Below are 72089 nucleotides of genomic sequence, written 5' to 3'. Positions count from 1 at the left end.
CTATTATGCATATATCCACCATTATTTCAGCTATAACCAATCCACCTCAACCTTATAGTGTTTGCTTAGAAAATATATAAATGTTCTTGGGACATATCTTTTGCCTACTTACCAAGGGAATAAATACTCTTTTATAAATTGCAACTTCTAGCGTTTGGACAAAGATTTGATTGAAACTTGAAAAAAGAGTTTTTGAAGTTCTATTGACAATCTATATCAGCTCCCTTTACAACGTCCAAAAGGGTAAGAACCACACCCAACAAGCTCATCAACCGATTTCAAGAAGTTTGAGCATGTATCTCGGACCTAACGGCTACTTCACTATAGTAGTCTACCTGAAGATTCCTAAAAGACTTGGACTCTAAGGGATCCCGGCCCATATATAAACTAGACACGGGACAAGCGACTGGGGGAGATAATACATTGACACAAATGATATATATTGACCAAGATTATTTATTTTTTCTGGTCTTAAACTTGTTCTGTTCACACGTAAACACTTAACATCTATTTTAGCTTTTATTGAAGCTCTATATATTGTACCCCTTACTTTGACATTGTATTTGGCCTTATCAAAGCTTATATTCCATGAGAAAGCGGTGTATCATGAGGACCATCATCGAATAATACAAATACGTTCTCTCTTTATCTTTCTTTATTGTTGTCGCTTTTAATACTATTCTTTATCTCACTTGCATCGTCGACCGTAGCAATGCATGAGATCAATATACAAGCTACCATGAATTTTATTTCTTTTATCAACATATGTAAAGATTAAGGATATGCTACGTTTTTCTCTCAAATTTATATGGTCTAAGTATTTGCTCGATCTGTATGCTAGTAAAAACCAGAAATAACTTCTTGCATTTATGAATTATGAAATATTAAACATTAAACAAAACGAGTTAAAATGAAAAAATATGGATAGTTCGAATTTATATATTGAATATCATTGTAGTAGAAGTTCTTGTATAAGTATTTGCCTCGTCTCTCTTTCTCTTTGTACTGTTTCGTCTACTCCAGAAAATTCGGTTGCTTCTAATAAAATTTATTTTAAAGAAAGGGAGGATATTGCTCTTTCACTATATTTAAATGCACTAGGACTAGAGCCTTGCCAAGCCTTTTACCTATATTCTAGTCCAAGAAAAGAAAAAGAGAGAAAGAAAACAAGAAAGAATTATGGGTGTATCGGTATAAAGGAAAATGATTTTTTATTTATTTATTTCATATTTGGTTAGCTTTGATATTTTAGAGTTTTCGCCTCCAATTGCAGTAAAATGACTTTCACAGCATGAAGAGGGAAAATATTTTTGAAATTCTTCAATTGATGGTTCTAACCCTCCCATCCCATCTACCACCTTCCACCCCTCCCCTACCCCACCCCTTGCCACCCTGTTCATGCCTCCACCCTACCTCTCGGCCCAATGTTCCCTCCCCCGAGCCCTCCCGACCCCAAACTCCTCATCCTGAACCCCCGGACTACCCAACCCTCGAACTAGTAGCATAGCCATGGTTTGATGGCTACGAGTTGCCTTTGATACAAATGTACCGCTAGTCAATGAGATTGAATTAAGACGTACGTTTAGTTTATTTGACTCATTTTAAATAATTCTATTTGGTTTACTTCATTTGGAATTAAGTCGTTTGATTTACAAGATTTTTGGTATATAAACAAATGCACGATCATATGACCAAATGATTCTCCGATTTTAAATCAATAAAAAATTGATATTACACATATAAGAATATAAAATAATTACTATCACATTAAAATACAATATTGAAAATCTAGAAAAAAATGAAAGCAAATATATAATTTAAATAAATAATAAAAATTTGATTGTACAAAGAGAGAGGAAATACAAAGATAATTGTTTTTCTAGAAATTAAGAAAAGGAGCCAAAAAAAAAAGAAAAGGAAAAAAAAGGAACAAGTATCATGGGAAAAGTGAAAGTGGTCATGTGTTATGTCATGGGCGGGTTTCCAGCCATGTCCCGTGACCCCTTGGACGCGTCTCGTGGTGTCCTGGCAAGCCTTCCAACGCCTAGCGCCACGGACGACCCCGTTGCCTTGGCTGCGCCAAGTGACAAGCGCGCATGTGCCTCTGTCGCCCCACCGATATCCCTCGCCAGCGCCCAGCCGCATGCAGATGCCAACAGCGTCGTGCACACAGACCGTGATGCCAAAGACAAGGTTGCTGATAACAGACCTGTTTCTACCTTATAGAAAACTAAGTCCTTTTCATTGTAAATATATAGTAGTTTTATTCCATGTACTTCCATTATGTTCCTCTAGCTTAGTTAGGTCAAGTCTTGTAACTTGAGTTTATTCATTTTAAGCACTATTAGGGGGGATCAAGTAATCAAATTTTCTAGCAAGCAAATAATTCCGTACTGGTATCTCTCCCCCTAGACATTGTGTTGCTTTTCTGTAATAGCTTTCATTAATGCAATCAAGTTTTCTTTCATTCTCAATTCTCATTTTTGTTCTCTCAATTGCTCTTTACATTGATTTTTCCATACGGCACTGACAATCTCGTCTAGCGTACGGAGGGGACCTCAGTTGGTAGAAAGTACATGCACTGACATCAGTTGCTTAGCCTTACATCGCCCTTCCAAGGAATCTTAGAAAGGCGCCACATAACAGTTGGTATCAGAGCCTAGGCTCGACATCGGACGAGGGAACACATTGCCATTACCACCATTTGTGACCATGGTGAATCATGGGGACCGCATTGCGGCCCTTGAAGAGACGGTTGACGTATTACGACCCATCGTGGATACGGTGCCTGAACTAAGAACCATCCTAGTGCAAAGGTTGGACAACCTGGATCGCAGAATGCTCCAGGCCGAAGTTGACATAGAAAATATCAGTCGCGACTCTAAAGGAGACCAGCAAACGGCAACCATAGAGGCAACCGGAATCTTTGGTAAATTCGAGGGCCTCTAACAGGAGTGTGCCGAGGATTTAGCCTACAGGGCACAAGAGGCAGACAAGGTGACTGCCATGCAATAAACTATAGACTAGGCCTGTGCATGGATCAGATCGGATCGGATTTAGCACATTTTGGATCGGATTTTTGGATTTTGGATTCTAGAAAATGCAATCCGAATCCGATCCAAATTAATATCGAATCGGATCCGATTTTAAAGTTTGGATCGGATCGAATTTTTGAATTTCGGATCGGATTATTATACCTCAAAGTTACAAATTCATATGTATATTTTCTTTATAAAAGAGGCAGTATAGTAAGAAAAATCCATGTTTATACAATTATGAGAGTACTATGGTGCCAATAGAGCTAAATCCATCAATTGTAAAGGTAATAACTTGGAGGAAAATGTAATGAAAGTACTAGTTATCCGAATTAAAGTTTAGAATTTATACATGCCCTAATAATTTCGGATTTCGGATCGGATCGTATTAAAATTATACCAATCCGAATCCGATCCGAAGTTTAAAATTTTAATAAACACAATCCGAAATCCAAAATCTGAAATTGAACGGATCGGTTCAGATTTCGGATATCCGATCCAAATGAACAGCCCTACTATAGACAACTTGACACGCCAACTCAATGTTGTTAATGCTGCTTTACAAGGCCTACTTTGAGGAGGCGGAAACCAAATCGGGGTGATGTGAACCTCGCCCCCGTGGCAGTTTAATTGAAAATACCTAAGCCAAAGCCATACAATGGAGCTCGGAATGCTAAATAAGTGGAAAACTTCATCTTCGACATCGAATAGTACTTCGATGCCGTGGGGGGCCAAGAAGAAGCTAAGAAGGTAGCAACTGCTGCCATGTATCTTCAGGGTGATGCTAAAATCTTGTGGTGGGTGAAGTACGAAGCCATTAGGGCCGATAAAGATGCTCTAGAGACATGGGCAGAACTGAAGGCAACCATACGCCTACAATTCTTCCCGAAAATGTTGAGTACAATGCAAGGAGAAAGCTACGGGAGCTCCACCAGACCACATCAGTGTGGGATTACGTGCGAGAATTCTCCACACTCATACTAAACATACGTGACATGGGGGACAAAGACAAACTCTTCATATTCCTGAAAGGGTTGAAACCTTGTGCCCATATGGAGCTGCAAAAACAAAGGGTAGATACCTTACCCAAGGTGATCCAAGCAGCGGAATGCCTTGGGGACTATCAAGTGGAAACTCGGAAGGATAGGCCTCAACCGCATGTCCGATCGGGATACAAATGGGGCCAGCCTAGCAATGGTGGCCCTAGTAGAAGTGGAGGAGATCAGAGTGTAACCAAATCTAAGGCTCCTTCCTCAGGCAGCAATAGTGCTGCGTCAAACAACAATGATCGTGGGAGAAAACCCCCTTCATGATGCCGTCATTGCGGCGGACCACATTGGAATAATGAATGCTCACATGCACAGATAAACGCCCATCAAGCTTTCGATGATGGGATAGATGGCGAAGCAGATGATGCGGACCAGACCGAACCAGTAGGTGCCTTCAATGTAATTATTGGCTCTATTTTCGAGGCCTTAGCGGGAACCAGTACTGGTATCCGTAAGAAGAAGGACCCCTGCCCAATCACCAAGAAAGGGAAAAAGAAGGCGGATGAGAGGACTCCTCTTAAATAAGAGAGGACTTTAATGTTAGTTGAGGTGAAGGTAAATGGAAAGCCCATTCGGGCGATGATAGACATGGGTGCTACCCATAACTACTTAGCCTCGACTCAGGTGGAGCGCCTTGGTATAGTTGTAGAAAAGGGCAGAAGTCGTGTCAAAGCTATCAACTTACCTCCTCAGCCAGTGGGTGGAATAGCCAAAGAAGTACCAGTGAAGCTTGGTCCTTATGAAGGAAAATTCAACCTGCGCGTGGTGATCATAGATGAATTCGAGTTGATAGTTGGGTTAGAATTCCTAAGGAAAACCAACACCATGCCCGTACCGTATGCAGACATGCCACTGATGATGGGAAAAAATGAGGCCAAGCCCTGCATTATCCTGTGCATGCCCATGAAGATGGCTGTTGAGAACATCTCGGCCTTGCAGTTAAAGAATGGGGTCAGAAGACATGAACCCACGTTCCCGGATACCCTCTATATTGAAAATATAGAACGTTCCTCGGGTCCCATTCCTACACCCCTGAAGGAGCTGCTACTGGAGTTTGAAGACGTCATGCCACACGATATGCCAAAGCGACTCCCGCCTAGGCGCACTGTGGACCATGAGATTGAGTTGGTGCCGGGTGCGAAGCCACCCGCCCGGGCGCCTTATAGAATGTCACAACCCGAACTCACCGAGCTTCGAAGACAGTTAACGAAAATGCTAGACACAGGGATCATCGTGCCCTCCAAGTCCCCATATAGGTCCCCTGTGCTATTCCAAAAGAAACATGATGGTAGTCTATGACTCTGTGTGGATTATCGGGCTCTAAATAAAATCACCATGAAGAACAAGTACCCTATTCCGCTATTGGCAAGTTTGGATTACAGAGGGTGATGAACACAAGACGACATGTGTGACAAGATATGGATCATTCAACTTCCTGGTTATGTCATTCGTCTTGACTAACGCTCCAGCCACATTTTGCACCCTGATGAACCAAGTGTTCCGAGAGTACATTGACGAATTCGTGGTGGTCTACTTGGATGACATTGTGGTATATAACCAAACACTGGAAGAACACCTGGAGCACTTGCGGAAGGTCCTAGCCCGATTGTGGGAGCACGAATTATATGCAAAACTATCCAAGTGATCCTTTGCTTAAAAACAGATTGACTTCCTCGGTCGGATATGTCATCGAGGAAGGGCGGATCAAGATGGACCAACAAAAGATTCGGGCTATCATAGATTGGCCGTCGCCTAAGGATATCCACGCCTTGAGGGCGTTCCTTGGCCTATGCAACATCTATCAGCGATTTGTGAAAAAGTACTCCCTCATCGCAGTGCCATTGACAAAACTTCTCAAGAAGGTCACGCCATGGGATTAGGGACCCAGGCGGGCAAAGGCCTTCAACGCATTAAAAGCGGCTATGTCTAGTAGCCTCGTCTTGGCCCTCCTTGATTTGTCCAAGCCATTCGAGGTACAAACGGATGCTTCCGACTATGCTCTTGGCGGAGTCTTGCTACTAGAAGGGCATCCTGTAGTGTACGAGAGCCGGAAGCTGAAGGATGCAGAGCGGCGCTATGCCGCCCATGAGAAATAATTATTGGTTGTCGTTCATTGCTTACGACTTTGGAGGCACTATCTGCTAGGAACCCCGTTCGTGGTCAAGACAGACAACACAGTTGTTAGGTATTTCATGACCCAGCTGAAGCTGAATGGTCGACAGGCCAGGTGGCAGGAACTCCTAGCGCAATTTCACTTCAACTTAGAGTACCGAAGTGGGAAGACAAATCATGTTGCTGATGTGCTCAGTCAGAGAGCTGACCTAGCATCGACGTGCCTACTCGCCACCCTAAGGGGGAGCGAAGTAGCCACCACCATAAAAGACCAGATACAATATCTACTCATCAAGGATCCTGCTGCACAGTATTTGGTTAATCTGGTAGGACAGGGCAAAACTCGCCAGTTCTACATGGAAGATGGTTTCCTGAAAGTGAAGGGGAACCAACTTTATGCTCATAAAGTAAGAGATCTACGAAGTACTATTCTGGCGGAATGTCATGATACTTTGTGGGTCGGCCATCCCGGTGAAGAACGCACTATGGCATTACTTTGACGTGCATATTATTGGCCTCAAATGGCCGATGGCGTCGCTCAGTATGTGAGGACTTGTCTAGTATGCCAGAAGGATAAGTCAGACCGCTTGACACAAGTGAGACTCTTGGAACCACTAGCTGTCCCAAAGAGACCTTGGGAAAGTGTTTCCTAGATTTCATCACCGGATTGCCCAAGATCAGAGATCTCACAGCTATCTTGGTTGTGGTGGATCGGTTTTCCAAGTATGCTATCTTTATAGCAGCCCCACAATATATATCAACAGAAGATACAGCTCGACTCTTCTTCTCTCATGTCGTCAAATATTGGGGCCTGCCTAAAGACATCGTTAGTGATCGCGACTCACGCTTCACTAGCAACTTTTGGACCCAACTCTTTAAGTGCCTCTGGTCAAAATTGAGTCACAGCTCACGTTTTCTTCCGCAATCTGATAGCTAGATGGTGTGGTTCAATGGCATGTTGGAGGAATATCTCCGCCACTTTGTAACCGGATCGCAGAAGAACTGGGTGAAGCTTCTGGATGTTGCTCAACTGTGTTTCAATTCACAAAAGAGATCTAGTACAAACAAAAGCACTTTTGAAATTATTACCGGACAGCAATCGCTACTCCCACACACCGTGAATGCACCAAACATGTCAAAATCTCCTCGAGATGCTAGCTTCTCAAAAGAATGGAAGCAAAATTTGGAGATAGTGCAGAGCTATCTTATCAAAGCCCAAAAGCAGATGAAGAAGCATGCTGATCAAAATCGTCATTTTGTTGAATACCAAGTAGGAGACTAAGTGATGGTCAAAATCCCAAAGCGGTACTTGTTTGCAAGGGTCCGTGACCCTCGCCTATTGCAAAAATACATCGGACCCTTGTCCATTGAAAGGCGCATTGGGAAAGTTGCATATCGAGTGGATACCCCAGCTTGGTGGAAAATCCATCCCGTCTTCCATGCCAGCCTTCTGAAACCTTTTTAGGAAGACACAGAGGATCCTTCACAAAGCCAACTCACAATACCAGTATTCGAGGCCCCAATTCAACTGGGAAAAGGCGTGTTGAAGCTATTCTTGATGATCGGTTGATTCACGCCACAAGGAAGGATCACCAAGAGTTCTTGGTGAAATGGTAGGGTTGTGATGCAGAGGAGAATACTTAGGAGAGGGGAACAAACCTCAAAGCCTATAAGAGCCTAATTGATGATTATCTTACAAGTAAGGCACTGACGACGTCGCCAATTCAGGTGGGGGAGAATGTCATGTGCGGCTTTACAGCCATGCCCTGTGACCCTTTGGATGCGCCCTGTGGCGTCCTGGCAAGCATCTCAATGCCTAGTGCCACGGACGACCCTGTGGTTTTGGCTGCGCCAAGTGACAAGTGTGTATGTACCTTTGTCGCCCCACCGATATCCCTCACCAGCACCCAGCCGCAGGCAGATGCCAACACTTCTACGCAGACCGTGATGGCAAAGACAAGGTTGCTGACAACGAACCTATTTCTACTTTGAAGATAACTAAGTCTTTTTTATTGTAAATATAGAGTAGTTTTATTCCATGTACTTTCATTATGTTCTTCTAGCTTAGTTAGGTCAAGTCTTGTAACTTGGGTTTATTTTTTTTAAGCACTATTAGGGGGATCAAGCAATCAAATATTCTAGCAAGCAAATAATTCTCTGTACCGGTATGTCACGACCCAAACCAATGGGCCGCGACAGGCACCGGTACCTTACTCAACCGAGTACCAACGTAACGTATCTTTCTTATTACATCATCATATACACGTGACATACCGGCCTAAGAGTATACAAGGCCGACAAGGCCGTACAAACTTTCACGTACACAACATATGTCTACATGCCTCTAAGAGTATATAAATGTCATAAAGGTCGGGACAGGGTCTGCCATACTAATCAGTACATGCCCTAATCATAGTGACCACATAAGCAACTCCAGAACAAATGGAGTGTACCAACATCTTCCGTTGAGTTGATCGCCTACTTGGAGGACTCTTGACCTGTCTATCGAGACCTGCGGGCATGAAACGCAGTGTCCCCGTGCAAAAAGGACGCCAGTACAAATAATGTACCGAGTATGTAAGGAATGAAAATAAGTAAATAATAGACATGAGAGAAACATGGAGTAAAAGACTCGACATGTACGTCTGCATAGATCTGTGAATCATTTCACTTTTTATAACGTCATGCATATGCATATAAATGTCATACCATGCATAGGTATATGTGTTCATAATATCATCAAGCCTCTGACGGCATCCCATCATATCATTTCGGCCACTGTGGACAAATCATAAACGTATACCAGCTGATCAGGTGGTGGTGCGTATATAACGCCATAACATTTTCCCATATCCCATATACATATAATATACATATATACGCGTATATAACGCCATCTCGTCATAGGTCAATGTATATGTATAAATGCTTGAAATGCATAAGAAATACGTTAATAATATTTTCTCGGAATGTCATAAAAATAATATGCCTTGAGAAATACGTTAAAAAGATTTTCTCAGAATGTCATAAAAATAATATGCCTGTCGGATAAATTTTATCAAATACGTATTTTTCTGAGACCCATGAACAAAATATATAATAATAATTCACATGGGGAATCAAGAATATAGACACCCATAATATTTTTATGAATAGAATCATTTATGAAAATTATGCATTTGCTCATTTCGTTTGTATCGTATTGATCATGCCAAAAAGAAAGAAGGGATAACCTTAACATACCTAGAGTAGGAAAAAATTCGCATGATATTCTTGGAAAAAGGTTGCACCGTACTCCGTTAGAATTGTAAAATTTTACGTTGCTAAAGTTTCAATAATTCTCATTGGGTTGGTTGAAGAATCACGTTGCTTAATGTAATATTTGGAATCTGATTCAAGTGTTTGAAAATGAAAAGTTGAAAACTCCTAAGAATGGCCAATGTCTCCTTCACTTCTAATTGTAGTGTTTGAGAATGAGATTTGTTGAAAGTTTAAATAAATTCACTTCTCATGGTAGGGTCTTTCGTATGGAAATGTTAAAATATGATTGTAGTATCTTGAGAATGAATTTGTTGAAATTCCTCAGAATGACTAACGTCCCCACTTGTCATTGTAGTATCTTTGTATGGAAATTCTTTTGAATTGAAATGCCTTGTATTTGGCATATTAGGTTGCCACCTAATAAGAATGACTAAGAGTCATTCCTTTGAGATGTGGCTTGCTGTCACGTGGGGATGGGGGTGGGAAAGTTTAATCTTTATCCACTTATTAGGTAATTAGGTAATATTCCATTACCCGGTAATTAACCAATTACACGCATAATTAATAATTATCCCAAATTACTTAAAATACTACTCACTTTTAACACACCTTATACATCTTGCTATCATGGTCATGTGGTACCTTGTATGGTACTAGTCCATAAATACCGGGTATTTTAGCTCGGGCTATATTTTATCCCAAAATATCAAACTTTGACGAAATTCATTTTCTTTGATTCGTTTACCCTTTCACCTTCACGAATTTACTCATCAATTGTTTGAAATTGCATAATACTTATAATCTCCAAATAATCTTATCCTTTAACTGATGTCAATTATCTTACGACAAATTCAACGTACAATACTACAGGGTGTAACATCATCGTAATATAATATTGCGGAGCATAACATCGACGTAATAATACGAGGCATAACATTATTCCCTCTTTTAGAATATTCGTCCTCGAATGTTGACTGATGCATTTATCATTTTCATAATCTATGTCTTCCGAATACTTTAGTATTCTCTCCTTGCCATTTAGGCAACTGTTCTTTGAATAAATCCAAAGGCCAGGGCATTCCCCCTTTTAGGCCTCTTTCTCACACCACGGTCTCTGGTCGGAATTCTTCCAATCTCGTACTCTTGCTACCTTCTGTCATGCAGCATGTACGACTTTTTCCTTGTATGTGCGCCTATGCGACTCTTCTCTTATTTTTCCTCCATCTTTTAGCCAAATCCCTAGGCCTCATATTGTGAACATATACATAGCTTAGTAATATGTCCCTCTGTGCGTCATTAGCTTTACTTCATCTAAGGAGGCCATACTATACCATAATTCTTACTTCGATTTATCGTTACTGAGGTCTGCTACCAAACTCCAGGTTACTCTCGTTGCTGATCCTATATGCATAAAGCTAAGTCTTTTAATGCTTCTTCATTACTATTCATCTTAAGAATGATGGCCTAATCTCATCTCGTACTTTGAAGCTTTTACCCATCCATTGTTGATTTACCTTAATGTTGATCTACAATCTTCCATTGATAACTTGAAACTTCTTACGTAATATATTGCCACTAGGGCTTACGCTGCATCGTGGAATATTTGAAGTGATTTTCCTGATCCACCTGGGGCGATACTATACTTTCATAACCATATTTCATATCATAGTCATCCTAATGTGATTCACTTATGTGGGTATTTTAATCCCGTACAATTCCTGAAATCCTCTTCAAATCATTACTCAATCAAAGGCCCAATCGCCATCCTTTATTTATCACAATTACACCCTCATTGTACTATTAGGGCGGCATTCCATCTCTTCTAAATGCCATTAGTCTTATACTCCTTTGAGTTCATTCAGGCTATACTGAGCTTTGTATAACTTAGAGAAACCATCAGCTCTTCTTGTTTTCATGGGCTTAATCCTGAGGACTTATCCATTCTCGTCACCTTCTCCCTCTCCCTTTCTTATCCTTACTCATGTCTTCCTAAACCTTGTCGCTTTACCATACTTTAGCTTACGATATACACATATCTATTTATACTACTCGCAACCTTTCTTCAACCTGCTTGTATCATAGGTTTCCTTATGTCATCCTGGAACATCAAGCGAGACATCACAACGTCTCTAACTCTTATTTACTCTCTTAATTAGACTTCTCGATACTTAAAAATCATAGGTTGGATGATATGCCACTAACGACACTGCTATCATTCCTGGATACTGAATCCCAGCACTTATAACCTTCTATCTGTAGTATGAACTATTCGTAACCTTCTGCATTTGAGTATCTCGTACGTTGTTCACCTTTACCTTACTTACCTTAAAATCTCGCATCACGTTTTCTATCTCTTTCATGACCTCGCTTTAACACGTGTATAATTCACATCCACAACTTGAAGTTCTATTATAATACGTGCACCTCTGGTGCATACACAATCCGGTGAGAGCTTCATACTGACTTCTTTTGAGGCTGGTACTTTTCTAACTGGCATTATCGTAGAGCCGTTATAGAATATGCCTATTGTACTATCTCTCTTGTATTTAAGAGTGATTCTGCATTATCCTCAATCACGAGGTCTAAAATTTTCTTGATCCAATAATCAAACTCCTGATTTACTGAGTTGATGTAACTCTTTAGTTTCCTCTTCCTTCTGATCAACCTTCATGTAGGATTAAGCTATCTTCCGATCTGCAGCTCATGGTATGAGTTATTACTTTAGCCTTTCATGGGCGCTATGGAATATCCATGATACAATCTTCTGATAATTCAATCCTTTGTTTATGCCCTAGGCTCAATTTTTTCTTTTTAACTTATACCGGAGTCTTTTACGACTGTATGAACGTCAGCATATATGGTGCATGGATATCACTCTGAAGTCTTAAGTGCATAATCCCTTTTGTTCCCTCTAAGCTTTCTTTAAACATAAGCTATTGCTTTTCCTGGTCGTTCTGCCACCTTGTTGCGTTCATGCTTAGCTTATCTTTATTCCCACGCATGCCAGAATTTTTGTACAACTCATATGATCTTGAATATTACTTTTGGTTTCATTTCCCGCTAATTAGCCATGCTAGGTGCTACTTCCTTATGGAGTGCATACAATGTTGTTGTGAGACTGTTTTTTTTTACATGACCATTTTCTCTTTAGGTCACTATGCTTAGGTTGAAGCCTTCTTCCTTATTTCCTCAGCTAGTCTTTCATTGTAGTACTTAGGGAAGATCTTCTGACTCTTGTGAAGCTGCGAGCTTATTATATCGTATACTTAACGGAATTTTTGATGTTCGTACTCACATATAAAATTCCTTAGTTACTTACCTTCATACTTATATGCTTGTACGGTTGCTCCCGAACTGAAGTTTTGACTGTCTTCCCTTAATACTCATACGATATCTTTAACTAACCCAACTCTTATCCGAATATTTCTCAAGGTCACGATGTCATATCTGCGAGACTTAATTCCCCATATTGGGGTTCACTCCGTTTATCTTGCCCGATCTATTGATTTGTCTGTATCCTCTTGTCTAGCCATAACTAGGCTCTTCCTGAATCAACTACTAACTACTCATTAGCTCATTCTCATATCAATATTCTGCGTAATCTTTCATGGGTCATTTTCTTTATCTTAACTTACGTCCCGCACTGGCTCCTTATCTATCAATAACATCTCAGACAGGAACCCTTACCTCCTCTCCTTGACGTCATGTTTGCATAATGTTCTGGAATCGTAGCATATCTGTAAGATTTGAATAAGTGTAATCTTAAATTGTTTTTTCTTTATTATCACATTCTTTCTTTACCATTTCCATAGTTACTAGAACCACTTAATTCTGACCTAATACCACATCACACCATATTCCCCCTTTATGGGAGCACTAAGATTTAGTACTATGATGATCTACGTATAGATATTTAACCCTCTCATTTTTGGCATCTTTTCACATCATCAATGATCCTTACTCGCCTCGCGGTAATCCTTCAGTACCAAGGATAATGAAATTACTCACTCACGAGGGTGACACTTAGTGTAACTGGCACATACAGTCCCTTAAGTTTAACTTTACTCACCTTGCTTACTTTAGGAAAGCGTCTTCCTGAATGACCATTCTCTGAATTTCTCATGAATCTTCTTCTGTTGTCCACTCTATTATCGCCGGAACGAAATCTGAAATTCTCATGATGCTGACTATTATCCAATCACTCAATCCCTAATTCATGTTTAGTTTATCTTATTCACCAGCCCATACTGATTTCTATTGTTCTGGAGTCTAACTTTTCCTTCCGGTAGTCGCGTTGGAGTTACGAACTTATTTCTTGAAACGAGGACATGACTTTATGGCCTATACTCTTTTGTTGTCTCAAGGCCTGTCACTTCTCATCTTTTCCTTCAATTGACTTTAAACTCTGTAATATTGTCATCTTTTTGATCCACCGTTGTCATCCATGTATCATATCTTACTCATAATGCTTCATTAACTCTTTTCTTATTTCCCGCTAACATTTATGTCTATTACTTTATTCTGAAAACTTGAACAAGACATTCTTTTGCTTTTAGTTACCCTTGCTCCATACAGTGGCTCCTGGGTTGCTTAACGTTCTCGCTCTACTAGGGACGCGAGCCACACTAAGGTAATATTTATCCCTTCCAGGCTTCTAGTACTTATCTTTGTAGTACTCATATCTAGTTGTACTATTTTAGGGTGCACCATCGAGGTGTCTCACAAGGAGATCCATTACCACGTTTGCACTATCCTTCGGAAATGTCAACTAACTTTACCAATCCATCCACTATTTTGGGTTACTATATCCCCAGTCGTATCCTAATAACTCGTCCTTCTCTTAAACTATGTCTGTTAGCTCTCATAGGGCATAACTGAGATCGGTGTGGCCGATTGTACATATAGCTGCCACTGTTGAAGGTAATTCAAAATGCTTATATCTCCCTTCCTGAATGGTAAATAATGATAATCTTTATTAACTGGATACCTCGTACCCTTTTTCATCTTGATTCTTTTACTTTTTGAAACTTGTATTTATCTTCTGAATCTCTCATTGTCTTTCACCATAAAGGTGGATAAATGTTCTTGCCTTAAGGTTCCTTATCAAGAGGCTTACACGTCTTAGTGTTCATATGATCTGCTGAATACCTCATATTTATCCATCATAAGCATCATGTAAAATCGAGTTCCTCTTACTCAACTCTTTCACAACCACATCTCTTACCAACCGTCTTTCTAGACGTAGGCATCGTCATATTAGGAATAAGATAAAGTTTAGGAAATTGAGTTCCTACAACTGAGCTCTACCACATGATCTTAAGTAAGAAGAAAGAGTGACAGTCCTAAATGTCCTGTAGCCTCCTGCTTATAAGTGTGGTGCATAACACACCCATAAACAAGACTCTACTAGACATGGCTTGTAGACTCCCTATGACAGAACTGCTCTAATACCACTTTTGTCATGATCCAAACCAATGGGCCACGACAGGCACCCGGTACCTTACTCAACCGAGTACCAACGTAACGTATCTTTCTTATTACATCATCATATACATGTGACATACCATCCTAATAGGCCAACATCATCATTTATAAACTCAAAACATAGGCCGACACGACCGTATAATCTTTCACGTACACGATATATGTCTACACGCCTCTAAGAGTACATAAATATCATAAAGGTCGGGACAGGGTCCGCCATACTAATCAGTACATGCCCTAATCATACTGACCACATAAGCAACTCCAGAACAAATGGAGTGTACCAACATCTTCCGCTGAGCTGATTGCCTACTTGGAGGACTCTCTACCTGTCTATCAAGACTTGCGGGCATGAAACGCAGCGTCCCCGAGAAAAAGGGACGTCAGTACAAATAATGTACCGAGTATGTAAGGAATAAAAATCAGTAAATAATAGGCATGAGAGAAACATGGAGTAAAAGACTCGACATGTATGTCTGCATAGATCTGTGAATCATTTCACTTTTTTATAACGCCATGCATATGCGTATAAATGTCATACCATGCATAGGTATATGTGTTCATAACATCATCAAGCCTCTGAGGGTATCCCATCATATCATTTCGGTCACTGTGGGCAAATCATCAATGTATACCAGCTAATCAGGTGGTGGTGCGTATATAACGCCATAACCTCTTTCCATATCCCATATACATATAATATACATATATACGCGTATATAACGCCATCTGGTCATGGGTCAATATATATGTATAAACGTTTGAAATGCATAAGAAATACGTTAATAATATTTTCTCGGAATGTCATAAAAATAATATGCCTTGAGAAATACGTTAAAAAGATTTTCTCGGAATGTCATAAAAATAATATGCCTGTCGTATAAATTTTATCAAATACGTATTTTTCTGAGACCCATGAATAGAAGATATAATAATAATTCACATGGGGAATCAAAAATATATACACTCCTAATATTTCTATGAATATAGTCATTTATGGAAATTGTGCATTTGCTCGTTTCGTTTGTATCTAATTGATCATGCCAAAAAGAAAGAAGGGATAACCTTAACATACCTGGAGTAGGGAAAAATCCGTATGATGTTCTTGGAAAAAGGTTGCACCGTACTCCGTTAGAATCGCAAAATTTTACGTTGCTAAAGTTCCAATAATTCTCATTGGGTTGGTTGAAGAATCACGTTGCTTAATGTAATATTTGGAATCTGATTCAAGTGTTTGAAAATGAAAAGTTGAAAACTCCTAAGAATGGCCAACGTTTCCTCCATTTCTAATTGTAGTGTTTGAGAATGAGATTTGTTGAAAGCTTAAATGAATTCACTTCTGATGGTAGAGTCTTTGGTATGGAAATGTTAAAATATGATTGTAGTATCTTGAGAATGAATTTGTTGAAATTCCTGACTAACGTCCCCACTTGTCATTGTAGTATCTTTGTATGGAAATTCTTTTGAATTGAAATGCCTTGTATTTGGAATATTAGGTTGCCACCTAATAAGAATGACTAAGAGTCATTCCTTTGAGATGTGGCTTGCTGTCACGTAGGGATGGGGTTGGAAAGTTTAATCTTTATCTATTTATTAGGTAATTAGGTAATGTTTCGTTACCCAGTAATTAACCAATTACCCGTATAATTAATAATTATCCCAAATTACTTAAAATACTACTCACTTTTAACACACCTTATACATCTTGCTATCATGGTCATGTGGTACCTTATATGGTACTAGTCCATAAATACCAGATATTTTAGCTCGGGCCATATTTTATCCCAAAATGTCAAACTTTGACGAAATTCATTTTCTTTGATTCGTTTACCCTTTCACCTTCACGAATTTACTCATCAATTGTTTGAAATTGCATAATACTTATAATCTCCAAATAATCTTGTCCTTGAACTGATGTCAATTATCTTACGACAAATTCAACGTACAATACTACAAAGTGTAATATCGTCGTAATATAATTTTGCGGAGCATAACATCGACGTAATAATGCGAGGCATAACATGATGACTCTTCCCCTCAACACCGTGTTGCTTTTCTGTAGTAGCTTTCATTAATGCAACCAAGCTTTCTTTCATTCTCAATCCTCATTTCTGTTCTCTCAATTGCTCTTGACATTGGTTTTCCCGTACGGCACTGACAATCTTGTCTAGCGTACGGAGGGGACCTTAGTTGGCGGACAATAACTATACTGACATCAGTTGTTTAGCCTTACGTCGCCCTTTCAAGGAATCTCTGGAAGGCGCCGCGTAACAGTTAAAGTGAAAATTTTGGATAGGGATGCGCCCCCTCTGCGTATATCCACCCTTACCTTCAAATATAATCACCCCACCTCAACCTTATAGTATTTGCTTAGAAAATACATAAATGCTCTCGGGATATTTTTTTTTGCCTACTTACCAAATATTTATTTTCCAGAAAATATTTTCATTCCTACCAAAAACACCTTATAAAGGAATAAATACTCTTTTATATGCAACTTCTAGCGTTGGACCTAGATTTGGTTGAAACTTGAAAAAAGAGTTTTTGAAGTTGTATTGAAAAATATCTTTTGGAAAATGAAGTTGTGTTTGGACATGTATTTTATTAAAAAAAATTAAAATTTTGTGAGCGTAAGAAAACTTTTTTGTCAACTAAATATTGTTCAACCAGCTAATACGCTAAAAACTCAATTAAACCCATCATACGTCAACTAAATAGTATGGGCCATCAGTACTGCTTTAGTGCATTTTCTACCGGAAGGGAAATAAAAGAGACACCTTCAAATTAAGCCGAGAGGCTAACAAAAAATAAGCTTACAGATCTCCCCAAATTTTAAGCGCTTGCAGGTTGTTGTGGGCTACTCGAAGCTAAAAGTTGTTAAAATAATGGCGAATGAGGGCAGCAGTGATGCTTCATCTGCAAGAAAAGCCTCAATCACTCACGTAATCTTTGACATGGACGGCCTTCTTCTAGGTATATATGTGTATATATCATTATTATAAGATCTTTCTTACTTGATTTACTATATTTCCATTCTATTTTGCAAATCTGGATGACTTGAGAATGCAATGCCCACTGTTTCTTGACCCAATTGCCCATTTTGCCAATAACTGGTAATGTGCTTGTAGGAATTTCCTGTAAGTAGTTTTTCAAGGGTTGGAAAGAGTGGGTTCCAACCAAGAGTTTGTGAGTTCGAGTCACTCCAAGAGCAAGGTGGGGAGTTCTTGGAGGGAGGGAGCCGAGGGTCTATCGGAAATAGCCTCTCTAACCCAGGGTAGGGGTAAGGTCTGCGTACACAGTATCCTCCTCAGACTCCACTAGTGGGATTATACTGGGTGGTTGTTATTGTTTTAGTTTTTCAAGGGTTGGTATACCTTTGGTATGCAATCGTTTGCTTAAATTGTTTGTTCTTTGGATGTCGTAAAATTTGTGATCATTGGGGAAGTGAAGTTAAAAAACTTGAGTGTGATATGTTCTACCCTTATTTTCAATCATAATCAATCTTAATCATATTTTCTATTATTGATTTCTGACCACAATCTATATATGCCCCTCTTATTTCTTCCTTTTGTGAGCTGACTGTGCTTTTGATTTTATATCTTGCCAGCTGTGATAGACTCAGGATTTGTAAAAATAGGGTAGGGAAGCTCATCTATTTGACAATACTTAACGGAACTTCTGAATAAAAATCTTAGGGGATGGAGGGGACAGAAGTAATTCCGTAAGGCATTTTTAAAAATTTAGAAAAGCTTTTGAAGGGTAAAATTTCATTCGTGGAAGAATATTGAGCGCATGCGGTGCAACAAAACAATCAGCCGCTGCTTGAGGGCATTATTTGATTTGGAATTCTGAAGTTGCCTTTCTTATTGATACCATAAGTTGTCAATGATAAGTGATATGTGAACAACTCTACAATATCTAGTCTCTTTAAGTGAGACCTTGTGACCATTAGGCCATTTCTTATGCAGAGAAGATTAGTCAAGAATAAGTGAGACCTTGTGACCATTAGGCCATTTCTTATGCAGAGAAGATTAGTCAAGATTAGTCTTCTGCTATATACTATTACTACTTTTCTCTATAGGTAGATTAAGCCACTAAACATTCTAATGAAGATGGTATAATAAGTGTGTTCCTCAAGCATGTATAGGCATTTGTATGTCTATGTCTTTCTGATGTAACATTCACATATCTGGTACGTAAGTTACTCAAGACTTAGACATTTCTCACCTATCAAAGAAAACAAAATGGCCTTTCTTAGCTCTTTGATTATATTTTCCCCTAATTAAAAGGAATGAAGAGTAAATTACTGAGCTTTGGTGGTTCTGATAGCATGCTACCATAGCAGAAAAAGAATTGCTTTCTTTGCTTTAATGACTTATTACTCACTGCCTATACGCTGGTATGATTCTTTTCAGTAGAAACCTTACACTGGTGTGCATCTGTAGAGGAAACATTAGCAACGGGATAGTTAGAGAAAGTCTCCTCTGCCATGCATTATTTTATCTTCTACTTTTCTTAGAGGTGTACAATCTCATGAAGTGAGGATTGCGCAGGACCATATAAGGTGAGCAAATGTTCCACATTCCAACGATATGGGACAACTCAACAAACTCTTATACGCTAGAAAGCTTGTTGCGCTTTGAGATTTATAAATGTCAAAAGAAATCTAGTTCCCTCTTTGTCAACCAAAGAAAAAAAATCTAGTCTCTCGTTCTCTCAGTGCAACAGTAAGATTGATGTTGATTTCTTATAGGGGATCTTGAAGTTTAGAAAAAGGATCCATGTTCTGTTTCATTTGATTTTTAGTGAGGTCATTTACTTTTTCAATCCAAGAGTTTGTTATTTTGAATTTTCTTTTGTTACCCAAGTTATATAACTTAAATAACCATAGAACAAATTCACACATCCAAATCTGTTATGCCCCTTGGGTATACGTATGTGGTTTAACCACAGCGGACACTGCATGGCTTTTTATTTGATTTGGATTTAATGTTTTTCACATCATGTGATATATTAGGACACTCCAGTCTGTTTCTTTGAAAAAAAAAGAGCTTCTAAGTAATGGGAAGAACAGTTGAGGATAGATTGTTAACTTAGGGGATCAAAGGGGAGATTGATATTTACCAGGCTTTTCCTGTTTGTTGGATTCTATTGGAAAGAAACAAGGAAATCTTTGTGTTGTTGAATAGTTGCTACTTGAAGACAAGTCTTGGTTGACTAGCTTCTGTGTTGCTTTTCTTTTGTGTATCAGACACGGAGAAATTCTATACGGAGGTCCAGGAGATTATACTTGCTAGGTATAATAAGACTTTTGATTGGTCACTCAAGGCAAAGATGATGGGGAAGAAGGCGATAGAGGCTGCCAGGGTCTTTGTTGAAGAGACAGGAATAAGTGATTCACTTACAGCTGAAGATTTTCTTGTAGAAAGAGAGGAAATGTTGCAGAAAATGTTTCCCACAAGTGACCTCATGCCAGGTACAAGTTTACGCACTAGTGGCAGATTATTTTTCTTTATTCATTTCTCAAGTTTCAGCTTTCTCACCCTTCCTCAGTGTTCTACATAAGAGTAGCAGACATTTACGGGATTGGTTATTTGTCTGAAAATGGCATGGAGTAGCCACCTTCCTTTTTGACCAAGTTCCCTTTGATGGTCCCTTCTGCAAATTTTCTCTGTAAAGTTACTTTTGAGTTTAGCTTCAGTAATCATCGTTTTGTTTCTTCTGACTGTTACATCATTCCTTCATTTTTATCAGTCTATTGATTTTCCAATAACCCCTTCCGTCATGAGATGTGACTGAAAGAGCCATTTTTCTTTTTATTTATTAAAGAAATCTTTTGTTTCCAGAAAATGCTGGTTTTCCTACAAGTTCTTCTCACATTCAGTTTTCCATTTTCTCAACCAGTATATTTCACAAATTTCAGGTTTTAGCTTCAGGTGAAAAACCATGTGAATGCATTTTTATCTTTTAGCATGAAAAAGATACTCTGAAGTGATAGTTAGAACTGTCAAGGTGTGCACAAACTAGCATGGACACCACCGTTATATATAAAAAGTTGATCCAAAAGATGTCAAATTAAGTTTTGAATAGTGCTAAATAGACAAGTAGGGACAGGTGGAAAATTTTTGTATTATATCTGGTGATCCCTACAATATTCAAGTCGAATTCTAAACTTCCTATTTGTGAAATTTGTGAAAGAGAAAAGGCAGGGGGTCGCGTTCTCATGTCTCTTGAAAACGAGACGAGATCTTATGCTTTAATGTTTATTTTTGTGAAAGGTAAAAGGCTGTGTTGAAGCCGTATATACAGAGCAAAAAGATCACCAAAAAGAGACCCTAAAAGGTCTTACAAGGATCCAATGATATCTGCTAAAAATAAAATAGCATCATACAGTTCATCTTAACTTTCTGTAAAGGGCTGCATTTCCTTCAAAACACGTTAAGTTCCTTTCCATCCATACTGCAGTATTATCAATAGCGAAAAGCGCAAAAAAGCTCTAAGGTCTATTGGAGCTTTAAGCGCAAAGCACAAATAAAGCGTGGGCTTTAATGAAGAAAGGCGCAAAAGGAGAAAAACTACAAATATGTATGTGTAGTCCAAGACTAATATCTATAAGCATGAATACCAAATATATGGACAAAGAAATTGAAGAAAATTTACGATAAAGTGAAATATCAATTGTTTAGTGTCGCGTCTTCCGGATTACGCTCATTAGCAAGGAAAAATATGCCTTAGAGCCTTGATGACAACACTGAAGCGCCTGTTAAGCGAAGCGAAGCGCTCAACATGTTTTGAGTCTCGCTTCAGGGCTTAAGCACGCCTTTGATAACATTGCCATACTGTCCACCATATCCATGCTGGAATCGAGCTCCATCATCTCTTCTGCTTCATTGTACCTCCCATGTTGTTTCAACATTAGCAGATCTCCTGTGGGCTTAGGCATAACCCAACTTAATTCCTTTCATACTAAGAAACAATTGCCACAGCTGGTCAGTGAATGAAAAGGTGGTTGATGGTCTCGGACTCCTTCCCACATACAAAAGCATCTAGAGCATAACTTGATGCCCTTTCTCTTCAAGTTTTCTTGAGTCAGGCATGCCTCTTTAGAAACTGTTAGTTTACAGCTATGTATATAATGTAGTCTTGTCCCACATTGGAATAGGAGTAGTATGTCCTTATATAGTATAACTATAAATAAGGACCTCTTGTATTGTATTGAACATCCAATATCAATAACATATTTTCTCCCATGTTTTCTCACATGGTATCAGAGCAATTGTGAGAGATTTATCGATGTGCATAAATTCCAGCGACTCCGGGAAGAGAAATCAGTCACCGGAAGTCTTTTTCTGGCGACTTTTTCAAGGCTGTTTGCGTCTGCTTTATCTCCGTTAGTGTTGTGCAAAATCCAACACTACCACAAGAGTAGTCACTGTCCGGCGACCAAACCCCAGTGAAAATCTCCGGCAGCAGCCTCTTCACGCGCCACCAGAAGCTCACGCGCCGGCGCGTACGACCACTTCTGGCCAATTTTTGAAAAACTTCCTTCAGAACAGTTGGGTCGCCTGGTAATTCTTATCCTACCCCTACTGTTTTCATTTCATTCCGACCACTTTGAGTTTTTCCGGCTGCTACAGTACTATTCCGACAGCTACAGTAAGATTCTGGCTGCTACAGTATTTCATTATTCTGTTTCTGTGTTTCCTTACTCTGTTTCAGTGGATTACAGTTGATTCTTTCTCTTATTTGGTAATAATTTGCAACAATGTCTTTGGGATTTGATGCTTTTGGGTCTAGAAACGTGAGTTCTGGAAGCTCTAGTGTTATTATTACCTTAGAACCTTTAATGGGAGGTTCAAACTACTTAGCTTGGGATTCATCTGTCGAGTTGTGGTGTAGAGGCCAAGGTGTTCAAGATCATCTAATCAAACAGTCTAGCGAAGGAGATGAAAAGGCAATAACACTTTGGACAAAAATCGATGCTCAGTTATGTAGCATCTTGTGGCGATCTATTGATTCCAAGTTGATGTCCTTGTTTCGTCCATTCCAGACATGTTATTTGGTTTGGGCAAAGGCACGCACCTTATACACTAATGACATATCTCGCTTCTATGATGTGATATCGCGGATGACAAACTTAAAGAAAAAGGAATTAGATATGTCTACTTACTTGGGTCAAGTACAGGCAGTCATGGAGGAATTTGAGAAGTTGATGCCAGTTTCTGCTAGTGTTGAAAAACAACAAGGGCAGCGACATGAGATGTTTCTCGTTCTTACCCTCGCTGGACTTCCTAATGATCTTGATTCAGTACGCGACCAGATTTTTGCTTGTCCGACTGTCCCGACAGTTGATGAATTATTCTCTCGATTACTCCGTCTTGCTGCAGCACCAAGTCACCCAGTGATCTCATCACATATACTTGATTCCTCTGTTCTTGCATCCCAGACAGTGGATGTTCGGGCATCTCAAACTATGAAGCATAGACGAGGAGGAGATCGTTTTGGAAGATCTAGACCCAAGTGTTCTTATTGTCACAAAGTTGGACATACTCGTGAAATGTGTTATTCCTTACATGGCCGTTCACCCAAAAATGCTTACATTGCTTAGACTGAGACTCCAGGTAACCAGGGATTTTCTTTATCTAAAGAAGAATATAATGAGCTCCTTCAGTATCGAGCAAGCAGACATCTCCACAAGTAGCCTTAGTTGCTCAGACTGATACTTCTGTTACTGGTAATTCTTTTGCTTGTGTTTCCCAGTCTAGCACTCTTGGCCCATGGGTCATGGACTCAGGCGCTTCTGATCACATCTCTGGTAATATATCACTTTTGTCAAATATTGTATATTCACAGTCTCTTCCCACTTTTACTTTAGCCAATGGATGTCAAACTAAGGCAAAAGGAGTTGGACAAGCTAATATCTTGTCTTCTATCACCCTAGATTCCGTTCTTTATGTCCCTGACTGTCCTTTTAGTCTTGCATCTGTTAGTCGTTTGACTCGTGCCCTCCATTGTGGTATATATTTTATTGACGATTCTTTTATTATGCAGGACCGCAGTACGGGACAGACAATTGGTACATGACGTGAATCAGAAGGCCTTTACTACCTTAACTCACTCAGTCCTTCCATAACATGTCTAGTTACAGATCCTCCAGATCTAATCCACAGACGTTTAGGACATCCGAGTTTATCCAAACTTCAGAAGATGGTGCCTAGTTTATCTAGTTTGTCTACATTAGATTGTGAGTCGTGTCAGCTTGGAAAACATACCCGAGCCTCCTTTTCGCGTAGTGTTGAGAGTCACGCAGAGTCTGCCTTCTCCTTAGTTCATTCTGATATATGGGGTCCTAGTAGAGTCAGTTCAACCTTGGGATTTCGTTATTTTGTTAGTTTCATTAATGATTATTCAAGATGTACTTAGCTTTTCTTAATGAAAGATCGTTCTAAGTTATTTTCTATATTCCAGAGTTTCTGTGCTGAAATCAAAAACCAATTTGGTGTTTCTATTCGCATTTTTCGCAGTGATAATGCCTTAAAATATTTATCTTCTCAATTTCAGCAGTTTATGACTTCTCAAGGAATTATTCATCAGACATCTTGTCCTTATACCCCTCAGCAAAATGGGGTTGCTGAGAAAAAGAATAGGCACCTTATTGAGACTGCTCGCACACTTCTAATTGAATCTCGTGTTCCGTTGCGTTTTTGGGGCGATGCAGTTCTCACGGCTTGTTATTTGATTAATCGGATGCCTTCATCTCCCATCAAGGATCAGATTCCGCATTCAGTATTGTTTCCCCAGTCACCCTTATACTCTCTTCCACCCCGTATTTTTGGGAGCACGTGTTTTGTTCATAACTTAGCCCCTAGGAAAGATAAGTTAGCTCCTCGTGCTCTCAAGTTTGTCTTCCTTGGTTATTCTCGTGTTCAGAAGGGATATCGTTGTTATTCTCCGGATCTTTGTAGGTACCTTATGTCAGCTGACATCACATTTTTTGAGTTTAAACCTTTCTTTACTTTTGCTGACCACCATGATATATCTAAGGTCTTACCTATACCGACCTTTGAGGAGTTTACTATAACTCCTCCTCCACCTTTGACCACAGAGGTTTCATCCATACCAACCGTTGAGGAGTCTAGTGTTGTTCCTCCTAGTTCCCCAGCCACAGGAATACCACTCTTGACTTATCATCGTCGTTCGCGCCCTACATCAGGCCCAACTGGTTCTCGTCCTGCACCTGGCCCTGCTCCTAGTACACCGATTGCACTTCGGAAAGGTATACGAACCACACTTAACCCTAATCCTCATTATGTCGGTTTGAGTTATCATCGTTTGTCATCTCCCTATTATGCTTTTATATCTTCTTTGTTCTCGGTTTCCATCCCTAAGTCTACAGGTGAAGCGTTGTCTCATCCAGGATGGCGACAGGTTATGAGTGACGAGATGTCTGCTTTACATATACGTGGTACTTGGGAGCTTGTTCCTCTTCCCTCAGGTAAATCTACTGTTGGTTGTCATTGGGTTTATGCAGTCAAAGTTAGTCCCGATGGCCAGATTGATCGACTTAAGGCCCGTCTTGTTGCCAAAGGATATACTCAGATATTTGGGCTCGATTACAGTGATACCTTCTCTCCCGTGGCTAAAGTGGCTTCAGTCCGTCTTTTTCTATCCATGGTTGTGGTTCGTCATTGGCCCCTCTATCAGCTGGACATTAATAATGCCTTTCTTCACGGTGATCTTGAGGATGAGGTTTATATGGAGCAACCACCTGGTTTTGTTGCTCAGGGGGAGTCTCGTGGCCTTGTATGTCGCTTGCGTCGGTCACTTTATGGTCTAAAGCAGTCTCCTCGAGCCTGGTTTGGTAAGTTCAGCACGGTTATCCAGGAGTTTGGCATGATTCGTAGTGAAGCTGATCACTCTGTGTTTTATCGGCACTCTGCTTCAAGTCTCTGTATTTATCTGGTAGTCTATGTTGATGATATTGTTATTACTGGCAATGATCAGGATGGTATTACCAATCTGAAGCAGCATCTCTTCCAGCACTTCCAAACTAAGGATCTGGGTAGACTGAAGTACTTTCTAGGTATTGAGGTTGGCCAGTCTAGCTCAGGTATTGTTACTTCTCAAAGAAAATATGCTATAGACATTCTTGAGGAGACATGGATGTAGGTTGTAGACCTGTTGAAACTCTGATGGATCCGAATTATAAACTTATGCCAGGACAGGGGGAGCCGCTTAGCGATCCTGCAAGCTATAGGCGGCTGGTTGGAAAATTAAATTATCTCACAGTGACTAGACCCGACATTTCTTATCCTGTGAGTGTTGTAAGTCAGTTTATGAATTCTCCCTGTGATAGTCATTGGGATGCAGTTGTCCGCATTATTCGGTATATAAAATCGGCTACAGGCAAAGGGTTACTGTTTAAGGATCGAGGTCATGAGCAGATCGTTGGCTACTCAGATGGTGATTGGGCAGGATTACCTTCTGATAGACATTCTACGTCTGGATATTGTGTTTTAGTAGGAGGCAATTTGGTGTACTGGAAGAGCAAGAAACAGAATGTAGTTGCTCGGTCTAGTGCAGAAGCAGAATATCGAGCAATGACTATGGCTAACATGTGAGCTAGTCTGGACCAAACAATTGCTCAAGGAGTTAAAATTTGGTGAAATCAGTCGGATGGAACTTGTGTGCGATAATCAAGTTGCCCTTCATATTGCATCAAATCCGGTGTTCCATGAGAGAACTAAACACATTGAGATTGATTGTCACTTCGTCAGAGAAAAGATACTTTCAGGAGAGATTGCTACAAAGTTTGTGAGGTCGAATGATCAACTTGCAGATATTTTCACCAAGTCTCTCACTGGTCCTCGTATTGGTTATATATGTAACAAGCTCGGTACATATGATTTGTATGCACCGGCTAGAGGGGGAGTGTTAGTTTACAACTATGTATATAGTGTAGTCTTGTCCCACATTGGAATAAGAGTAGTATGTCCTTGTATAGTATAGCTATAAATTAGGACCTCTTGTATTGTATTGAACATCCAATATCAATAACATATTTTCTCCCGTGCTTTCTCACAGAAACTAACCATACAAAGCAAGCTACTTTATAGCAATCAACTTTATCCAAGTTTTGCTAAGGGAATAATCAGTTCTTAAGGATGAGACACCCATATTGCCTGAACATACAAGTTGCTAATGGGGTTTCAATCCTTTCTCTTTATCTCTATCTTTGCCGGCTAATGGGGCCTAACTTATATGGTATTTCACGAGAAACTTCTACCGGTAGGGGATAGCTTTAGCTGAGTTTAATGTTCTGGAGAGGCTGTGGTTTACTTGATGGAAATAGCTCCGCATTTGTTTTCATCACCCAAAAGAAGAAGCTGGTAATATGCAGGGATAGGTAACCTTTAAATGCCAAATAAAAGCTTATAACATTTATGCTTTATTTTGGGTTTCAAAGCCTTGGAGGCGACCCTAGATGAAACTTCCAGTTTGCCTAAAGTCTAGGTGGCTAGAGCTATCCGGTACTTGTGCTAGTAGGAGATGATAAGTACTGGATTGATTTAGTGGAGGTGCATTCAAGCTGGCCTCGATACCACTGTTATCAAAAAAAAATTATAAAAGAAAATTCTATATTTAAGTGAAATGGAGAATATGATTTCCTAGTTATTCAAGGAAAAGGCTTCCGTTACCCTCTTGTAGTACACTCTTCAAAGTTAGAACATTTCTGCCAACATGAGAAATTAATTGCAGTAGTTTCTTTCTGCTCCAACCATCACAATGACAAATGGTTAGTTTGAATATTCATTTTGTGTATTAGCATCTGTTAACTCCTTCCAAAAAATTCACCATTTGTAGGTCCCTATGTAAAATGTAGAACGCATTGTCTGCGTGGGACAAATTTCGTAATTCAATCTTATCAAAAGGATTGAAATTAATATTTATAGCTTGTGTGAGTAAAGCTACATAGACTTGAGAATTGCTTGGAAGAATTACACCCATGATCTTAAATCTAATTCCTTATCTCCTTTCTTGTAAATCTTGTCCAACATCCTCTAGGATAATTATTTTTTCAAGTTCCTTGTGTCTAGTAATGTAATTTTAGAACAGTTATCTCTGAATAGAGAGGCTATCAAGTATAAAACTTGACTTGCATATACATTGTACATACAGTTTATTTCAGTCTTTTGATTTCGTTTAATGCAAAATTAGATTAGTATCCACGAGTCTCTTTGCATCTTTTAACTTTTTGTCCTGTTACAGGGTCCAGCCGCCTGATTCATCACCTTCATGCAAATGGAATACCAATTTGTGTTGCTACGGGGTATGACATCTTCTTTTAGTTTTGTTCTTTAGAAAGTTTAATGTTGGTGCCGCAATTAGTATAGCAAGTAGTCGTGTAAGATTCTACATAAGCTAAAATAATGTTTAAGAAGTAAGATTACATGAACTAATATAAATGCATTTTCAGTACACACACGCGGCATTTTGACTTGAAAACTCAAAGATATGGTGAACTTTTTTCACTGATGCATCATATCGTTCGCGGTGATGATCCAAAAGTTAAACAAGGAAAGCCATCACCTGATATATTCCTTGCAGCTGCAAACAGATTTGAGGTAATTTTCTGATTAACTTTGATGTATTTTTATTTCTTGAGGACTATTGTTTTAAAAAAATAGTGCTTTTCCTGTAGATTGACATAACGGAAAAGGGCCAGATTTGCCCCTCTACCAAAGAAAACAAGCTATATTTACAATCCGTTTCAGTTTCATAACAAAGATACACTTACTGCTGAGTTTATTTTATCCCTTATCTGTTAAATCCCTCTTCTAAACTTGAAAATAACACGTGGCAAGCCCTGATTGAGCTAAAATAATCAGCCCCACTTTTAATTAGAGGGAAAAGGTCCAAATTTATCCTTATACTTTCGGATATTGTCTACATTTAACCTCCGTTGTACTATTTGGCCAAATTTATTCCTACCATTATACTATTCCGCCAAATTTACCCCTACCATCAGTAAACTTTTAAAAACTACCCCTCAGTCTGTTAGGTAACCCAAAATCTCCCAAATCCCTTTTATTTAAATCACTTGTTCTTCATCTTGATTAGAAATTACTATTAATGTGAATGCTAAAGGTACTCAACTATACAAATTATTCATGGATATTTCTAATTACCATTGCACCCACTTCCCTTATTATGATAATGATTTTGGAATTGATTTAAAATTTTTATAATTCTTCAACCATATACACACCGCAAAATTCTATGGATCCATTTGTTATGTATTATATGCGGCTGCTCATCATGTATGTACATATATATTCGAATATACTTTGTAATTGTCTAGTTATTATAGAGTTCGGTCGATTAACTTAATAGTGCACAACGCGTAGGCATTTGATTAAAGCAAAGCTGAATTCTGCAATGCAAAATCTCCAAGGAACTAAAACTTCTATCACTAATACTTGCAAAGTCTTCATACCTTTGGTAGAACGAATTCATTAAAGCTGGGGTGTTGTAAATACTTTTGAAATTTTGACAAGCTACCTAATTTAGATTCTTCAATTTAATATACTTTGTTTACTAACCGCAACATTATTTTAATATTTTATTCTCTTATTTCTTTTTTTTTCCAATTAAGAACGTTGGTAAATGCCAACTACTTTGAAAATAGTGGATCAAGAAGAAGAATAAGTAACTTAACTAAAATGATTTGGGAGATTCTGGGTCGCCTGACGGACTGAGGGGTAATTTTTTAAAGTTTTTTGATGATAGGGATAAATTTGGCCGGATAGTATAACGGTAGAGGTAAATTTGGCCGAATAGTATAACATATGTTAAATGTAGACAATATTCAAAAGTGGAGGTGTAAATTTGAACCTTTTCCCTTAATTAAATCCAACCCGACCCAACTTATTTACCTACCCATCTGAACCCCCCTAAATCCCCCCATTCCCTCATTCTCAATCTAAGTAGACCAACACTCAATCAGGGCCCACGGAAGGGAATTACAGGCATCAACCATCAAAATATTATGCAACATGTCAAAAAGTAGCAAAATTGGTTCCTTGATTGCACATTCGGAGTTGTTTCCCAAGTTGGTTCCTTTTCTTGAGGATAGAGCTCTTGCAAGAGATTGTGTTATTATTTTGCAAAACTTATGAATCAATGAAGATGCTAGAATTGCAATAGCTGAAACTGATGGATGCATTGCCTCACTTGTGAAACTGCTCTAAAGTTACAATCGCAATGACCGGGAGCATGCAGTGGCTTTTCTTCTTTCTTTATGCTCTCAAAAGGTTCAATATTGTCAACTGGTGATGGATGAACGAGTCATCCCTGAACTTGTCAATGTATCTATTAATGGAAACAACAATGTCACGTCCCAAACTACCCCCGAGACGTGACTGACACCCAGCTAACACCACCTGCACAGTACCCTCAACAGACCCTACTTGTGAAATTACATTGGTTTATTATTGTTGTTGTTATTATTGCTTAATAATGAGGCTTATGTCGACGCCAAGTCCTGGTGCTTCACCAATTTTTTTCTTTTGATAACTGGGGTGTCCAGGCCAGCTTGCGCGCACCTCAACTCATTCCACGGGATACCTGCCACCTCCCACTAGCAACCGATACTAGGTAACTCTGTCCATCAAGGCTTGTATAGATAGGAAAAAATCACCTATTGTTTTTGCCTCCGCTGAGATTTGAACCTAAGACCTCATTGTTCTCACCTACTTCATTGACCACTAAGCCTTCACCAATTTCTATCATAGCTTTCCTCTGGTCCAGCAAGTTCCTATAGTCTTCGTCTATGAACTCCCCTCCTATCACTTTTTCCATTTTATTTTGAGGCAAGTTCTTGCAATATTCATGTCGTTAGTAGTCGATGTTCACTTCGTAAGCTTTGTAGAAATCAATCTTGGTTTGATTCTCCATCTGAACCAAAGAATTCAATGAATCTGTGTTGTTCCACCTATATTTAGCTTCAGTAGTATGTTATTTACTTTCACCTTTCTTTTCCCTTAGAACTTTGAAATGATTTTGGATCAAGGCTAATTCAATTCGCTTACTTGGCGAGATCCATATTTTATAACAGAAACAACCATCTCCAGAAATATGGTTGAATTGGGATATGCTGCCATCGTGCTTCACTATTGTCTTCACGATGGTGCTAAAACTCGGGTGAGGACTATGGGAGGAGACTCAGAACATTTTCCAGTGATGATGAGGTTACATAAGCGATCAGCTTTTAGCCCCCTTTTATTTGCTCTGGCGATGAATGTGTTGATACGACACATTCAAGGGGAGGTGCCATGGTGTATGTTATTTGCAGATGACAGAGTGCTGATTGAGGAAACACGTTGCGGGGTCAACGCTAGGCTGGAAGTTTGGAGATAGACCCTGGAGTCTAAAGGTTATAAGTTGAGTAGAACCAGAACATAATACTTGGAGTGCAAGTTCAGTGATGGGACGTATGAAGCAGATGCGAACGTGAAGCTTGATACACAAGTCATCCCCAATAGAGATAGTTTCAAATATATTGGGTTTGTTATCCAAGGCAATGGGGAGATTGACAAGGATGTTACACATCGTATTGGAGCGGGGTGAATGAAATGGAGGCTTGCATATGGTGTTTTATGTGATAAGAATGTGTCACCAAAACGTAAGGGCAAGTTCTACAGAGTGGTAGTTAGACCGACTATGTTATATGGTACTGAATATTGGCCAGTCAAGAAATCCCATGTCCAGAAGATTCGTAGCAGAAATAAAAATGTTGAGATGGATGTGTGGGCATACTAGGAAAGATAAGATTAGGAATGAAGTTATTAGGGACAAGATGTGAGTGACTCATGCGGAAGACAAACTGCGGGAATTGAGGCTGAGATGGTTCGAGCATGTGATGGGGAGTGACATAGACGCTCTATTTAGGAGCTGTGAGAGGTTGACCATAACGGGTCTAAGGAAGGGTAGAGGTAGGCCAAAGAAGTACTGGGGATAGGTGATTAGGTAGGACATGGAATTGCTTAAACTTACCGAGGACAAGACCTTCGATAGGAAGGTGTGGAGGTCTAGAATTAGGGTCGAAGGTTGATAGGTAGTCGAGGGTTTCTCCTAGTCTTACCGGTAGTATTAGTAATATTCTTATATTTTCTTGTTCCTAGATCTTTTTATTACACGTTGTGTCATTCTTACCAGTAGTATTACTACTATTCTTGTATTTCTTATCTCTGGATCTTTGTTATTATATGTTGTGTCTTTGTTTTTTTCTTGTTATTATTGTTGGTTGCTTCCTTGTCACTATTCCTTGAGCCAAGGGTTTATCGGAAACAACCTCTCTACTTCCACAAAGCAGGAGTAACGTCTGCGTATACATTACCCTCTCCAGACCCCACTTGTGGGATTACACTAGGTTTGTTGTTGTTATAGATGAGAATTGATGTTCACATCACTAATTAGTTGCGATGTTAGTACAAATTAATTTATATTCTCGTTGTCGTAAACTATGGTTAAGCTAGTTCTTAAATCAAAATCATTATTTAGTTAGATTGCTTCTAGATAGAACTAGAAGGACCTTCTTTCTCTGACGAAACTCGCTTCTCAGTGATAGAGATTGAGGCGTGTCCGAGCCATTTTACGGCCGAACTATAAAAATACTTTTATTATGAAACGACAAAAATGATGAATTATGTGTCGAGCATACTAGCTTGTTTGGCCAAGCTTCAAAAATAAGCTTATTTTGATAAATGCGTTTTTTCAAAAGTACTTTTCTCAAAAGTACTTTTGATGAATATTAGTTTGTGTTTGACTAATTAATGTGAAAAACACTTCTGAGTGGCAATTAGTGTTTGACCAAGCTTTTAAAAAGTGCTTCTAAGGGTATTTTTCTCAAAAATATTTTTCAAAAAAGTGCTTTTAGACAAAAGCTACTTTTTTCTGCTTCTACTCCAAAATATTTTTTTTCCTTCTAAAAGCTTGGCCAAACATTTTAACTTTGAAAAAAGCTTTTTTTTTTTTTTTTTGAGAAAAAGGCTATTCATGTAGAAGAAGATTCTCTTATGTGAATATAAGTTTATCTAAAGTTATGTTTGAACAAAATGTAGTTTGATTATTGAAAAGTCAGCATCGAAAAACTTTGGATAGATGGAGAATCTAAAAAGAACAAAAAATGGGGACATTATGGTATAGTATGTCTAAGAAGTGGGTTGTGAGTTCGAGTCACCCCAAGAGTAAGGTGGGGAGTTCTTGGAGGGAGGAAGTCGAGGGTCTATCGGATACAGCCTCTCTACCCAAGTGTAGGGGTAAGGTCTGCATACAAACTACCCTCCCCAGACCCCACTAGTGGGATTATACTGGGTTGTTGTTGTTGTTGTTGTATGTTTAAGAAGTTCTCTTTTTAGGAAGTCCACTATTTTGGGATGAACTAAAATTAGAAGGTGGGTGCTCAATTTGAAGCAGAAAGTGTACAACATCTAAAAGATTCATGATGGAAACTAGGATGTTTGACTACAAAAAAGCAACTTTAATTTGTTCCCAAAATTAGACAAAAGACTACTTTATTTGATTGTACAAGTTTTCATGGAATAAAAAATGTAAATTAACACCGATTTTGGTCACCAATGCTGAGGTAGTTAGATGTAATTAGTAAAACTAGAATTGAGTCCTTCAGATAATGGAAAGTTAGAAGTATGGTCGGTATAATTAAAGTATGATATATCATGGATGTCTATGAGCTGTATATTTAAAGTTTAACATGGACAGGGTGGACCAGTAGATCCACAGAGGATTCTTGTATTTGAGGATGCGCCCTCAGGTGTCCTTGCAGCCAAGAATGCTGGAATGTAAGTCTATCACCCAGAACTTTAATGTTTGCTGATATGTTTTTAATTTTCTTCAGATAACTTGAGAGAGCTATGCGATTGCTTTTCAATTAAGCACTTCAATTAAAATTAAACTTCATAGCACTTCTTCTTTCATGGTTTAAGGAGTTTACTGATAGTAACCCCCATGCACTTCCCATTAAATGTTTGCACAAGTGCATTTCTTATATTTTGTCTTATGTACTTTTGCCTTAGTAGCTCTTACTAGGATAGTTTTTCCCTTCAACAACAATCTTATGTACTTGAGATCCTGTGCAAAAGGTGTCACCACCCAACTCCCACCGGAGCCGCAACGACGCCTAACACTACTTGCTAGGCAAGCCAACAGTCACACAAACACAACAAATTTGGATAAACATGGTTTAATAAGCTCAATAATGGAATTATCATGATATCTCATGAAAACAACAACAATACTGCTACAACCATCCCAAAGATCTGGTGTCAACGCGTACATGAGCACTACTGAGTATCAAAATATAAGGCCAAATTTTCAATACAACTGTTTGAATAGTAGAAGTAATAACAGAAATAATGAAAGAGAACTTCAAGGTCTGCGGACGGTATAACAGCTACCTCGTAGTCTCCCAAAAGCTTGTAGCAACAGAACTCTAGAGATCACCTCGTCCGGAAGTACCTGGATGTGCACACGAAGTGCAGAATGTAGTATGAGTACAACCGACCCCATGTACTAAATAAGTAATAACACTAACCTTGGGCTGAAAGTAGTGACGAGCTAAGAAACAGCAGTCAGAGACCAATATCAATAACCAGTAAGAATTCCGAATATAAAGGAAACAATAGAAGCAGGTAACTCAATGATATTATGTTCATCTTGTTCACATTTCAGAAATTTAGGCATGCTTTCCAAGTATAACAGTTTAAGCCCAACACGGACAAGACACTTCATTTACCAGCTAGCATGAGGAAGGTACATCTCTATGCTTACATGTCAAATATATATGTCAAATCAACAATATCACAGTGAAACCATTAAGATTAACCACACATCAACACCTGGCATTGTACGGGTGCCTGGCATAACTGCCCATCAACAAGCACGTATATAAAACATTGTGCCTGTGCCTGTGCCCACTGCTGGCATGTCAGACTCAGGAGGGGAGGATTCTGCCCAAGCACTAATCATAATCATATAGCCCAATAGTGAGGTTTGGTGCATGCGTCGCCCCAAATCATTAACACGTAGCTCTATATGAGCCTGGCATACGCGTCACCTCAAAATCAATACCAATCGGCTCTATGGCTCATGCTCAGTCATCAACTGGTCAAGTCTCAGTTAACCACATCTCCCAGTATTCAATTCAACAATGTTACACATATGAGGCATCAAACAACATGTGAGGAATCAAATAAGAAAGTACTGAGACAGATATATCATACACGGATATAGCATCATGATTGAGAGCATGTGTACTATTAAGGCAAATAGCTCATAAACAACAAGAATAGCCTTATCAAGTCCCAAACAAATAGCACATAGCCTAGACATGATTTCTAACATGAATCAGAACTCAAATAATCATACATGTTTAGAAACATGGATAGGACGAGGCACGATAGCAAACCAATCCCATAATAGTCTAAAAGGCACCTCAAATCATGAACATACCGGTGCACGCACACACGCCTGTCACCTAGTGCGTACGTCACCCCAATACCTTTCGTATAACATAGTTCCCAGGGTTAAATGCCCTCAAATCCAAGTTTAGATATGTTACTTACCTCAAAACGAGGGACTCAATACTCCAAAAAGCCCTTCCCACGCGAATCGGCCTCCGAATGACTCGAATCTAGTCACAAACAACTTACAACAACAACAACAACAACCCAGTATAATCCCACTAGTGGGGTCTGGGGAGGGTAGTGTGTACGCAGACCTTACCCCTACCCTGAGGTAGAGAGGCTGTTTCCAATAGACCCTCGGCATCCTTCCCTCCAAGAACTCCCCACCTTGCTCTTGGGGTGACTCGAACTCACAACCTTTTGGTTGGAAGTGGATGGTGCTTACCATCAGAGCAACCCACCTTGTGAGGGTGCTCACAAACAACTTAATATCATCAAATAATGCTGTAGGAAACAACTTCGAACAATAAAGCTTCGATCTTTATCAAAATCAAAAAGTCAACCCGGGCCCGCATCTCGGAACCCGGTCAAACTTACAAATTCCGAACAGTCATTCAATTATGAGTTCAACCATATCAATTTCATCCAGTTCTGACTTTAAATCGATCTTCAAATTCTCATTTTATACTTTAGGAAAGGTTTTACTAAAATCCCCAATTTCTTCACTTTAAATCACCAATTAAATTCTAAAAACAATGATGGAATCATGAAATAATAACAAATCCGAGTAAAAAATACTTACCCCTTTTCAAATCCCCATCAAAATCGCCCAAAACCGAGCTGTCTAATCCAAAATGTGATAATAACCAAACCCTCGAAATAGAGTATTTAAAACGTTCCGCCCAGGCATACCTTCGCGATCGCGTCCACATCTTCGCGATCCCGAAGAACAAACTTCTAGCTTCTCAAAAGACCCTACGCGAACGCGAGGCCCAGGATGCGAACGTGAAGCAAAACACACTCGGACACTACGCGAATGCGGGCATAGCTTAGCTGCCGCGAAGGCTTATAGCCAGCTGCCCCCAGCCGACCTACCTTCTACGCGAACGCGATGACCATAACGCTATCGCGAAGGCAACTACATACAAAACCATCGCGAACGCGATTACTACTTCGCGAACGCAAAGAACAACCCGCCTGCCTTCCAAAAATACACTACGCGATCACGACAACCCTTCCGCGATTGTGAAGAAGAAAACCATACATCAGAATCAGCTATGCCAAAACATGGAGAAATGGTCCGAGACCCATCCGAAACACGCCCGGGACCCCCGAGACCCCATCCAAACATACCAACAAGTCCTAAAACACAATACGAACTTACTCGAAGCCTCAAATCACCAAACGACACCAAAAGCACGAATTGTACCTCAATTTAAGCCTAATGAAACTAATGAACTTTCAACTTCCAAAACTCATGTCGAACCATATCAAATCAACTCCGAATTACCTCAGATTTTGCATGCAAGTCCTAAATGACACAACAGACCTATTCCGACTCTTGTAACGAAAATCCGAACCCGATATTAATAAAGTCAACTCCCGGTCAAACCTCTCAACCTTCCAAACCTTCAACTTTCCAACTTTCGCCAACAAGCACCAAATCAACCTAGGGACCTCCAAATCAACATTCGGACATACGCTTAAGTCCCAAATCACCATATGAAGCTATTGGAATCATCAAAACACCATTCCGGAGCCATCTACACAAAAGTCAAACTCCGATCAACTCTTTCAACTTAAACTTCCAGCCTTGGGACTAAGTGTCCCAATTCACTCCAACACTTCCCCGAAACCAAACCAACCACCCCGGCAAGTCACATAACCACAAAAGAACATAGAAGAGGCAATAAATAGGGGAACGGGAGTACAATACACAAAACGACCGGTCGGGTCGTTACAAAAGGTTACAGTGATTGATTTTATGAGCATGGTCACTCGTCTAAATATATATCTCAATAATTTGGCACTAAGATTATGTTTTGTTGATTAACTCATATATGGTGTAAATATCTTGAAGATAACAACTAGTTAAAATTTATTGAAGGAACAATATGATTTTGGTATGTGTTCTCCATGTCTGAGCTACGTGCTCAGTATAGCAAACAAGGTTACCTTTTATATATCTTTTTATTGCATTGGCGACACTTGTTTCATCTAGCTACTAGTTTTTGTCCACTCTTCTCTTTCTGGTCTCCATTACTTCTTTTTTTAGGATCTTGCTTTTTTCTTCCTCCTATTGTGAATTTTTGTCTTGACTTTCAAGAAACTTTGAACCTATCAAGTTTGACGATGCTTCCTCGTGTTATAATTTTGTTTTCTGATTTAAATTCTTTTTCTGCCCCTTTAGGGTCATCTGATAAGCAAAAAGTTTTATATTATTTTTCCGCTCTCAACTGCCTCAGTTGTTTGCTGCTTTACTAGGACCCTGAAATTTCCTCCGACACCCACACAAACTCCAGTGTTTTACCCATGATGGATAGACAACAGACCTTGTTTGTGTCCTTAAATATACATACACAAATATCTTGCTAATAGTGATCATCAGAGTCCTTGTAACATGGTTCCTTTTTGGTGGTTCTCTGGTTTTTGTCGTTTCAAATTAGTTTCTAATGAAGTTTTCCTGTTTTATCCATTATAAGTGTTTACCCTAAGAACGGATAACAATTGAATTTATACGTGGTTTTAAGGACACGTGATTTTACTTGGCACAAACTGAGAAAATATGTAAATTGATATTGAAATTGATTAGTCATACGAAGGGCAAGCCCGTTTTGACCGTATACAATAAGGCTAGCTTTCCTTTTCTTGTTTTAGTTTGATATATTCAGATGTCTTCAGTGTGGAGTGTTAACCATTTTCGTAACCTTTGAACTTTTTCACCTTTGTTTCCTACTATTATTTCTGTTGAGTTCCCACATTGGTGTGATGAGGGTTTCATGGTCTCTTTATATGGTATTGGGCAATTCTCACTATATGAGCTAACTTTCGGGGTTGAGTTAGGTCCAAGGTCCAATTCTTTCACATGGTATCAGAGCCAGGACTACCCAATTCTTGTTTCATCCGATGTTGGGACCCCATATTATATTGTTCATGATCCAGATGTCTTGTCCTGAACGTGCTCCACATCAGTGGAATGAGGGTTTCATGGTATATTGCCTTGCAATCCTCATCTCATGAGCTAGCTTTTGGCTTTGAGTTAGGCTCAAGGTCCATTTCTTTCACAATATGTTTTTGGATTCTAAGAGGCATGTAACATGCTTTAACTACTAAAACTTCCCGAAGTTCTCTTTGTTGATGAGGGTTTTTTCTTGGTAGATGCAACGTATGCCAAGCGAGTCCTGAAGTTGCATTTTAATTTTCATTGATGTAGAAGATTACTTGTTAGAAGCCATAAACGAAAAGGAAGAAGAAAATAAGAGATAATATGGAAGAAATTTGGTCTCTTAAATTGGTCCAATTATTGTTTGAAGTTTTGAATGGGAAGTAAATGGGAACAAATTGTGGGGTCCAGTCCCATAATCAAACAAAGAAAAAAGGGGATTGTGGGGTCGATCCCCATAATGAAGAAAGAAGAAAAAGATTGTTGGGTCTATCTCCATAACGAAGAAGAAAAATCTGCAAGATGCAAAATTAGTAGTTGGCACCGAAACGCGTTTTTTGACCAAAATTGTTTTTTGGTTACGACACTTCTTCCTATAAATAGAAGCCTTCAGCTTCTCATTTGACACATCAATCTCAAGAGGAAAAATATATCTGAGAGTTAGAAAGAAAGATTAAGGTTTCACAGACAGAGTATAAGAAAATAGTCTGTTAGAAAAATAGAGAGTGAGCGATATTGTAGTGAGGTAGGAATATCAAAAGAGGGTTATTTTTTTTGAGTATTGTAGTGGTCTTTTGAGTATTTTACTCGGACCTACAAAGTGTAAAATTCCTTGCTATAGTGATATCAGTTGCTCGTCTCGGGGCCGTGGTTTTTTCCCTTATTCAAAAGGGTTTTTCACGTAAAAATTTTGGTGTCGTAGTCACTCGTTTATTCTTGTTAATTACCATATCTCAGTGCTACGTTATTATTCAACTTTTATTACTGTGAATATTATTTTTGTAGGGGATTTATTCCCAACAACTGGTATCAGAGCACAAGTTCTGCTCGTTCAGAGAAATACTATTCATTGTCTACTATACTCGGTGAAAAATAAAAATGTCCGGAGTAAAGTACGAGGTAGCAAAATTTAACGGAGATAGAGGTTTCTGAACATAGCAAAGAAGAATGAGAGATCTGCTCATCCAACAAGGATTACACAAGGTACTAGATGTTGATGCCAAAATGCCTGATACCATGAAAGCTGAGGATTGGGCTGACTTGGATGAAAGGGCTGCTAGTGCAATCGGGTTGCACTTATAAGATGATGTGGTAAATAACATCATTGATGAAGACATCGCACGTGGCATTTGGACAAGGTTGGAAAGCCTATACATGTCCAAAACGCTAACAAATAAATTATACATGAAGAAGCAGCTATACGCCCTACACATGGGTGAAGGTACGAATTGTTTGTCACATTTAAATATGTTTAACGGACTAATCACACAGCTCGCCAATCTCGGAGTGAAAATCGAGGAAGAAGATAAAGCTATCTTGCTGTTGAATTCGTTGCCATCTTCGTACGATAATATGGCAACAACCATCCTGCACGGTAAGACTACCATTGTGTTGAAAAATGTCACATCGGCTCTTCTACTCAATGAGAAGATGAGAAAGAAGCCTGAAAATCAAGGACATGCTCTCATCACAGAAGGTAGAGACAGGAGTTATCAAAGGAGTTCGAGCAACTATGGTAGATCCGGAGCTCGTGGGAAGTCTAAGAATCGATCCAAATCAAGAGCTAGAAATTGCTACAACTGTGATCAACCAGGTCACTTCAAAAGAGATTGCTCAAATCCAAGGAAGGGCAAATGTGAAACTAGTGGCCAGAAAAATAATGACAACACAACCGCCATGGTACAAAACAATGATAATGTTTTCCTCTGTATAAATGAGGAAGAGGAATGTATGCACTTATCAGGTCCAGAGTCAGAATAGGTGGTTGATACAGCAACATCTTACCATGCCACACCGGTAAGAGATCTTTTTTGCAAATATGTAGCAGGTGATTTCAGCGTGTTACCCAAAGATTGCAGGGATTGGTGACATTTGTATCAAGACAAATGTCGGATGCATATTGGTTCTGAAGGATGTGCGACATGTACCTGATTTGTGGATGAACTTGATCTCGGGAATTGCTTTAGACCGAGATGGATACGAGAACTATTTTGCAAATCAAAAGTGGAGATTCACCAAGGGATCATTGGAGATTGCAAAGGGAGTTTCTCATGGTACGTTGTACAGGACAAATGCAGAAATATGCCAAGGTGAATTGAACGCGGCATAAGATGAGATTTCTGCAGATTTGTGGCACAAAAGAATGGGTCATATGAGCGAGAAGGGATTGCAGATTCTTGCCAAGAAACCACTCATTTCTTATGCCAAAGGTACAACGGTAAAACCCTGTGACTACTGTTTATTTGATAAGCAGCATAGAGTCTCATTTCAGACATCGTCTGAAAGAAAATTGAATATACTTGATTTGGTATATTCTGATGTTTGTGGTCCAATGGAAATTTAATCGATGGACGGTAACAAATATTTTGTTACTTTTATTGATGATGCTTCACGAAAATTATGGGTTTATATTTTGAAAACCAAAGATCGGGTGTTTCAAGTTTTCCAGAAGTTTTATGCTATGGTGGAAATGGAGACAGGACAAAAGCTAAAATGTCTCCGAAGTGACAATGAAGGTGAGTACACTTCAAGGGAATTTGAAGAGTACTATTCGAGCCATGGGATCAGACATGAAAAGACAGTTCCTGGAACCCCACAACACAATGGCGTAGCCGAAAGGATGAACTGCACCATTGTGGAGAAGGTGAGAAGCATGATCAGAATGGCTAAACTTCCTAAGTCATTCTGGGGTGAAGCAGTTCAGACAACCTGTTACATGATCAATTGGAGTCTATCAGTTCCGTTGGCGTTTGACATCCCGGAGAGAGTTTGGACCAACAAGGAGGTGTCCTACTTGCATGTGAAGGTGTTCGGTTGTAGAGCTTTTGCACATGTACAAAAGGAGTCGAGAACAAAGCTGGATGATAAATCTGTTCCTTGCATATTCATCGGATATGGAGATAAAGAATTCGGATACAGATTGTGGGATCCTGTAAAGAAGAAGGTCATCATAAGCAGAGATGTAGTCTTCCGAGAAAGTGAAGTTGGAACTGCTGATGATATGCCAGAGAAATCCAAGAATGATATAATTCCTAACCTTGTTACTGTTCCTTCTACTTCTAATAATCCCACAAGTGCAGAAAGTATGACCGACGAGGTTGTCGAGCAGGGGGAGTAACCTGGTGAGGTTATTTAACAGGGGGAGCAACTTGATGATGATGTCGAGCAAGTGGATCACCCCACTCAGGGAGAAGAACAACCTCAACCTCTGAGGAGATCAGAAAGGCCAAGGGTAGAATCATGCAGGTACCCTTCCACGGAGTATGTCCTCATCAGTGATGAGGAAGAGCCAGAAAGTCTTAAGGAGGTGATGTCCCATCTAGAAAAGAACCAGTGGATGAAAGCCATGCAAGAAGAGATGAAATCTCTGTAGACAAATGGCACGTACAAGCTGGTTGAACTTCCAAAGGGTAAAAGACTACTCAAATGTAAGTGGGTCTTTAAACTCAAGAAAGATGGAAATGTCAAGCTGGTTAGATACAAAGCCCGATTGGTGGTTAAAGGCTTCGAACAGAAGAAAGGTATTGATTTTAACGAAATTTTCTCACTTGTTGTCAAAATGACTTCTATTCGAACAATTTTGAGTTTAGCAGCTAGCCTAGATCTTGAAGTGGAGCAGTTGGATGTGAAAACTGCATTTTTTCATGGAGATTTGGAAGAGGAGATTTATATGGAGCAACCAGAAGGATTTGAAGTAGCTGGAAAGAAATACATGGTGTGCAAATTGAATAAGAGTCTTTATGGATTGAAGCAGGCACCAAGGCAGTGCAAATTGAAGTTTGACTCATTCATGAAAAGTCAAACATACATACATAAAGACCTATTCTGATCCATGTGTATACTTCAAAAGATTTTATGAAAATAACTTTGTTATATTATTGTTGTATGTGGATGGCATATTAATTGTGGGAAAAGACAAGAGGCTGATCGCAAAGTTGAAGGTAGATTTGTCCGACTTATTTGATATGAAGGACTTGGGCCCAGCACAACAAATTCTGGGTATGAAGATAGTTCGAGAGCGAACAAATAGAAAGTTGTGGCTGTCTCAAGAGAAGTACATTGAACGTGTACTGGAACGCTTCAACATGAAGAATGCTAAACCAGTCAGCACACCTCTTGCTAGTCATCTAAAGTTAAGCAAGAAGATGTGTCCTACAACAGTGGAGGAGAAAGGGAACATGGCTAGAGTTCCTTATTCTTCAGCAGTCGGAAGCTTGATGTATGCAATGGTATGCACCAGACCTTATATTGCTCATGCAGTTGGTGTTGTCAGTAGATTTCTTGAAAATCCAGGAAAAGAACATTGGGAAGCAGTCAAGTGGATATTGAGGTACCTGAGAGGTACCACTGGAGATTGCTTGTGTTTTGGAGGATCTGATCCAATCTTGAAAGGCTACACAGATGTTGATATGGCATGTGATCTTGATAATCATAAATCTACGACAGGATACATGTTCACATTTTCAGGGGGAGCTATATCATGCCAGTCAAAGCTTCAGAAGTGTGTCGCACTCTCTACAACTGAAGCAGAGTATATTGCCGCTACTGAAGCTGGCAAGGAGATGGTTTGGCTGAAACGGTTTCTTCGAGGGCTTGGATTGCATTAAAATGAGTATGTCGTTTATTGTGACAGTCAAAGTGCAATAGACCTGAGCAAAAACACCATGTATCACGCAAGGACGAAGCATATCGACGTGAGATATCATTGGATTCGAGAAAGAATAGAGGATGGATATATACAGGTCAAAAAGATCCATACAAGTGAGAATCCTTCGGATATGCTGACTAAGGTGGTACCAAGAGACAAGTTCGAGCTATGCAAAGAACTTGTCGGCATGCACTCAAGCTAGAAGTCCGGTGTTACCTCATTCAGGTGAATGAGTCTGGAGGGGGAAATTTGTGGGGTTCAGTCCCATAATCAAATAAAGAAAAAAGGGGATTGTGGGGTCGATCTCGATAATGAAGAAAGAAGAAAAAGATTGTGGGAGGGGGAGATTTGTGGGGTCCAGTCCCATAATCAAACAAAGAAAAAAGGGGATTGTGGGGTCGATCCCGATAATGAAGAAAGAAGAAAAAGATTGTGGGGTCCATCCCCATAATGAAGAAGAAAAATCTGCACGATGCCAAATTAGTAGTTGGCACCGAAAAACGTTTTTTGACCAAAATTGTTTTTTGGTTACGATATTTCTTCCTATAAATAGAAGCCTTCAACTTCTCATTTGACACATCAATCTCAGAGAAAAAATATATCTGAGAGTTAGAAAAAAAGAGTGAGGTTTCACAGACAGGGTATAAGAAAATAGTCTGTGAAAAAAATAGAGAGTGAGCGATATTGTAGTGAGGTGAGAATATCAAAAGAGGGTTATTTCTTTTGAGTGTTGTAGTGGTCTTTGGAGTATTTTACTCTTACCTACAAAGTGTAAAATTCCTTGCTATAGTGATATCAGTTACTCGTTTCGGGGCTGTGGTTTTTTCCCTTATTCAAAAGGGTTTTCCACGTAAAAATTTTGGTGTCGTAGTCACTCTTTTATTCTTGCTAATTACTGTATCTCGGTGCTACGTTATTGTTTCGCTTTTATTACTGTGAATATTATTTCTGTAGGGGGTTACTCCCAACACAAATTTCATTTGCACATTTTCCTTTACAACCCTAAAAATGAGATGTGCTCAAGTTCCTATCACTTTAATTTTTCTTTTATTTTTGCTCCTTTGCTCTTCCATCCTTCCTTTTGTGAAAAAGGTTATGATATAGTTACCTTCTGCCAGCTTACCATGTTTTTTTCCAGCAAAAATATGGTGAAGCAAAAGGAAAAATAAAAGAAGAAAAGAAATGTTTCTCGATGAAGATGCAAAAAGAGGGGCAGTTATTTGCTATATTTATCCTTATTTTTCTTTCTTACTGACAATGAAATTCAATTCTGTATTTGTACAACAAAGCAAAATGCTCCTGCATCTTTTCATTCTGATGCATACCCAAGAATTCATTGAAGATATCTTGTATGTTTAGATGAAGTCACTGATCTTGCTCTTATCTCCATAGCACGTTGTTGTCTACTTTGTTCCTGATTTTTTGCCTTGATGTTATATAAATATGTTTTCCATACGAATGTATAAAAGCTCTGCTCATGGTCAGGGACTCAGGGTATCATCATCTACTGACGTGGGTTTTATGCACTGCATGCAGGTCAGTGGTTATGGTTCCAGATGCAAGGTTGGACAGTTCATATCATGAAGTTGCTGATCAGGTTTTGAGTTCTTTACTTGATTTCAACCCAGCCGATTGGGGATTGCCTCCATTTGAAAATTCATCAAACAAATCCTAAAGTTCCCAAACCGAGCCATATTATGAGTTCAAAACTCAATTTTATTATAGAGTTTCATGCTTGACTCATTATTTCAGATACTTAAGGTCCATTTCTGTTAAAATGAAGAAACTGAAGATTTGTGTCCGTAATTTGTTTTCCTTTGATATCGGCAAACCCCATTTCCCCACCCACAGCAGCCAAGTGGCCATTTTAATTTCCACTTTGTTCCCTTGGTGGAAGGAACTTCCTACTTCTTTCTTGAAGGTGGCTCATATGTCTCAGATCAAACATCAAAGAATGGAAATTTGGAATAATGGATGTGATTTTTCATCAATCTCTCAAGAAAGTCATCTTTGAAGCTGTTAATGTATTTCCGGAAATTAGAAAAGCAAGAATTCAAGCAGATGATAGCATAACAATTAAAGGAAAGCCACGAAGGGGATATGATTGGATCAGAAGGAACCACGACGCCACCATATTATATTAAATGCACTGGTCCTTCCAACATTTGAGCTCGCTTCGGCTGAAGAAGCCCTTCGGAGTCTGTACACCCCCCAAATGAGCGCAGGTACTTACTGAGTGCGAGTGCCGAGTGCCAAATCTCGACTAATTTCATCGAGTATCTACTACATCCTATCAATATAGGTACCAAATAACTTTGTCTATAATAACTTGGACATATGAGAAAAAATCACCAAGCATTTTTGCCTCGGCTCAGATTTGAAACTAAGACCACATGATTCTCAACCCATTTCATTGACCGTTATATCAAACCCTTGGGTGCCGTATGTTTTAGTTGTTTAAGATGTAGCAATCTAAAGACATTTATTGGTGCAACTGAAAAACGTGAATTTCTATGTGATTAACGTAGCTAAGTTGTAGTAGATTAGAGAGGTCCGCACTTTCTTTTAGTGTTTATCGAACTTAATAATAATAATAATATGCTTTCACATGCAAGCTTAAAGAAGAATAAAAGTGGTTCATATTATATTTAAATAGACTGGTCCTTTCATCATTACCATAAAAGCTGTTGCTCTAATTAAATCTTCATTTCTCACGTTTGTTTTTCCCATTTAAGTTCTAGTGAGCTTCTTTGTTTTAGCGATACAAGTTGGTTGTCAGGAGATTTAATTCGTAGTTTCCGTTTAGCCTCTACAAAATTGATTGAGTGTGTTGGTTTGGTGATCACATTGTTTTCCACGATTTTTTATTACTTAATATAGCTAATCATTTTATCGAAGGTGATATACCCACTGAAACTTGGAAGAGTAGTATTTTTTTTTATTGTCTTGGTAAAACTCATTTTTCATCCACTAAGTTGGTCAGAAATAGTCAAAGTCAACTTGTTTAGGAATTTGAAGTTTTAAAATGTGTTAAATGTTCAAGCCAATATAATTCAACATAAACTCATTGTAAAAAAGTTATGGTGCTATACAATTTATTAGCATTACAATCTTCTTCAGCCGTACAAGCACGTCGGAAACACTGACTTCAACTTTTTCAAGAAGCAAAACTATTGGTTTCAATTGGTAACGAAAAGAGCTAGTTAACTATTCATTATCTGTTTGTTTCAATAGGCAACAAAACGAAAGAAATCATAATACAAGAAAAGAAAGGAGTGAGAGCAAGTTAGAAGAGTTCTTTTCAATAGTGAATTTATTCTGTTCGTCTTAGTTTGGGAACTGTTGATCCTTGCCAGAGTAATAGAATTCCACACTTTTTGTACCTGGTGTGTCCTATCATTCTTGGCTAAAGAACATTTAATGCTCGCCTTTCTACTTTAAAAAGTTAAGAAAATAATGGAACGAGATTTGCTGTAATTTGCATTATGCCTTCTAATGCTTCTCAAAATGTGATGATTGTATTAAACCAAAGTTGACAAAGTTGATATTTTTATTTATAAAGTTCTATACAAATTTCAAATTGTACTTCACAAGTAACTTCCAACAAGTTTATAAATGCGATTGTCATATATCCAGCTATCCTTTTGTGAATATTGTTTAACCCAAAATTTAGATCTAGGTATAAACAATTAGATTTTCTAATAAAATAGAGTTAATCTTAGCCAATATTAATATCCAAAAGATATATTAACTGATTTTATAGCAAGATAATACAGATATTATCCAAGTAGCAATATATGATGACAATACTGATAATATCCAATGATCCAAAAATGAAGGAGATAGCATTAAATAACAATAAATAGCAACGAATGACATTTAAGTAAATAAGAACATGTGAGTCACCCGAAAAGGGTGAAATTCTTGGGTATTCTTTCTGGCAATGATGAATGATTGATGAGCCTTTGAATATTTCGAATTCTTCTTGGATCATGGGAGAAAAGTTAGACAAGGATCTCAAGAAAAAAGTATATTTTGTATGTAAGTAATAAAGCAAGAATCTTCAGAGAATGTCAATGTATTGTCTTACAAGTGAGTGTTCCATGTTCCATATAACTATGTCTCTTTCTATTTATAAGGGGACATGTGCCACAAAACCCTAATAGTACAGATCTAGAGAATATTCACTAGAATATTCCCTTTAAAGTCTTATCCTAAAACTAGCCGTTATTACTCTGTTTAAGAAAAGTGCTCGTCCTCGACCTTGATCTCTATTGACTCCTCGACCCAGTCCTTCATCTCTTGTTAGACCACTTCGACCTTGAATAAGCCTTTTGTCGAAGTAATGCCGGTGACATGTGGCAGCCTTCGAAGGCCCTCTTAATGCTGATATGGTCTGAACATAACTAGGATAATTTTTGGCCCATACAGTTAGTCCCTCCGCTTGTTGAGGTCGTCCCTGCGGGCAAGCTCGATGAGTGGATAATGCCGTTCAAGGTCGAACTTGTTGAACAAATAATGTGGGTCGTAGTCGTTGTAGCGAGCAGGTAATGTGGCTCTCTGTGGGCCGCGTATTTCAAATCCCTTAAATTTTTTGGGTGATTTGTTGGAGCCATCTGGTCCAAGAGAAGGGCGACGTCATGACATTATGCGTCATGATGATGCTTGTTCCCAACACATTGCGTCGATTTGTGTGTGACAATGGGATTTGCCATTTTGATTCCGGCGCCAATTATGATGAGTCGTTTTGGGTTTGGTGCCAATTATGACAGACCGTTTCGGATTTGGTGCCTCAATCTCTATAAACTGGGGTAGCCAAACCCGAATTTGAAATTTTTACTCTCCCAAACCCTTGAGTCTTCAAACTCTCTCTCTGATCCTCTCTTCTCTGTATTTTGCTCTCACTGTGTCCTAAACTCTCTTCCCAGTCCCTTTCTTTATTTTCTCATAAACTTGTCAAATGATTCATATGATGTTGGTGAAGGGAGTCATGCCATTCCGTTGGCGGTTGTGTTTCCTGATCAAGGGGATAATGCAACTGTCACTGTAGAGAATGAATCTTTTCCTTCGGTGGAGGAGATCGTCCCCCGTAACCCCGAAACTAGGTCTGATTTCCATCAATCACCAGACGCGGCACCTAAAACCTTCTTATCGGAAATGGAGCCCAATTAGTTGGCTGAATTTAAAGCTAAGTTCGGCCTTCCCGGCCAAATTGAACTGATCCTGGCAGTGGAGGACAAAGTGCATGTTCACCGTCCCCGCGTACTATGCTCTATACGCTTACCCATTCGCTATCGGTTGCTCGTTTCCCCTCCTTCCGTTGGTGGAGGAATTTTACCGCCACTACGGCGTTTGCCCTGTTCAGCTCGCCCCTATATTTATAAGGTGATCAAGATGCTGACTAAGTTTGTTGAGCTCGACGGTGTTGAGGTGACATTGCAGCATTTAGTGCACCTGTTCGCCCTTAGCTTCTATAGGGGGACGATATTGAATCTCCGTCATCGTGGAGGCAAATGCCTGGTGGTGAAGATGGATGATAAGGCCATCCGTCAGTTCTGGCTCGATTTCTCTTACGTCAGAACTGAGAACGTCGTGGCCAACGCCGACGGCTTCCCTGAGGCTTGGAATCATACACGTAAGTCGAAACATTTCTTTCGTTTTTACCTTTTGTATTTCTTCGTCCATTTTGGGTCGGGCAGATTCTCTCTCATATCGTAGGGATTCATGATTGACCGAGCTTTTTTAAGAAGTTCAGACCGACTCTCTCTTCTACAGGTAACTTCCCCTTTTGGTTGTGGTCGTTGCCTCATTTTGTATGTTGGTCGGCTTTGTCAACATTTATGTTTCTCCCTTTCTCAGGTTCGGTTAGGGGGAATTTTTGAAGGATCAGGGCGCATGTGCCCTCATTTAGGAAAAGGAGTGTTACGCCCTTAGTTTCTGTCCCCGTTGCGGCTACTGTGCCTTCTGCACCTACCTCTATCCTGGCTACTACCGTCCAAGAATCCGCCTCTATCCCAACTGCTGCTTTAGCTCCTCAGCTATTTTCTTTGATTGATGAGGACGACGAGGTCTCCCCCAGTGATGGGGATCTAAAACCTCGCAAGAGGAGGGTCGTGGACGCCAGAGGAGAAGTCTCGTTCGCTGTTGACTCGCAGGGGGATGACTTGGTTCTCAGAGAGACGATGACGTTTCAAATAAGAGAGGATACTGGGGTGAGCACTGAGGTCCCGCAACTCGAAGAGGTGGCCATGGACGCATTGGTACGTCCAAGGGGGAGGCGGCTGTGATAGTGGCACTTGATGATGGCCCTACACTTCCGAGGCACGAGGAGGCTTCGCCCTCCAGGGTTGTCGTAGATGTGTCTTCTCCAGTCGGTGATAGAGGAAAAGCCGTCGCTGAAGAAGACGTCGGATCTGATTCCGACATGGACCTGAATGAGCTGAGAATGATTGACGAGGGGCTCACCCAACTCGAGGTGAGGATGGAGGGGCTTCTAGAACCATCACGATCCCAATGGATCGTGATTTGCTTGTAAATACTGAGGAGGTAGTCCCTGCTCTCGGTCCTCTCTGTTCTGAAGCCGAGGGTGAACCCTCAAGCAGATAACCGACGGTACTCTATCGAAGAACATCGTCAGTCTTGCTCTCAGGGTAAGTACGACTGTTATCCGTCCTTTTCCTTATGCCTTAGCTTTTTTTCAGGTTCTAACTTCTTTTTTCTGTTTTGCAGACAGTTATTCTGGAGATTGAGAGTGCTCGACGGGAGAATAGAGGTAAAGAAATTTATGTGAAGCTGAAAGACAAATATACAATGTGCCGCAGGTGCAAAAATGCTGGCAGAAGCTATAAATCGAGGTTTTGGTTCTTTCTTCATATTTTGAGACGTGGGACTCGGATTGAGGTGATTGTTAGAGCAATTTTCATCACAAGAATTGGGGTAAGTGTTCTCTACTCGATTTTGATTTTGGGGGTTTGGGCCTAAAGTTTCATAATATAAATATTTGAGTTTTGAACATCGAATTGGAGTCGGATTTGAGTGAAACTAGTATGGTTGGACTCGTAATTAAATGGGTTATTAAATTTCATAAATTTTGTTGGGTTCCGAGGTGTCGGCCCAGTTGGGCTTTTGGCTGATTTTAGGCTTTTGATTCAAGATTTGATTTTTTCGATAGGGATTGGTTCCTTTAGCATTGTTTGATGTATTTGAGTTGTTTTTGGTTAGGTTCGAGCCGTTCGGAGATTGGAACGCGTGGGATGGCATTTTGGAGCATCGCTTGGCTTGCTCGATGTTGGAATTGGCTTGTTCGAGGTAAGTAACTCTTCTAATCTTGGAGTTGAGGGTATAAAACTCTGAAATACGTGTTATGTGATTAGTGTTGAGGTGACGCACATTATAGGTGACAGGCGTGTGGGCGTGCACCATGTGAATTGAGGCTGTGTTGTTCCCACGACATTGTATAGTGGTTCTACTTTGTTGATAACCGTGTTCTCACCATGTGATAAAGTAGTTAAGCTGTCAATCATGTTAGATATCATGTTTAGGCATTATGCCGATACTGTTTGGACCCCTAGTGGTCGTTTCTTACTGTCATCTCACTGATTTTATTGATATTTCATACTCAGTCATATCCATGCATTCATACCATATCTCAGTCTCAGATATTATTTATTGATACATCATATCATTATTGTCGGGCTAGTTTCATGACATTGTGAGCCCGTGAGTGAGACTGGAGAGATTGATGACTGAGTGAGGCCGGGGGCCTGAGTGAGAGTGACATTTTGGGATCGGGCTGCACGCCGTAACATATTATATTAATTATATTTTATATGGATCGAGTTGCACGCTGCAACGAGCCTTAGGGCTGTGTATATATATATATATATATATATATATATATATATATATATATATATATATATATATATATGGATCGGGTTGCGCGCCGCAACGAGCCTTAGGGCTGTATATATATATATATATATATATATATATATATATATATGGATCGGGTTGCACGCCGCAACGAGCCTTAGGGCTGTATATATATATATATATATATATATATATATATATATATATATATGGATCGGGTTGCGCGCCGCAACGAGCCTTATGACTATTTATATGTGATGGGATCGGGGTGCACGCCGCATCGATATAGCACTTGGGTTGAAGGAGTCCCTCCGGAGTCTGCACACCCCAGTGAGCGCAGTCGACTATATATATATGGATCGGGTTGCACGCTGTAACGGGCCTTATGGTCATATATGGATCGGGCTGCATGCCCCAGCAGGTATTGTACAACACTGAGTGATTGAGTATGTTGAGCATTAAGCATAGTGAGAGAGAATGCGAGACAGTAAGATTGAGTTCTCTGAGAGTGTGAGTACATGAGCTCATCGTTGAGATGCATTGCATTTAACATGCGTACTTGAGATACATACATAGAGATGCATTTCTTTCTGCTACCCGATTTTGGGACATTTATGATTTTACCTGTATCTTGACATGTAGGCATAGAGAAGTACTTTACTCATGCTATCTAAAAATAAAACATCTTACTATTTGTTGAAAGGAGTTTTGGGAAAAACCATAATTTTCAAACTTACTCGTACTTTGGCTTTTTCGGTAAAAGATTTGGGTTTTCACTGAGATACTTGAAAAGAAATGCCTATTTTTCTGGAACTATGAACGAACTGAACCTTTTATTTCGGAGATACCCTTTTGTTATTGTACTCTGCTATTATGAACTGTGATGGAATATTTGTGTTATATCCGACCTTGTTGTTAGCTCGTCACTACTTTCAACCTAATATTAGATTTGTTACTTATTGAGTACATAGGGTCGGTTGTACTCATACTACACTTTTGCACCTTGCGTGTAGATAATGACCGTTGATGTCGTTGTGTTCGATGGGAGCTGTATTTGATGATATACCTGCGTCCCGCTTGTAGCTGCCTCTTGTTCGTGGTAGCTTTAGATATGTAAAACTCTGTTTATGTACTACTCAAACAGACTATATATTTATTTCATTTCCGCTTTGTAAACTCTATTCTTAGAAACTCATAATTTGTACTACCAGTTCTTGGGGAATATATCAGATTCAGATAATTTCTTTACTTAATTGCTTTATTAATTGTTATTGGAATTGGTTAGTGGTTAACTGGCTTACCTAGCGGGTTGGGTTAGGTGTTATAACGACTAGTTAGATTTTGGATCGTGACAAGGGCTTTGCACATTATCTCTTGTGCACCGAGGTGATTTTTATTTGTGTTTTATGATTAGATGGTATTATTATTGTGTACTTGTAAAATTCATGAACTGAGCAGGTTATTAGCGGGTTTCATTGATAATTCCTGCCACTATTACATCGCCGATGTTATTTATAATACTTGTTGTGTACATGGGGGTTGGTTGTACTCATACTACATTATGCACTTAATTGTGCAAATCCAGGTGTTAGACCTAGCCAAGAGCCGCTGTGATTTTGTTGTAAGTTGCTGAGAGATGAGGTAGAGTTGCATTTCGACCATAGTACTTGACGTCTCTTTCCTTTTCAGTTGTTGTTATTATTACTCCGATAGTATTTTCATTTTGTATTTTTAGACTTGTACTTCTATTATAGAGTAGATGACTCTGTATTATCAGTTATGGGGATTTTATGTACTGACGCATCTTATTTATGACATTTGGCTTTAGATTTCTATTATTTCCGTTAATTTTGATATTTTGTTCTACTTTGTTATGATTAGCTTACCTAGAAAGTGAGTTAGGCATCGCCATGACTGGATTGTGATTTTTGGGTGGTGACATAAAATAACTCTTGAATATTTGAGTTCATGTTTATTATTAAAAACTTATGTTGATGATAAAGGGATTAAATATTTGAGTTCTGTTGTTATCTTTTTATAAAATGAGAAATGTAATTTTTTTAAATCCTTTACATTTTAAAATAGCACTTGTTAAATCTTTAAGGTTTGAAATCTCATTTGCTAATTTCTTTATTATGAAATGAGAAAGAATTTTATTTGATTTTGTTTCGAATGATTTGAATTGACTAACTTCATGATTTGATAAAAAAGGTACTTTAAGGCTATTTGGCTATGAATCCATTTTTGGAATATCAAAATATTTTAGGAGTTACTAGTGGAGACCATCAAGATTAGTTCTAATCTTGAGTTCATTATCATAGAATTACACGTGCCGATGTAAGGACACATTCAAAGGTTAAATCGAGGTTTGTAGGATAAAGCTCCCATTATGAGGGCAATTAATTATTACTTAAAGTAATAAGGTTAAGCCAACTCGTATGGCATTACGGGAAGCTCCCGGATAAGTAGAGTCAAATACTTGTTGCTAGATTGATCACTTAGTAGTTTTTTATGTCGGTGCCGATGTCCGTATAATGTTCCCGGTGAAAGGTAAAAGTTGATTTCTTACGTTTAGGCCTAAGATGACGAAAGTGATTTCAATGACTTAATGAAATCGAAACGATTTTGTATAATTTTTATTAGAATCATGGGCTGATATAAATATTTTAAAAATTTTATATCATGGTTTAAATTTTACTTATTTTTTCAATTAAAATGATAAAGAGCATGAATTAATACAATTATTTACTACTTTGTATGAAATATTAGCTGCATATGTTTTGTAAAGCCTTGTTCCAAGAACTCGAATTGCAGAGAGTCTATAACATTTATTGAGTACTATGGTAGTGTACTCAGCTATCAGGGGCCCCTCTCCAAGGACCCGCTTACTTTACATATTTCAAGATAAGGCATGGTACGTGAAGAGTGGACATGGCTAGGAAGGCTCTCTTTCGAGGTACATGGTGAGGCACCACTTTTCATGTTTTTCCTTAATTTCTTATTGAAGAAATTTTTTCAAGTATTTATTTTATCCTTGTGTCGTAGAGATTCCATAAACACTTGTCATTATTTTGGGTTTAATCTAGAGCTATTCCTATCGCATACATAAAAGAAACATTGCTATCTTATGTATTTCCAATTAATAAATGATAGATTTTATATTTCATCGTCTTAATCAATTAAAATAATTAATTTTTTTAAAAAGGCTTCTGCATGCATCTATTAGGCTTATAGATTGGTATTCTTATACGGATAGATCCACCCGGGTTGGGTGGTGTGCTGGGTGGTAGTCACCTAGTTTTGGGTCGTGACAAACTTGGTATCAGAGCACTAGGTTCTAATTCGAGTCCTAGGATATCTATGGAATCATGTCTAGTAGAGTTCTCTGTCAAAATTTATTACATATGCAGAGCCGTCGCAGCGAAAATTAAACAAGAACGTACCTTCAGCCATTGTTGTTCAAGTGTTGTAGGGAATCGTCTTTGAAACCTTTAGCAAAAAACCTAGAGAGCCTTCTAGCGTGTGCCTATTGTAGGATGCCAGAGTGATGGAGTCACATGCGGATTTATAGGTAGGCTAGGGACTCTTAGGCAAATACTTTAGCCCTAGAAACTTCTCCATAAATTATAATTTCCCTAGGGACTCCTAATAAATAAATATTTCTTTCCATCAAAGAAACTACCATATTTGCATAACTACAGAATATTATCTGATATATTATTTTCTTTGGGAGACAAGGTAAATAATTTATTGCCTTATATGTGGGCCACACTAGAAGTCTCTAGAAGAGGCGGTAAATTTCTAACATTCTCCCACTTGGCCCACATATTAAAATCAGATAATCCTTTACAAGAGATAAACATATAATATGGCCATAGACTTCATCACTCAACTAAAAGTTATGCAACAATCACTTTAGCTAGAACATATCATTACATGAATCATGGCGGTTATGCTCTTAAACAAACAATTCCTTCCATGTATTATAATGTACAATATATTCTAACAAAGTGTCAATAACTTTATGAATGAACTTAATTAAGTCATTCAGAGTCCAACTTTATTGATCCAATGATCACAAAATAATACATGAAAAATTAAAGTGTACACTATCATGTATATCAAAATAAACATAATGTCTAGACAAATTGTTAGAGAACAAAGCAAGGCTAAATTGAGCTGTTAAGACCCATATGGGTTACATGATCCTTGAAAATATTAGCCGGCAGACCTTTACTCATAGGATCAACAATCATCAAAGTAGTACTAACATGCTCAAAACTCACATCTTGCTTCTTCACATAGTCTCTAACCATCAAGTACTTTATGTCGATGTGCTTGCTTTGGTTGCCACTTTTATTATTATTAGAAAAGAATACTGCAGCTGAATTATCACATAGGATTCTCAGTGGCCTTAAAATGGAATCGACAATCCTAAGTCCGAAAATAATGTTTTTCAACCATAACGCCTGTGATGTAGCTTCATAGCATGCTATAAATTCAGCTTTCATTATAGATGTTGCAACAATAGTCTGCTTGACACTTCTCCAAGACACAACACCTTCAGCAAGAAGGAAAATGTATCCTGAAGTAGATTTACCAGTGTCTTTGCATCTACCCAAATCAGAGTCTGCATATGCAATCACCTCCAATGAGTTAGAGTATTTGTATGTGAGCTTAAAATCCTTGGTTCCTTGCAAATATCTCAAAACCCTTTTACCAGCTTTCCAATGGTAAGACCAGGGTTACTTTGTTATCTGCCAAGCATTCCTACTGCAAAAACAACATCGGGTCTAGTATAGACATGTGCATACATAAGGCTCCCAACAAGAGAAGCATAGGGAATGTTTTTCATTTGCTCCTTTTCCAATGCATTTTGTGGACATTGATTCAAAGAGAATTTGTCACCTTCAATTATGGGTACTGCTATAGGTGAACAGTTTTTTATCCTGAATCTTTTCAGAATTCTTTCAGTGTAGGCTTTTTGAGACAGTCCAAGTAATCTTTGTGATATGTCTCTGTGAATATCTATGCCAATGACATAAGAGGCTTCACCTATATCCTTCATCTCAAAGTTCTGGATAAGGAACTGTTTGGTCTCGCGCAACAATTCCAAATCACTACTTGCAAGCAAAATGTCATCCACATATAGGACTAGAAAAATATATTTTCTCCCACTTATCTTAAGGTATATACAATGATCAATGATATTCTCTGTAAATCCAAATAAAGAGACAACATTATGAAATTTAATATACCATTGGCGGGAAGCCTGCTTTAGCCCATAAATAGATTTATTCAACTTGCAAACAAGGTGGTTTTTGTCCTTATCACAAAATCCTTCAGGCTGACGCATGTATACCTCCTCTTTAAGATCTCCATTCAGGAGAGTTATTTTCACATCCATTTGATATAACTCTAAATCAAAATGAGCTACTAATGCCATAATTATTCTCATTGAATCCTTCTTTGATACTGGAGAGAAGGTTTCATGGTAATCAATGCCTTCCCTTTAATAAAAACTCTTGGCTACAAGTCTGGCTTTGTATACAACATAGTCACTAGAAATTGCTGGTTTTCGACCTCTTGAGCATTTTCGTACTCCCACTGTTTGAGACACTTCTTCAGTGGGTTCAGGTAAAACGGGTTATTCTTCATGTGGCTCCTCGAGTGTTGGTGGCTCTTGAACTTGTTGTTGTTCAGATAATTTATAAAAAAATTTCTAAGCAACATTCAAGTTCCTAATATATAAAGATACCATAAGTGGTTCCCTTATTTCTTCTAATTCCACCCTTTGAGTCAAACCACTCCTACTCTCTTCATGCTCCTCAAGAAATTTAGTGGTTCTAGCCTCAACAGTTTTAGGAGAATGAGAAGGACAATAAAACCTAAATCCCTTAGAGTTAACTTCATAGCCTATAAAATAACCGCTTATTGTTCTTTTCTCCAACTTCTTTAGTTGTGGGTTATAAACCCTCACTTCAGTTGGACATCCCCAAATATGTAAATGATTTAAACTAGGTTTCCATCCTTTCCATAACTCAAAAGATATCTTGGGTACAGTCTTAGATGGAACCCTATTTAAAATATACACAATGGTTTTTAAGGCTTCGCTCCATAAAGATAAGGGTAAACTTGATCTGCTAATCATGCTTCTTACCACGTCCATTAATTTCTGGTTTCTTCTTTCTGCTACACCATTTTGTTGTGGTATTCCTGGCATGGTATATTGAGCAATTATACCTTCACTTTCAAGGAACTCAGCAAATGGAAAGGTAAACTTGATCTGCTAATCATGCTTCTTACCACGTCCATTAATTTCTGGTTTCTTCTTTTTGCTACACCATTTTGTTGTGGTGTTCTTTGCATGGTATATTGAGTAATTATACCTTCACTTTCAAGGAACTCAGCAAATGGACCTTTAACTTGTCCCTTATTTATATACCTATCATAATATTCTCCACCCCTATTAGATCTTACAATTTTGATTTAAGCACCAGTTTGTTTCTCTTCTTCCATTTTGTAGACTTTAAAAGCATCAGGTGCTTCTAATTTGTTAAATAGAAAATAGAGATACATATATCTTGAATAGTCATCAATAAATGAGATAAAATATCTCTCACCATTCAAGCAAGGGGTAGGAAAAGGTCCACATATATCTGTATGTATGATCTCAAGCAATTGAGAACTCCTTTTGGCACCTTTAGTTGATTTGTTGGTCTTCTTACCCTTTATGCAGTCCACATAAGTCGCAAAGTCAGAAAAATTAAGAGCTTTTAGAACACCATCATTAACCAACCTTTTGATTCTATCAATAGAGATGTGTCCTAATCTCTTGTGCTAAAGACTTGATGAGTTCTCATTGATAATACATCGCTTAGTGCCAATTTCTTTACCATGCAAAGTTAAAACATTATATTCAAATGTGGGGTCCAACTCAAGTTTATATAAATTTTCATTCAAATTTCTAATACCAATAACTTTATTATTACTCAAAGTTTCACGGAAGGATAATAAAAATTCAAATCATATCCACTAATTGATAGTCTTGAAAGAGAAATTAAATTTTTAGAATATTCTGAACTATAAAAAGTATTTTCCAAATCTAAGTGAAAACCATCCTTCAAAATAAGCCTATAAGTCCCACGCCTTCCACACATGAATGCGTCGTATTGCCAGAATAGACGTATTGTTCCCTTCCTATCGGCTTCCTTTGAGTTAGAATGCCCTGTATGATTTGGCAATGTTAATTGTAGCACCAGAATCAATCCACCATGTATTATTAGAAATTTGAGTAAAATTAGATTCATAACATACAAAGGTAAAATTACCTTTCTTCTCAAGCTTGTATTTCAGGCAATCCTTCTTCCAGTGTCCCTTCTTCTTACAGAAACGACAAATATGTATGTCAAAAGTGCTTTTTTTCTTCATGGGGAGTACTTTTGCCCTTCTTTGTATTTCTCTTACCATGAGTCACCAAATTAACACTTTCATGTGTCTCATATTTCAACCTCTCTTCTTCTTGAACACACATGGTTAAGAGTTCATTGGTTGACTATTTATCTTAATGTGTGTTGTAAGAAATCTTAAACGTGCCATATTCCGTAGGAAGGGAGTTGAGAATGAAATGCACAAGAAATGGTTCGGACATATCAACCTCAAGGGACTTGAGTTTAGCAGTAATGTCTCTTATCTCCATGATGTGCTCGCGCACTGTACGTCTTCTGTCAAAAGTCATACTTGAGAGCCTCTTCATAAGGGTGCTGGCTAATGCCTTATCAGAGCTAACGAATTGTTCATCAATTGCCTTCATGTAAGCTTTGACCTTATCGCTATTAGGGATAGAACCCCTAATGCTTTGGCTTATGTGGGCTTTTATGAGCATTAAACTTAGGCGATTAGATCGCTCCCACCGCTCATAATTAGCCTTAGCCTTTGGCATACTCGATTCCGCGGAAATAGATGGTTCTTCTACACGGCGTGCTAGATCTAAATCTGAGCACCCTACTAAAGTGAGGAGGACTTTATCCTTCCATTCAGCATAATTGTCACCATAAAGCATTGGCATTCGAGCATTCTCATTAAAAATAGCAGTAGGAAAAGCTGTAAAGACTGCAAAACAAGGATACACATACATAAGCTATAAAGCACAATCCATCAAAAGGTGAATCGAGTAAAATATCGATTCTTAGTAAATTCTAGACCTTCTTGTGGGCACCCATACATAGAATTTACGAACTTTATTAGACTAGTAAACCAAAATACATATAAATTTATCTGTACCTATGGGTATAAGATACTTTTAACTTGAAGGTTTACTATCTCATTCCAATTAATCTCACCAAAATGGTTACCTCCTGTAGGGCCGGGTTACCACTTTAATAAGATAACAGGATTAAATAAATATCATTATAACCTTTAATCACTAAACTTTGAGATTAAATAACTTAATTTCTTTTATATTAAGTACTCAAGATGAAGAGGCCACTCCTAAATACATCACATAAAAGAAAACCCAAAACTGACATCTTATAATAATCAACTTAAACAAAATATTGATTTGATTCTAACACTGGGCAAACGGAATATAAGCATATGCCTATATAGAACCAAGATAATATCTTACAACTAGTGAACCAACCTAAACCGAATGTTGATTATAACAAAAATAAGCACACAATATGCTTACATGCACTGCACAACTAATTCGTATAGTTAATTCAAACATTATGAAATAAACCAATGCAAAGAATGTAACTCCAGATACAATGGAGTAATGCATTTTTTTTTAAATAGTCAAATTCTTTGGTGAAAAGAACATTTAGACTTAATCAAGAAATTCAACTTTAATCCAACACAAAGTTGAAACATATAGACTTGTAAATAAATTAGAAAGTAACCTACGTATGGAAATCACAACTACACATACTTTGTAAAAGCAACCAATAGATTTCAACATCCTTTTCTTAACATAAGAAAAGAGGGTAAAACTATTCTTTGTCAATTTTATACCTAGGCAATTTAAAGGAAATTTGTGACGACCTGGCCGGTCGTCTTGAGAATTATATCCCCGATCCCCTATTAGCTGTTTTTCACGTATCTATTTCTGCTATTGTGAATTGCCGGTAGGTTTTGTTTTAGTTTTTGGAGTGTTTTGGGACACTTAGTCCCTAAACGGAAGCTTAAGCCTTAGGATTTGGACCGCAGTCAGAACTGTGTGAAGACAACTCCGGAATAGAGTTTCGTCGGTTTCATTAGCTCCGTTAGGTGATTTTGGACTTAGGGACGTGTCTGAGTGGTGTTTTGGAGGTCTGTAGCTCATTTAGGCTTGAAATGGCAAAAGTCAAAGTTTTGGAGATTTTGACCGGTAGTGGACTTTTTGATATCAGAGTCGGATCCCAATTCCGGAAGTTTGAGTAGGTCTATATGGTTGAATATGACATGTGTGCAAAATTTGGGGTCAATCGGACGTGGTTTGGTTGGTTTCGGCATCGGTTGTCGAATTTGGAAGTTTCAAGTTCTTTAAGTTTGAATCGGAGGATGATAAGTGATTTTAGCGTTGTTTGATGTGGTTTGAGGGCTCGACAAAGTCCGTATGGTATTTTAGGACTGGTTGGTATATTTGGTTGAGGTCCCGGGGGCCTTGGGTATGTTTCGAATGCTTAACGGATTGAGTTTGGGACTTATGCAATTGCTGAAGCTGTTGCACCTGGTGTAATCGCACATGCGCATTTTAGGCCATAGGTGCGGCGCCGCAGAAGCTACCATGGAGCCGCAAAAGTGGTTTTGGCCCTGTCATGATGGGGCTGCAGGTACGGCGATAGATCCGCATAAGTGGACATGCAGAAGCGGAAGAGGAGCGCAGGTGCGACCCTTGTTCGCAGATGCGGACCCAGTTCCTCTTAAGTGATTTTCGCACCTGCGATGGTATTTTCGCAGGTGCGGTACCACAGATGCGGTTGAAGGCTTGCAGAAGCGAGATCTCTGGCAGAAAAAGGGATAAGTGCGAGGGTTTGATTTCATTCTTCATTTTTGGACTTGAGAGCTCGGGATTTGGCGATATTTCGAGGGATTTTCAGAGGAAGCTTTGGGGTAATGATTCCTAACTCATTTTTGGTTGTATTCCATTAATCTATAGTTGTCTTCTCCATTTAATTTCGGATTTGGGGTTGAAAATTTGGGGAAAAGTGGAGAAAATTTCTTAGGCCGAATTTTGGGATTTTGATCAAGATTTTGGTATCAGATTTGAGTAATTTTTGTATGAGTGAACTCATGAGTGAATGGGTGTTCATATTTTGTGACTTTTACCCGATTCTGAGACGTGGGCTCGGGGATACCTTTTGGGGTGATTTTCTAATTTCTTTCTTTAGCTTTGATTTCATTAATTAGATTGATTTGTTAAAGTTGTATTTATGGTATGTAATTGATTTTGGCTAGATTTGGACTATTCAGAGCCGGATATTCATGGAAAAGGCATTGTTACCGATTGATTGATCTTGGTTCGAGGTAAGTGGCTTGCCTAACCTTGTGTGGGAGAAATTCCCTTAGGATTTGGTGTTGTTATGATATGTGAGCGACGTGTACGCGAGGTGACGAGTGCGTACATATACTATTTGTGAAAAAACCTGATATTTACCGAGTAATAGCCTGTTTTCATCTTATCTGATTATACTAGCATGTGTAGTTATCCTGTTAGCCTAGAATATCATGTCTACATGTCCTAATTGCCTATTTAAACTCTTTGCAGCATGTTTAGTAAATCCCGCTTCTTTCTTGACTTGTACTTAGTCTAAATTATAGCTTTCTTGATGTAACTGTTATATTCATTTATTTAGGCTGCGTATTTACTTTGGGACTACGGGACGGTATCCCGGGAGATCCCCCTGCATATTTACTTTTGAAACTACGAGTCAGTTCCTCGGGATATCTCCCTGCACATTTACTTTTGAGACTACGAGGCGGTTCCTCGGGAGTTCTCCCTGCATATTTACTTTTGAGACTATGAGGCGGTACCTCGGGAGATCTCCTTGCACTTTTATTTTGGGACTACGAAATGGTATCTCGGGAGATCCCCTCCTGTTTATCCTTGTGTTCTGCGTTGCTACTTTGATATGTTCTCCTTGTTTAAATTCCAGTTTCTTATTATATTGTTATACTCTCCTACTTATGTATTATATACTAGCAGGGCCTTGACATGACCTCGTCACTACTCGACCAAGGTTAGGCTTGGCACTTACTGGGTACCACTGTTGTATACTCATGCTCTTTCCTGCACATGTTTTTCGTGTGCAAATACAAGTTCCTTTTACCAGCCTCGTCCTTAGTTGCAGTCACTGCTGTTTTCGGAGAACTTCAAGGTATATCTGCCTGCGCCCGTAGATCCTCGGAGTCCCCCTCTATCCCCATATGTTGATTTCTCTCTTATTTCTATAGACACTGATGTATAGAACAGTTAGAACTTCGTAGAAGCTTGTGACTTACGGTGTTCCGGGTCTTGGGAGTGTCATGTATATTTCGAGAGTTGATTATTGTATATGTCGAGCGGCATCTCAATTGCTTATTAAAATATATGTTACAGTTAGTTGTTAATTTTCATGTTTTTCATTTCATTTCCGCAAGTGCTAGGCTTACCTAGTCGTAGAGACTAGGTGCCATCACGACGATTCATGGAGGGAGAATTTGGGTCATGACATGTTAGTATCAGAGCTCTAGGTTTATAGGTATCGTGAGTCACAAGCCGGTTTATTAGAGTCTCGTAGATCTATATGGAGACGTTTGTACTTATCTTTGGGAGGCTATGGAACTGTTAGGAAAAATTATGCTTCTTTGATTCCTTGTGCTTTTAGAGGCCAGTCCAGCAGACCTGGCCCGAGTCAGTCGTAGTAGCCACACCCTTCGATGGGTTAATTTAAGTGTGGCGACACCCACCATATGGTGAGGGATTGCCCCAGACTTAGGAGGGTTGCACCTCCACAGACTTCTCAATCACCACGTGCTCCACCAGGTCCTCAGGCCAAGATTCCAGCACCAGCTACCGCCCCACCTGCTCAGCCAGCTCAAGGTTGAGGCCGGGGAGGTTGAGGTCACCCTAGAGGGGGAGGCTAGGCCAGGTATTATGCTCTTCTGGCTCATACAGAGGTAGTTGCTTCCGACTCTATCATTAAAGGTATTGTTATAGTCTGTCATAGAGATATGTCGGTATTATTTGACCCAGGCTCTACGTATTCATAAGTGTCCTCTTATTTTGCCCCACACTTGGGCGTATCTCGGGATTCTTTGAGTTCCCTTGTTTATGTGTCTACTCCCGTGGGAGATTCTCTTGTTGTAGACCACATGTATCGGTCGTGTTTGATTGCTCTTAGTGGTTTTAAGACCAGAGCCGATTTATTATTACTCAGCATGGTAGATTTTGATGTTATCTTGGGCATGGACTAGTTCTCGCCCCATTATACTATTCTTAATTGCCACGCGAAGACCGTGACGTTGGCTATACCAGGCTTACTGCGATTAGAGTGGAGAGGTACCTTAGACTATACTCCCAGCAGAGTTATTTTTATTTCTTAAAGCTCAACGAATGGTTGAGAAGGGGTGTGACGCATATTTAGCTTATGTAAGAGATTTCAGTGTTGATACCCCTACATTTGAGTCAGTTCCAGTAGTGAGGGACTTTTCAGATGTGTTTCCAGCTGATCTTCCGGGCATGCCGCCCGACAGAGATATTGATTTTATCATTTATTTGTTGCCGGGAACTCAGCCCATCTCTATTCCTTCATATCGTATGGCTCCTCCTGAATTGAAGGAGTTGAAGGAGCAGTTACAGGAGTTGCTTGATAAGGGCTTCATTCGACTCAGTGTGTCACCTTGGGGTGCTCCTGTCTTGTTTGTGAAGAAAAAGGGTGGTTATATGCGTATGTGTATTGACTATCGCCAGCTGAACAAAGTTACAGTGAAGAATAAGTATACATTGCCTTGTATTGATGACTTATTTGATCAATTATAGGGTGCCAGAGTATTCTCCAAGATTGACTTACATTCAGGCTATCATCAGTTAAAGATTCGGGAGCCAGATATCCCGTAGACTGCTTTCAGGACCCGATATGGTCACTATAAGTTTCTTGTTATGTCTTTTGGGCTGACCAATGCCCCAGCAGCCTTTATGCATTTGATGCATAGTGTGTTCCGGCCTTATCTTGACTCCTTCGTCATTGTGTTTATTAACGACATTCTGTTTTACTCTCGGACTCGGGAGGATCACGAGCAACACCTGAGGACTGTGCTTCAGACTTTAAGAGAAAAGAAATTGTATGCAAAATTTTCTAAGTGTGAGTTCTGGTTAGACTCAGTGGAATTCTTGGGCCATGTAATATCAAGTGATGGGATCAAGGTGGATCCGAAGAAGGTGAAAGCAGTGCAGAGTTGGCCTAGACAGTCATCGGCTACGGAATCCGTAGTTTTCTTGGTTTGGCGGGGCATTACCGTCGCTTTGTAGAGGGATTCTCATCTATTGCAGCGCCTATGACCAGGCTGACCCAGAAGGGTACTCCGTTCAGGTGGACAGAGGAGTGTGAGGAGAGTTTTCAGAAGCCCAAGACGGCTTTGACTACAGCCCCAGTATTAGTATTGCCTACAAGTTCAGGGTCTTACACTGTATATTGTGATGCGTCGCGGATTGGTCTTGGTGCGGTTTTGATGCAGGATGGTAGGGTGATTGTCTACGCATCCAGACAGCTGAAGGTGCATGAGAAGAACTATCATGTCCACGACCTTGAGTTAGCATCTTTTGTTCATGCCCTGAAGATTTGGTGCCACTATTTGTACGGTGTTCCTTGTGAGATTTACACCGATCATCGGAGTTTGCAGCACCTGTTCAAGCAAAAGGATCTTAACTTGCGTCAATGGAGGTGGTTGCAGCTACTTAAGGACTATGATATCACCATTTTGTACCACCCGGGGAAGGTCAATGTGGTGGACGATGCTTTGAGTCACCGGGCGGAGAGTTTGGGGAGTTTAGCATATCTTCCAGCAGCAGAGAGACCCCTAGCATTGGATGTTCAGGCTTTAGCCAGTCAGTTTGTGAGATTGGACATTCCTGAGCTGAGTCGAGTGTTGGCTTGTGTGGTCTCCCGGTCTTCTCTTTATGATCGTATCAGGGAGCGTCAGTATGATGACCCCCACCTACTTGTCCTTAAGGACACGGTTCAGCACGGTGATGCTAAGGAGGTCACTATTGGGGATGATGGCGTATTAAGGATACATGGCAGGCTATGTGTGCCTAATGTAGATGGTTTGCATGAGTTAATTCTTCAGGAGGCTCATAGCTCGCGGTACTCCATTCATCCGGGTGCCGCGAAGATATATTAAGAATTGAGGCAGCATTACTGGTGGAGGAGGATGAAGAAGGACATAGTGGAGTATGTGGTTCGGTGCCTAAATTGCCTACAGGTGAAGTATGAGCATCAACGACCGGGTGGGTTGCTTCAGAAGCTAGAGGTTCCGAAGTGGAAATGGGAGCGGATCACTATGGATTTAGTTGTTGGACTCCCACGGACTAAGCGGAGGTTTGATGCGGTTTGGGTGATTGTGGATAGGCTGACCAAGTCAGATCATTTCATTCATGTGATGACTATATATTCTTCCGAGCAGCTAGCTCGAATCTACATCTGTGAGATCGTCAGGCTTCATGGTGTACCGGTATCTATCATCTCCGATGGAGTACGTAGTTTACATCACGGTTCTGGAGGGCAGTAGAGGATGAGTTGGGTACTCAAGTGGAGCTGAGCATAATATTTCACACTTAGACGGACAGACAGTCCGAGCGCACTATTCAGATATTAGAGGATATGCTCTATGCTTGTGTAATGGAGTTTCTAGGGTCATGGGATAAGTTCTTACCACTTGCGGAGTTTGCCTACAACAACAGTTATCAGTTGAGCATCCAGATGGCACCGTATGAGGCTTTGTATGGTAGGTGGTATCAGTCCCCAGTGGGTTGGTTCGAGCCGGGCGAGGCCAGATTATTGGGTACAGACTTGGTCCAGGATGCCCCGGATAAGGTGAAGGTGATTCAGGATAGACTTCGCCCAGCCCAGTCTAAATAGAAGAGTTATGCGGACTAGAGGGTTCGCGATGTAGCATTCATGGTTAGAGAGCGGGTCTTGCTTCGAGTATCGCCTATGAAGGGCGTTATGAGGTTCGAAAAGAAGGGAAAGCTAAGCCCAAGGTACATTGGTCTTTTTGAGGTGTTGAGGCATGTTGGGGAGGTTGCTTATGAGATTGCCTTACCTCCCAGCTAGTAGGAGTCCATCCGGTATTCCACGTTTCTATGCTCCGGAAGTATCACGGTGATCCGGCTTATGTATTGGATTTCACCTCAGTCCAGTTGGACAAGGATCTATCTTATGTTGAGCAGCCAGTAGCTATTTTGGACAGTCATGTCTGAAAGCTAAGGTCAAAGAACAATGCTTCAGTAAAGGTTTAGTGGAGGGTTCAACCGATCGAGGAGGCGACTTGGGAGATCGAGCAGGATATGCGCAACCGTTATCCTCATCTTTTCACAGCTTTAGGTATGTCTCTATACTCGTTCAAGGACAAACGATTATTTTAAGAGGAGGAGGATGTGATGACCCAGCCGGTCATCTTGAGAGTTATAGCCCCGATCCCCTATTAACTGTTTTTCCCGTATCTATTTCTGCTATTGTGACTTGCCGGGAGGTTTCGTTTTGGTTTTAGGAGTATTTTGGGACACTTAGTCCCTAAATGGAAGCTTAAGCCTTAGGATTTGGACCGCAGTCAGAACTGTGTGAAGACAACTCCGGAATGGAGTTCCATCTGTTCCATTAGCTTCGTTAGGTGATTTTAAACTTAGGGACGTGTCCGGTGGTGTTTTGGAGGTGTGTAGCTCATTTAGGCTTGAAATGGCGAAAGTCAAAGTTTTGGAGATTTTGACCGGTAGTGGACTTTTTGATAGTGGGGTCGGATCCCAATTCCGGAAGTTAGATTTGGTCTGTAGGGTTGAATATGACTTGTGTGCAAAATTTGGGGTTAATCGGACGTGGTTTGGTTAGTTTCGGCATCGGTTGTCGAATTTGGAAGTTTCAAGTTCTTTAAGTTTGAATTGGAGGATGATAAGTGATTTTAGCGTTGTTTGATGTGGTTTGAGGGCTCGACTTAGTCCGTATGGTATTTTAGGACTAGTTGGTATGTTTGGTTGAGGTCCCGGGGGCCTCGGGTGTGTTTCGAATGCTTGAGGTCCCGGGGGCCTCGGGTGTGTTTCGAATGCTTAACGGATTGAGTTTGGGACTTATGCAATTGCTGAAGCTGCTGCTCCTGGTGTAATCGCACCTGCGCACTTTGGGCCACAGGTGCGGCACCGTAGAAGCTGTCATGGAGCCGCAAAAGTAGTTTTGTCCGTGTCAAGTTGGGCCCGCAGGTGCGGCGATATATCCGCAGAAGCGGACACGCAAAAGCGGAAGAGGAGCGCAGGTGCGGGCCCGCAGATGCAGACCCAGTTCCCCTTAAGTAATTTTCCACCTGCGATGGTATTTTCACAAGTGCGGTACCGCAGATGCGGTTGAAGGCTCACAGAAGCAAGATCTCTGGCAGAAAAAGGGCTAAGTGCGAGGTTTTGATTTCATTCTTCTTTTTTGGACTTGAGAGCTCGGGATTTGGCAATTTTTCGAGGGATTTTCAGAGGAAGCTTTGGGGTAATGATTCCTAACTCATTTTTGGTTCTATTCCATTAATCTATAGTTTTCTTCTCTATTTAATTTCGGATTTGGGGTTGAAAATTTGGGGAAAAGTTGAGAAAAGTTCTTAGGTCGAATTTTGGGATTTTGATCGAGATTTTGGTATCAGATTTGAGTAATTTTGGTATGAATGAACTCATGAGTGAATGAGTGTTCATATTTTGTGACTTTTACCCGATTTCAAGACGTGGGCCTGCGGAGACGTTTTGGGGCGATTTTCTAATTTCTTGCTTTAGCTTTGATTTCATTAATTAGATTGATTTCTTAAAGTTGTATTTATGGTATGTAATTGATTTTGGCTAGATTTGGGCCATTCAGAGCTGGATATTCGTGGAAAAGGCTTTGTTACCGATTGATTGAGCTTGGTTCGAAGTAAGTAGCTTGCCTAACCTTGTGTGGGGGAAATCCCCTTAGGATTTGGTGTTGTTTTGATATGTGAGTGCCGTGTACGCGAGGTGACGAGTGCGTACACGGGCTATTTGTGGAAAAACCTATTTTTTACCGAGTAATTGCCTGTTTTCATCTTATCTGAGTATACTAGCATGTGTAGTTATCCTGTTTGCCTAGAATAGCATGTCTACGTGTCCTAATTGCCTATTTAAACTCTTTGCAGCATGTTTAGTAAATCCCGCTTCTTACTTGACTTGTACTTAGTCTAAATTATAGGTTTCTTATTGTAACTGTTATATTCATTTGTTTGAGCTGCGTATTTATTTTGGGACTACGGGACGGTATCTCGGGAAATCCCCCTGCATATTTACTTTTGAAACTACGAGGCTCTTCCTCGGGAGATCTCTCTGCACATTTACTTTTGAGACTACGAGGTGGTTCCTTGGGTGTTCTCCCTGCATATTAACTTTTGAGACTACGAGGCGGTACCTCGGGAGATATCCTTGCACTTTTATTTTGGGACTACGAGACGGTATCTCGGGAGATCCCCTGTTATTTATCCCTATGCTTTGTGTTGCTACTTTGCAATGTTCTCCTTATTTAAATTCCAGTATCTTATTATATTGTTATTCTCTCCTACTGATTTATTATATACTAGTAGGGCCTTGAGCTGACCTCGTCACTACTCGGCCGAGGTTAGGCTTGGCACTTACTAGGTACCGCCGTGGTGTACTCACGTCCTTTCTTGCACATATTTTTCGTGTGCAGATCCAGGTTCCTTTTACCAGCCTCGTCATTAGTTGCAGTCGCTGCTGTTTTCGGAGAACTTCAAGGTATATCTGCCCGCCCCCGCAGATCCCCGGAGTCCCCCTATATCCCCCTATGTTGATTCCTCTCTTATTTCTTTAGACACTGATGTATAGAACAGTTAGTACTTCGTAGAAGCTTGTGACTTACGGTGTTCCGGGTCTTGGAGTGTCATGTATATTTCGAGAGTTGGTTATTGTATATGTTGAGCGGCATCTCAATTGCTTATTAAAATATATGTTACTGTTAGTTGCTAATTTTCATGTTTTTCATTTTATTTCCGCAAGTGTTAGGCTTACCTAGTCGTAGAGACTGGTGCCGTCACGACGATTCATGGAGGGAGAATTTGGGTCGTGACAAAATTACAAGTCCATATTGTATGAAAATGAGTAGATAATATTTACTGAGTACAAGAAGAAAACAAGAACAACTTATCAAAAAGTACTGTGTTGTGGCAAGCCACTGCCTTGAAAGTGATTTCGGCCCGATTGGGTGCAAATCGTTAAGACCAGTCGCTCCCCAAGGTTCCACAACACCTCCAAACACGTGCATTCGTGGCTGAAAGTTTGGAGTTTGCACAAAATAATTGTCCAGATATCGGTGAGGAAGAAGAGAGTTGAAGGTGTGTTTTATGTGTTAGATAATTCACAAAGAAGACTGCCTTTTATAGGCAAAGCTGTTGGACAGTTACAGATGAAGAAATTAATCTGTAGCTATTATAGATAATAAAGATGGAGTTGTTACAAGAATTAACAACAATTGTTACAGAAATTAAACACAGCTGTTACAGAAATTAAAGCATGGCAGTTACAAAGAAATAAATGGAACGTTAAAAAATTCAATTCAAAGAGAAAGAATTTGGACATATCCGGGTAAGCTTGTATTTGGATATTTTTCTAGTAAGCTCAAAAAATGAAGAAATAATTTTAGCAAAACCAGATTTGGATTAGGCCTCACGTATATCTCACGCGCAGGGGGGGGGGGGACAAATCGACCCGTTTTGCCTTTAGGACCAACTTCTCATGTGCGCGAGACCACTCCCTTTTACTAGCTCTTTACAATCCCAACAAAGAGCAATTCAATATAAAGAGAAGGAAAAGACTTTCCACCACCAATGAGGGACACTTTGTCTTTCACAAAAGACAAATAAGTAAAGAAAGAAAAGAGACCACAAAGAAATCTTTGACTTTGCATTAACAAGATTAATAATACCAACAATCTCCCACTAATGCTAAGACAAAAATAGAATAAGAACAATTTTGGGCAAAAGAAGGAACATGTACTTAAGTGTCAATATCTTTCGATTTGAATTGACACGTAGTGAAATGAGGCAACAACTAACATCCACAAAGTGAAGTACTCTTGCACTGAATGAACATTAGTTGAGACCCCCCACAACACATACTATATCCTTAATTTTATGCAAACTCCGTTGTAACGACCCGACCGGTCGTTTTGAGCATTTAAGCTCCTTTCAATTATTTGAAGTCTTGAATAACTTTCTACGAGGTATTATGATTTGTATGAATTATCGGTTTTGGTTTTAAGGTATTTCAAAGTTAGCTTGGAAGAATAAATTTCATGTTGGAAGCTTAAGTTGAAATAGTTGATCGGATATTGACTTATGTGTAAACGACCCCGGAATAGAGTTTTGATGATTCCAATAGCTCCGTAAGGTGATTTTGGACTTAGGAGTGTGTTCGAAAAATTATTTGGAACCCCGTAGCTAAATTAGACCTGAAATGGCTAAAATAGAAAGTTAAGTTTGAAAGTTTGACCGGGGGTTGACTTTTTGATATCGAGGTCGGAAACCGATTCTGAAAATTGGAATACCTCTGTTATGTTATTTATGACTTGTGTGCAAAATTTGAGGTTAATCGGACGTGATTTGATAGGTTCCGGCGTCGTTTGTGGAAACTTGAAATTTCAAAGTTCATTAGGCTTAAATTGGGGTATGATTCGCGGTTTTAGCGTTGTTTGATGTGATTTGAGGGCTCGACAAAGTTTATATGGTGTTTTAGGACTTGATGGTACCTTTGGTTGAGGTCCCGGGGGCCTTGCTGAGGTGAAGGAGAGGTGTGGACTGCACATAAGAGTGCGGACCGCAGCAGAAAAGTGCGGACCTCAGAGGAGGAGTGCGGACCGCACAATTCTCTCTATGGCCGCACTCCAGGGAGTTCTGCAGATTCGCCGGTCCGACTTCGGAAGCTTATATCTTTTGATCTACAGGGAATTTGGAGATGATTCAAAAACGAAAGTTGTAGTCCTTCGTGTCTAATTTTCAGAAAGATAAAGAATCATCACTTGGACAGATGTAGAGAAAGTTATGGCCAAAATACTAAGTCATGGTAGTGCAGTCACCAAAAGGTGCGGCCGCACCATTTTTGTGCGACCACAGGAGCTGGGATGTGCGGAACGCACATGGTGAGTTCATAGAATGTACTATATAACCGACGCTTAGATTATTATTTCATTTTTGGACCTTGGGAGCTCGGTTTGAGACGATTTTTCGTGGGTTTTTCAAAAAATTCATCGGGGTAAGTGGTTCTAACTCAGATTTGGTTATTACATGAATATATTGTTGTTTTCATCATGTAATCATTTTTGAGATGGAAATTTGGGAAAAATTATAGTAATTTCATAAAAATGAATTTTTGGGATTTGAACACCGATTCGGAGTCCGATTTGAGTGAAATTAGTATGGTTGAACTCGTAATTGAATGGGTTGTCGGATTTTGTAAATTTTGTCGAGTTCTGAGACGTGGGCCCCACGGGCAATTTTTGTGTTAAATTTCGGATTTTGTTGGAAAATTAGTAT

General features: G+C 39.4%; 1 protein-coding gene across 2 annotated transcripts; it reads left to right on the top strand.

Moving 5' to 3' along the window:
* Positions 1–17697: 17697 nt before the first annotated feature.
* Positions 17698–45260, top strand: LOC104099778 ((DL)-glycerol-3-phosphatase 2). Of its 2 annotated transcripts, none has more exons than XM_009606881.4 (6): positions 17698–17914; positions 20193–20417; positions 28211–28271; positions 28419–28566; positions 33722–33801; positions 44991–45260. In XM_009606881.4, the coding sequence occupies exons 1-6, from the start codon at positions 17827–17829 to the stop codon at positions 45127–45129; spliced, it is 741 nt and encodes a 246-aa protein (XP_009605176.1). In that variant the 5' UTR covers positions 17698–17826; the 3' UTR covers positions 45130–45260. The 2 variants fall into 2 exon arrangements, with proteins under 2 accessions (XP_009605176.1, XP_070044167.1); XM_070188066.1 differs by lacking the exon at positions 44991–45260 and adding an exon at positions 38488–38596.
* The last annotated feature ends 26829 nt before the right edge of the window (positions 45261–72089 follow it).

This window comes from Nicotiana tomentosiformis, chromosome 11 (genome assembly GCF_000390325.3).
Source record: "Nicotiana tomentosiformis chromosome 11, ASM39032v3, whole genome shotgun sequence".
In the NCBI taxonomy this organism is placed as follows: Eukaryota; Viridiplantae; Streptophyta; class Magnoliopsida; order Solanales; family Solanaceae; genus Nicotiana; species Nicotiana tomentosiformis.
The sequence above is the reverse complement of the archived record's forward strand: the minus strand, read 5'-3'. Positions and strand labels throughout refer to the sequence as shown.

Coding starts and splice junctions, on each gene's coding strand:
- LOC104099778 (XM_009606881.4), top strand. CDS start 17,827: ATGGCGAATGAGGGCAGCAGTGATGCTTCATCTGCAAGAAAAGCCTCA. Junction 28,272..28,418: donor CCAATTTGTGTTGCTACGGG/GTATGACATCTT, acceptor ATGCATTTTCAG/TACACACACGCGGCATTTTG. Junction 33,802..44,990: donor GCAGCCAAGAATGCTGGAAT/GTAAGTCTATCA, acceptor CACTGCATGCAG/GTCAGTGGTTATGGTTCCAG.